The 69,961-nt window shown below is 47.6% G+C and overlaps 3 protein-coding genes and 1 long non-coding RNA gene across 4 annotated transcripts; all 4 read right to left on the bottom strand.

Moving 5' to 3' along the window:
- Window positions 1-3,221: 3,221 nt before the first annotated feature.
- Window positions 3,222-4,835, bottom strand: LOC111157381 (metallothionein-1). The gene is made up of 3 exons (XM_022518745.1): window positions 4,730-4,835; window positions 4,132-4,197; window positions 3,222-3,449 (listed from the first exon to the last, which is right to left on the bottom strand). Exons 1-3 carry the CDS (start codon window positions 4,755-4,757, stop codon window positions 3,358-3,360), a joined length of 186 nt encoding a protein of 61 aa, XP_022374453.1. The 5' UTR covers window positions 4,758-4,835; the 3' UTR covers window positions 3,222-3,357.
- Window positions 4,836-9,272: 4,437 nt separating this feature from the next.
- LOC111157383 (metallothionein-1E-like) lies at window positions 9,273-9,987 on the bottom strand. The gene is made up of 3 exons (XM_022518748.1): window positions 9,903-9,987; window positions 9,686-9,751; window positions 9,273-9,528 (listed from the first exon to the last, which is right to left on the bottom strand). Exons 1-3 carry the CDS (start codon window positions 9,928-9,930, stop codon window positions 9,437-9,439), a joined length of 186 nt encoding a protein of 61 aa, XP_022374456.1. The 5' UTR covers window positions 9,931-9,987; the 3' UTR covers window positions 9,273-9,436.
- Window positions 9,988-26,608: 16,621 nt separating this feature from the next.
- Window positions 26,609-28,069, bottom strand: LOC111157409. The gene is made up of 3 exons (XR_002641301.1): window positions 27,840-28,069; window positions 27,523-27,591; window positions 26,609-26,692 (listed from the first exon to the last, which is right to left on the bottom strand). It is a non-coding gene; the product is annotated as an uncharacterized LOC111157409 (long non-coding RNA).
- An 11,837-nt stretch (window positions 28,070-39,906) lies between these two features.
- Window positions 39,907-41,864, bottom strand: LOC111157410 (metallothionein-4). The gene is made up of 3 exons (XM_022518791.1): window positions 41,834-41,864; window positions 40,559-40,624; window positions 39,907-39,998 (listed from the first exon to the last, which is right to left on the bottom strand). The coding sequence occupies exons 1-3, from the start codon at window positions 41,862-41,864 to the stop codon at window positions 39,907-39,909; spliced, it is 189 nt and encodes a 62-aa protein (XP_022374499.1).
- Window positions 41,865-69,961: the final 28,097 nt, after the last annotated feature.

The raw sequence follows: 69,961 nt of genomic DNA, 5'->3' as shown, positions 1-69,961 counted from the left end.
CCCAAAGTATGGGATGCTATCCACCCCCTTCACCGCACCCCCAGAAGGGATCCTTTTAGATGACAGGCGGACCTGGCTTCAAATAACAAAGCAAGGTGGTTCTGTCCCTTTCGGATCTCTGAGAACTACACAATGTGTAGTCTGTTCTGGGTGTTGCTTATCACTCAGCATTTTGAACCCCAACATCAGTCCTAAAGGGGACATTAGTTATCAGCCAGTTTCCCAAAGGCAGAAATGCACACAGTGCAAGGATTTTAAGGTAGCTAACCCAGGGTCACAGTGCTGGGAGGTGGAGTCCTGGATCTGCTTCCAGCCACTCCTGGAGGGAAAGAAAGTAGATGATAGGGGCACCTGGGTGGCTCAGTGGGTTAAGCCTCTGCCTTCCGCTCAGGTCATGATCCCAAGGTCCTGGGATTGAGCCCGGAATGGGGCTCTCTGCTAGGCAGGGAGCCCGCTTCCTCCTCTCTCTCTGCCTGCCTCTCTGCCTACTTGTGATCTCTGTCAAATAAATAAATAAAATCTTAAAAAAAAAAAAAAAGTAGATGACAAAGCTTCCCTTCAGCCCAGAGGTATGTCTTCAGCACCTCTCTGCTGTCCGATGCTCAATCCTGGGAGTGACAAAGTGATAACAGAAGGAATTTACACACACACACACACACACACACACACACACACCTCTTTGTCTAGGAGTAAACTCATTCTCATTTTCAGGAGGGGCAAAGAGTTTGCTTTTCATATAAATATATTTCAGGAAATATGAATCGTTCAAAAGAAAATGTTAAGTAAATTACTGGTGCAAAGGACCGCAGAAATGGCAGGCGTCCTTCTGTGTCTATTACCAGGACATAGGCCATCTAGCTTTTGGCTTTATATCCCTGGTGCAGTTCCTTCTTTTGTGAGAAGAGAGGGTAACTCTCTCTGGGCAGCTGGTCGCATGATCTTTGGGTGGATAAGGACAGTACAGGACGTGCAGCTAAGCCCACAAGTCTGGCCTTTTTTATCTGGAAATAGAAAACGTCTCCAAAGCTATGAACGCTATTAATAAAATAATAGCTAATGTGGATTACTCACTGTGTATGTGTATGGCATCATTCTAATTTCTTTGTATTACTTCTAAGATTAAATCAACTGAATTTAATCTTTCCATCATTTTCTTCTAAGAGCCACACCCTATTTTTTTTCCCTTTATGGAGAGCGGGAGACTGAGCCACAAAGAGGTTCATGTCCCACAGCTGTGACATGGGTGGGACCGGCTCTCCATGGGCTGACTGCAGCATCATGGCCTAACCAACCCCCCCGTATGTGTGAAAGGTGAGGACTCGGGACACCTGGCACAGAGGCAGCGTGGGAAGAACTTCTGCATAGCTCTGTGACCTCTCTGGGCTTCCGTTTCCCACATCTCAAGATAGGGCACAACAGACTATCTCAAAGGACCCTCCAGCTCTGGAAAAGGACAGGCAGAATTTAGTACCCACTAGCATCCTGACCAGCCAGTTGGGTTATGACTCTGACTAGGAGCTGTGTGATTTTGGGCTGGTGGCTTAACCTCTCTGGAAATTGGCACAATCACTTCAGCCCCTTTACATTCACTCTCTCACTGGTTCCTGTACAGGTGAAATGACATAAAGGATGGGAAAGACCCTTGGTCTGTCCAAATGCTGCGGCAGCCTCCTGTCCTGAGGGCCTTTTTGCTAGCCATCCACACTCCCCCTGACCCCAGGTAAGCAAATTTCCAATTCCATCTCTAGCCTCCAGCCCAGAGAAACGCTTCCAAACCAATGGGCCTTTCCCTGAGGCTTGTTGGGAGCTAGCAGTCTCTCTCCACAAATGTCATGTGAATATAGGAGTGACCATAGTGGCCCACTGTTTATTAAAAGCCCTAGATAGAAGCCAGGCCACTATCTCATTTAATTTCCCACATTGCAAAATAATCTTTTTTATACATGAAGAAATGGAGGCTTAGCAAGTACCAACGACTTGCCTAGGTCAGTTGGCTGGGAGATGAAAAAGTAGGCTGTGAACCCACCAACGCCCACGAGCTGGACACAACACTGCCTTCCGAAATCCCCCTTTCACACCAAGCACCTGCGGGCAAGCAGTGGCCTGACTCAGGGCCACATGACTCCCTTTTCCCTTTGATCCAAGGTCCAGTAGCAATTCCCTCCACGAACAGCCAGGGGAACCAACCGTTGGTGTTAATTACAAGTCACTGTGGGCCTCACTTGGAATAAACACAACCTCCACAGCGCTATCAGCCAGCACCGTTCCCAAGCAGCAGTGAACTCCATCTGGAACCAGTTCTCAGGTACCCTCCCTCTTCCTGGGAAATGGTTGGGACACCAGCCCAAACCAGTGGAGCCCGTGTTGCCGACGGGGATACTCAAGATGGTCCACAAACCTCGTGAATTGTGTTCCATGCACACTTTCAATGAATAAATGTGTACTTTACAATTTTTCAATGTTATTGTTCCTCATATGCTTATTGAAATAAAAAAATGGGGTTTCCAATGTGCCGGTTACAAATTTTTTCCAAAGCTTAAATCTTGTGTTAGAAAATAAAAATTGGGGGGCACCTGGGTGGCTCAGTGGGTTAAAGCCTCTGCCTTCGGCTCGGGTCATGATCCCAGGGTCCTGGGATCAAGGCCCACATCTGGCTCTCTGCTGCACAAGGAGCCTGCTTCCTCCTCTCTGCCTACCTGTGATCTGTCAAATAAAAATCTTTAAAAAAAAATTGGTCCCTGAAGTGTTTTAGAAACCCCGTGAGGAAAAGCCTTATCAAGTGAGTAATTGGGCTGCATCCCAAGTTACTTTTTAAGTTTTTGAAGTAATTTCTACACACAACATGGGGCTTGAACATAGATCATGAGATCAAGAATTGCAAACTCCGACTGAGCCAGCCACATGCCTGAGTGTTTTTGAAAGCCAGCATTGCTGAGAACCTAAGTTTGACAAATTCCAAGAATGAAATAGGAATTAAGTTCTTAGATTAACACTTTCAAGGAGAAGGAAAATGAACCCACCCCATACCCTTAGATCAACCAGATACTTTCATCTTCTGTCAAAAAACTAACGGGAAATCATTGACTTGCATAAGGGAAGTTGTTACGGGCCAATTCTTGGGTCCAGAACCCAGGTCTCTGTTCCAGGTCTAACTCCCCACCCCACCCACAATGGAATTGCAATCCCCGATCTCAGAAGGGCACAAAAGAAAACAGCCAGAATAAATTTAACTTTTTATTGTAACTCATGTATTTCATAGAAACAGGAATGTAGCAAACAGGTCAGGTGAAAAAGAAGTCTTTAAACTGTAGACTTGTACATGTGGACCTATTTACATCAGGAACGGGCTCCCCAAGATCAGGCACAGCAGCTGCACTTGTCCGACGCCCCTTTGCATACGCAGCCCTGGGCACACTTGGCACAGCCCACGGGGCAGCAGGAACAGCAGCCTAGGTGACAAAAGCCAAAGCATCAGAGAACCCCCCCTTAAAAGCAGGCTTGGCACAGGCACTGCCCCCAACCCCAGAGGACCCTGACTTGAGAACGACATGCTGTCCCTAAACAAGTGTGTCCTACACACTAGAGACTGTCCTGCCTCTATCTGATTCCAAGACAGGGCAGAATGTCTGGAGATACAGTGACGGGGGCCCAGAGACAAAGCAGGCTGATCCGTTGCCTTCCAGATAGAAATCCTTGAAATCAGTGAGAGGGAGCCCCCTGCCTAGCAGCTCCCAGAAGAGCCACAGCAGCTCTGGGCTGTCCCCACAGAACGAGCTGCACCTGATCAGACAAACTACACGTGGTCACCAAGTTCATGTACACCAAGTGTTCAGGACACTGGCGGCGTTCGGAAGGCTGCAGCAGGAGGCGGAAAACATAGATTGTAGTTCTGCCTCCTTCCTTGACACTATCTGCTGACCTCTCTGAGCCTCAATCTTTCTGTTCTAGACTGAGGTTGGAACTCACCCCTCTACATGCCCTTTCAGCTCCAATTCCTTTCAGCTCATGGCAGGGGCTGCACAGAGACTAATCACTGGCCTGCTCCTGCCTGCTCAGCTCTGGGCTTCCCCAACACACATACCCACCCCAAGACCAGACCCTGATCCCCACGGAAGACCCCACTCCACTCACTCTTCTTGCAGGAGGTGCATTTGCACTCCTTGCATTTACAGGAGCCGGCGCACGTGCAGGAGCCACCTGCCAAGAAAAGAAAGAGAGGTGAGCAAGGGTGCTGTGGGAGCCCCAGCACTGGGGCAACCAAACCACTCTGCACCACCTGACAGTACCCAGTCCTGGGAGCTCCTTTCTTGCCCCCACAGAGTACCATTAAGAGAAACCCCAGTTTCTTCTACTGGTGGAAAAAATAGATCCTTTCCAAATCTGACTCCACAAGGAGGATCCCAAGCTCCAGGACCAACGCAAGCCAAGCACATGGAGTCCCCGCCTGCTATCACGTCCTGGCACCCCCAAAGCCTTGACAGAGGTCCCAAACCAGCAACCCCGACCAACAGCAAACCTCGACGTAACCACAAATACCCTCCACTCTAACCCCAAGACACGGAGAGAACACATACTCTAAAAAGCTTGGCAAAAACCCACCCACAACACGTGCTGACTCGAAAAATCTACTCCAGCTCCAGCCCCCCAAACCCGCCCCTCTGACTCCAAGAACACACTGCGGTAACCTAAAAAAATTCCTCTCTATAACTCAAAATACGTGGTTCCTTACCGCTAGAGCAAGAACAGTTTGGATCCATCTCCTCCAGGAAGAAAAGAACAACTCGAAACAGACAACAAGAAACACCACAGGAGCTATCTATTAAGAACTTTAGCGACCGCCGCCGCGGGCTGACTTTATAGGCGGAGCGGGTGGCCCGGGCGCAAAGGCCCCGCCCCTGCCCTTGCACCCGCCCCGCCGTGAGCGCACCTCCTGCCGCGGCCTTGGCGGTGCTGTGTGCAGTTGGCGGGGCCGGGCGCACGAGTCCCGGGGGAGGGGTTGGGGGGGGGGGGGGTTGGGGCCCGCTGCGCACGGTGCGGAGGGGATGCGCGCCGGTTGGCATGCGTTGTCTCAGTCACCCTGCTCGCCCCTGTGGGTCTCCCCGAGTTCGGTAGCCGGCCCTGTTACCGCGTGTTCCGGGAACCCGGCGCCTGGTTCCGGACCGCTTTTCCCACCCCCGTACCCCGTGCAGGCGTCCCCGGGGTCGCCCTTCCTGGAGCCCGTGTGCAACCCTGGCCTCCCCTCTCCCCGCGGGGAGGGGCTTGTGCCGAGCGACCTGAGAGAGTTGTGTGCAGAGGACAGGTGATGAATGTGAACTTTGCTTCCCTTGGCCTGTCGTCCCCGTGTCCCCAGGTGGGGCTGGGGTTTCAGGCCCTTTTTTGCTGTGCACCGTGTGGCTGACCCAGACCGCTGCCTCTGTCCATTCTGCTCACCCGAACGGATATAGGGGCGCGATCGTGCAGGGTCTTCTTGGCATTACAACTAGTGCTCCCCACACCTGCTGGGGCACCCCAGTCCCGGCGGTTTCCAGAGGGTGAGATGGTGACGGGGAGACCTGTCTCTGAATAAAAAAGTAAGAAAAGTAGTTATTTCCGTTTCAACATTCTGAGAATTTAAATATAATTTTGTATGTGCCAGGCCATGTTATATTCACTTTTGATTTGTGTACCCTTACAAAGACCCCAAAAGGGAATTACTATTACTCCTAAGCACTTTTTCTTAAAGGATAACTACAATACAGAAGTCTAAGTTACTTGGCCCCGGTCCAACAGCTAGAAAGTTGTACTCTGATGAATCCAGTCAGCTTTCTAAGGGAAAGAGAAGGTCTATGATAAACCTGACTGTAGCGTGGGAATGGCTACACTTGCCTACTGCTTGGAACCTTTTCATTAAGAGTTAGGCTGCCACGTGCCACGTTGGGACGCCTGGGTGGCTCAGTCGGTTAAGGGTCTGCCTTCGGCTCAGGTCATGATCCCAAGGTCCTGGGATCGAGTCCCACGTCAAGGTCGCCACTCAGCGGGGAGCCTGCTTCCCCCTCTGCCTGCTTCTCCCTCTGCTTGTGCTCTTGGTCCGACAAATAAATAAACATAATCTTAAAAAAAAAAAAAAAAGGCTGCCACATTAACCATGGGTAGCAAAAAAAAGTGACCCATTAGTGAAATATATATAATTATATATTATATTCTTATATACTAGCTATGCTTTTCTCGCTATTTTCTATGTCTAGAATAAGACTGATTCTCATTTTCAGTTAAGGATAAACAGTTTCCTTTTCATGTAAATTAAAGAAAACAGGAATCATTTCAAAGTACAATGTTTAATAAAATATGGTGTAGTTGGTAACAGAATGAGCAGGTGTCTTTTGGTATCTGATATAAGGCACAGAACATCTTTCTCGTGGCTTTATACCCACCATGCGGATCACAGTTGTGTGGAGGAGATTGAATGATGCTCTCCGGCCCATAGGTCATATTCTTTTTTTTTTTTTTTAATTTATTTATTTATTTATTTGACAGAAATCACAAGTAGACAGAGAGGCAGACAGAGAGACAGGAGGAAGCAGGCTTCCTGCTGAGCAGAGAGCCCGATGTGGGGCTCGATCCCAGGACCCTGAGATCATGACCTGAGCTGAAGGCAGAGGCTTTAACCCACTGAGCCACCCAGGCGCCCCCATAGGTCATATTCTTATGTGGCTGATAAAGACCACACAGGAAACATAACTGCGCATACCAGCCTGGGCTTATTTGTCTGAAGGGAAATAAATACCCCTATGCTACGCATCATAATAATAAAGTCATACCTAGCACCTCAGGCCCAGCGTGTTTGTCTGGAAATAAACAAATAATCCTTATGCTACGTACGTATAATAATAATAAAGTAACAGCGAATATTAATAGACCACTCATCATATGCCAGACACTGTTCTAAGTTCTTTATATGTATTAACTCAATCATTTGAGTCAGATGCCTTTTTTTTTTTTTTTTTGCCCTTTTTACAATAGAGGAAGCTATATGCCGGAGAGATTTATGTCAAGCAGCTGTGACACAGGGGGGAGTGGCACCCACGTGAGTTTACTGCAGTATCATGCCCTCGCACTAGCACCTGGCACCATGACTTCATGGGAAAGGTGAGACACTGGACGCCTGGCACAGAGGCAGCGTGGGGAGAGCCCTGAGCTGGCAGTCAGACCCTCTGCATAGCTCTGTGACCTCTCTGGGCTTCGGTTTCCCATGTTTCAAGCTGGGGAGCAACTGGTCCATCCCCAAAGGCTCTTCCAGCTTTGACTAGTGAGAAGCGATATAAGCACCTAGTGAATCATCATCAGGCAGCGATGGACCGGAGACCCCTGATTAGAAGCTGTGTGACCCTGGGCAGTTTGCTTAACCTCTCAGAGGACAGCACAATTACTCCAGCCCCTGCATGTTCATTCTCTCTCTGATTCCTACAAACAAGAGGACGTGAAGGATGGTAAAGACTTTCATGTCTGTCCAAATGCTGTGGCTGCCTCTTGTCCCTGGGGACATCGTGTAGGAGGTACCTCCCCTCCCCCAGCACTGGGTCAGCAGATTTCCAATCCCATCCTTAACCTCCAACCCAGAGTAATGCTTCCTAACTATTGACCCTTTCCCCAAGAGCTTTTTGGGATCCAACAGGGATACCCTCTCCACAAATGTTGGTGTGGACATACTGACCACTGTTTATTAAGCCCTAGCCAGGAGCCAGGAAACTGTCATTTAATGCCCACACAGAGACAGAATCTCCTCTCTACAAAGGAAGAAATGGAGGCTCAGTGAGGTTGAGCAGCTGGTCCAGGCCCCCTGTGGCAAAGTAGGCTGTGAACCCAGACTACCTAACACCGAAGCCCACGCCCTGGACACACGCTGCCTTCTGAAATCCCCCTTTCACACCAGGCACCTGCCGGCAAGCAGGGGCCTGACTCCGGACATGACTCCCTTTTCCCTGTGATCCAACATCAAGAAGCAATTCCCTCCACAAATAGCCAGGGGGACTAACCGTTGTCCTTAATTACAAGTCACTGTGGGCCTCACTCCTGCCTAATAAACACCACCACGCCCTCCAAAGCGCAAAAATCAGCCACCACCGTTCACAGGCAACCTCCTCCATCTGGAACCAGTTCCCAGGTACCCTCCCTCCTGCTCTGGGAAATGGCTGGTCACTTCCCTCCAGTTTTCTAGTCACTCTGTTGGTTTCAAGTTGCCAAGGACAACTGGATTCTGGAGGGACAGATTCCAGCCTGACCTAGGGGGGAAACTTCCAAAGATTCAGAGCCAAGCCACAGCAGGGAGCTCTCAGGGGTACAGGGTGTTCCCTCAGTGGCACAATGGCAGAGAGGAGGCAAGTTCCCTGTGGGGAGGGATAGCCAGGACAGTGGTCCTCAAGATGTGTGGTCCATGGCATTGGGGCATTTGTGAATTCTCTCTAGTGCTCAGTGGACATCTTCCGTGTACATATGTATGTGTGGCATTATAAAAACTAATTTTGTTCTTCCCATATTCATTGAAATCATGTGCGCTCAACCTAAAAACACGGGTTTTATATTGTTCTTTTATGGCATTTTCATAAAATCTATGTATTTTTTTCTATAAATATTTTTAGCTCACACAAACAGGCAGAGAGGGAGAAGCAGGGAGCCTGATGGAAGGCTCAATCCCCAGGACCCTGGAATCACCACCTGAGTCTAAGGCAGCTGCTTAACTCAGCCACCCAGGCACCCTTATGTATATTAAACCAAGGTTTAATTCGGGATGGACAGAAAGTAAAAAAACGCAGCTTTCCCACAGGCAGCTTTCCCACAGGTATTTTTTCTTTAAGCCCCAGATAGGATTCAGAACAGGGGAGGGTTTTTTTTTTTTTTCCACATCCTGTAGTCAATTTCAAGCCTTGACTCTATGACGAACTGAAGTTAGGCAGAGAAACCGGGAAGCGTTAAGTCTGTATTGATAGGGAACCTGCCTGGTTATCTGTAGAGCTGTGACTGGATCTCTGAGCGGGGAGTTCAAACCCCACACTGGGAATAGGTTATTACTTAAAAGCAAAATTGGCATGAGAACACAGGGCTCCCAGACCTTTATATCCTCTGGAATGATGCCTTTTCATTTTACCGAAGATGAAGTTCCCTGAACTCACTGGCTTTGCCTTAAAGCATTCAGTCTTAGGGAATTAACATCTGTGTCCAGAAACAGGTTTCTGCAATTCTGGTGGAATTCCCTACCCCAACCCTCGTGGGCACGCAAAAGAAAAACAGACTGAGAATACAAGTCAACAGCTTTTATTATGTAACTCATGTATTTTATAAGGATTAAACAACAAGGAATGTAGGAAACTGGTCAGGGTTGTATCCCAAACAAAAAAGCACCAAGAAACACTGTAGGTTTGCACATGTCGCTCTATTTACATCGGAAACAGGCTCCCTGGGATCAGGCACAGCAGCTGCACTTGTCCGACGCCCCTTTGCAAATGCAGCCCTGGGCGCACTTGGCACAACCCACCGGGCAGCAGGAGCAACAGCCTGGAGGAAGAAAGACGGCAGAGATTAAATACTGGGCGCACTATGGAAGCAGCACCTTCCCTCCCAAGAAAAGGATTATCAACCATCCAGTTTAAACTCCCCTCGGGGCATAAAGAGTAAAGATGCACAGAAGTGTCTTCTCAAAGATTCCACTCACTCTTCTTGCAGGAACTGCATTTGCATTCTTTGCATTTGCAGGAGCCAGCGCACGTGCAGGAACCACCTGCAAAAAAAAAAAAAAAAAAAAAAGGGCAGTGCGAACCATGCGTGGGCTCAACAGCCGGGAATGCATACTAGAGGTCCCGGTGAGCGTTCCTACCCACAAACAGCCCCATCCCCGAGGAAAAGGAATCAACGACTCTGAATTTCCTTACCGGTGCCACAGGAGCAGTTGGGATCCATAGCGTAAAAAAACGGCGGCTGGAGTCCGTGGACAGTAACACAACGAACAGCAAAGACTTCAGGGAACCGTGGTGAAACTCACCCCCCGAGGGCCGTCTTTATAGCCACAAGGAGCCGGGGCGAGTGCAAAAGCCCGCCCCCTGGCCGCTGCCTGCACACGCCCCGCGCTGAATCATCCGCGGCCGCGCGGCGCACGGGGCTCTGCACACGGCCACTCGCCCGGTTCCCCGAAGTCGCCTCCGTGAGCCCCGGGCCACCTCGCATGACGGAGGGCCGGGTGCAGAGCGGGAACGCCGCGTGCCTGGGGGCTGGGCCGTGTGCCCAGCACTCTGCCCCCGTCCTCTGGCGTGCACACCTCCCGCCCTCCTGGCCTGTGCCTGAACTCATCTGTGGAGGGGACAGGGAGGTGGGGTAAACTGGGAAGGAGTGGGGAACTCTGCTTGGATAGAAAAATCGGCTGGAAGTGCAGATTACAAAAACCACTGGGTACGGGTCAAGGCTTAATAATTCTAACAGCAGAGTAAGCCCATGGGAGATGGATGGTTATGGGTACCGTATCTATCCAGTGTACATTAAGGGGCTTTATTGTGGGATTGTGTGTGATTATGTGTTATCTGCCTGCTCTCATTTAATCCTGTAGTAACTGTTAAAAAGAAAATGATAGGCCCAGAATGGTGTCATTTAGGTCAAGTCACCAAAGTGAGCTTAATACCTAATCTAACAGCAGTTTCAACCTCCCTCAGAAATAGAAGTCTTAGGGGTCAATCAGGAATTTTCTGATCAGCACCCAAGAGGCCATCTGTCCCCCGGTTCCTCTCCATTTCCCGAAGGAAGATGAAGTAGTCCACTCAGTAAGACCTCTGCCCTTCCACCTAAGCAAAGGTGACCTTGCCTGAAACAGTCCTTTCTTTTTCCTTGCTCATAACTTCCTGACCCAATCTTTCCTATAGAAACCTTCCACTTCCACTCTGAGGCACAACACCTCAGAGCTCCCGTCCACTTGTTAGATGGGATGCCGCCTGATTCATGAATCATGAAATAAAGCAAATTATATCTTCAAGTGTGCTCAGTTGCATTTTGTTTTTATTTTTAAAAATATTTTACTTATTTATTTGACAGCAGGAGAACGAGCGAGAGAAAGCACAAGCAGGGGGAGCAGCAGAGGGAAAGGGAGAAGCAGGCTCCCCACTGAGCAGGGAGCCTGTTTTCGGAGCTGGATCCAAGGACCCCGGGATCAGGACCAGAGCCAAAAGCAGACACTTAACTGACTGAACCACCCAAGTGCCCCTGAATTTTGTTTTTAAACACAACGTTGTGAGGTAAGATCTATCCCTTAATCTTATTTTAAAGAGGAGGAAATGGAGGCCCAGAGAGGTTAAGTAGCTTGCCTACATCACAGAGCTAATATATGGCAGAGCCGAGTGATTCAAAGTGTCCAGCAGATGCTGAGGATAGATCATCTAGGCGTAGACATCACGGGCAAGGGAGAGCAAGGATCAAGAAACTATAAGCTTGGTGCTCAGGAAACTCAGAGTCAAGGGGGCAGCCCCATGGGCGCATAGGGAAAAGTGACACCAGAGTCCTGGCTAGGATGGAGATTGCCTTCAGGGGCGGGGGAGCAAAGAGGGGAAAGCCAGTCCAGCCTGGAAGGAGGTGGGCCAGTGAGGTAAGGAGGGTGAGAAGGTGTCTGCTAGGCAGAGGAAGGGGAAGGAGTTGTATTACAGCCTGCAGAAGCAGCAGCCCGTTGGAAAGTTGGCATCACCCTGGAACATTTGGAAGGGAAAAGCCCACAAGAGCGTTCTTCCCCCATGTAGCTGAGGGGAAAGCGTGGAGGTAGTGTCCAAATTTCTCTCCGAGGGAGCACACCCTGCTTCCCTGCTCATGTGTGTCTGGCTGCTGGCTAACAGATCTTAGATCATCATCCTTGGAATGCTCTGAGTGTGTCATCAGAGGAGTCAGCAGCCTTCGGTTGCTGGAAGTTTCCTGAAGCTTAGGGAACACCGGTGCCGCGGCAGGGAGTTCAGTGAGGGGGTGGGCAAGGACAGGCTGTTCTCGCAGCATTTACTGTATGGTCCTGTGGAAATGTCTTCATAGCTCAGCAACCGTCACTTGCTCGGGAACCCGTCCTGAACCCCGTGCTGGGTCACAATGCCCATGGAACCTGCTGGTAAACATCCTGTCCTTTTACTTCCTGGCACTTTCTGTGTCTGTAATATGTAAGAACATGCGATTCTTGGATACATGTCTGCGTCCCTCCCCATTCCAGCGCACTGCTGAAAACAAGAACGGTCATTGCCCCCAAAATGTGGCTCCAGCCCGGGCACAGGGCCAAGTCTGCAGTAGGTGCTAATGCATATTTGTCAGATGAATTAATGGGGGTTATCCCCTTAATGTCCCCTCCGTCCCCAGCCCCACCTTACATTAAGGGCCCATTACAAAATGAAAGTAAAAAACTTTTTTTCCACTGCCCTGGGACCTGTGTGCTCACGCTAATAAAAACAGCAAGCAGGGCGGGAGAGTTGTGCCATCAGAGGGTCTAAATTCTAACGGTCACTGCCACTCACTAGCTGAGTGACCTGGGCGCAGTAGCATGCCAGCGCCCCTCAGAGCCTCTGTTTACTCGTCCTGTCAAATGATCCAATTGTACTAGAACTCGAGGGCCACATGCAAACTGATTTTAGAGCCAAGGTCTCGGAAGTCTCACTGTGTCCAGCAGCGTTGGGGACTAGTGCACTCACGGGTCTCCTCCTCCTTGGGTAGTGGGCTGATTTTGTCATTGTTGTTGTTATTTACATAGACATGCATGTTATGTTTAAAAGTCCTGATTTCTAATCAGGAAGTCCCTGGTCCACTCAGGGGAAACAATGAAACTCTATGAAGAGATAATAGGGCTTGTTTTTTGCCCTGAAAGTCTTGAATTTAGCCTTGGGTCTGAGCCATCCATGTTGGTTTTTGTTTTTGTTTTTTAAAGATTTTTATTTATTTATTTGACAGATTACAGGTGGGCAGAGAGAGAAGGGAAGGGAAGCAGGTTCCCCGCTGAGCAGAGAGCCAACGCAGGCTCGATCCCAGGACCCTGAGATATGACCTGAGCCAAAGGCAGAGGCTTAACCCACTGAGCCACCCAGGCTTCCCCGAGCCATCCATGTTGGGAGTAAAATTTGCCTCCAGGCCTTAGCTGTCTGCGTTGAATCACTGTGACTCAGTGAGGGGAAGCTTGGCCAATCACCTAGACCTGGCCCTAGTCTTGCTCGTTGACTTGCCCCTGAAAGCCTCACTGTGCTTGGGACGGAGATGGAGAGGAAGGACCTTCCAATGTCTGCATCCCTAGCATGGTAGAGGATGAATGAGATGAAGCCAAGCAGTATTAGATGAAGAAAAATACCCCCCTGCTAATCTGATGTGAGTCATCAGTGTGAGGCAAGGATGGCCCTAGCTTGCATTAATAGAAGTATGTTATCTGGAATGAAGGAGGTGAATTTTCACTCTCCTTTTAACTGCCGAGGTGGATGTTTATAGTTCTGTCTAGCCATCCACTCATCCTTCCCATAGCAGTACACTTAGTTCTCCTTTGTACAATCTCACCTCCCTACTCTTGGTCCATATGGTTTGGATGGTGGAGACCCTGTCTCTGGGAACCTGGGCCATTCCGCCTCTCTGGCCACAGGGATTGGCTCTGACTGGTTCACCCAACCACGAACCAAAGAGAATCACTGAAACTTTTGCTGGGAATGCTGGGAAAATGAAGTTACTCTTTCCATCTGCACTTGAACCTGAGAGGAGGTGAGGCTGACTTTCTAAGCCTTTTGTCTCTAGGAGAAGAGCCTGAAAATAAAGCCATGGCAAAGGAAATGGAGACCGACCTCACTGGAACACCTGGACCCCGCCATCCCTGAAGCCGTTGTGAGTCAATCATTTCCTTTTTAGTGAAATCATTCTGGATGAAGTTCTAACTGGCACTGTGGGCCAGACTATCCTGAGGGTTGTCTTCATGTCAGGCTTCAACTGTCCAGGAGACGGTTGATCACAATGGTCCTAAAACTCAAAACCCCATCTCGTGAACAACTTTTGAGAGGGGTGGACAGGTTCACTCTGGAAGAAAAGTTACGTTTGCATATTTACACAATGGATGCTCTGATTGTCTACCACTATGCGACAAATGGCCCAAAGCTCAGCAGCTTAAACCACCATTTTACTGGCTCTGGTTTTGGGGGGCAGGAATTCCAACAGGGCTCCTTTGCCTGATTCTTCTGTTGTGTGCATCATCGACCAAGTTTACTTGGAGGCATTCAGCGGGTGAATAGACCTAAGTCAGCTTCACTCACAGGTCTGGCCCCCTGGCAGGGATGGCCGGAGGCCTGAGCTCAGCTAGAGCTCTAGACCAGAGCTCCCACATGGGGCCTCTCCAGCACAGCAGCCTCTGGGCAGTGAGGCTCCTTCTGTTCAGCTCAGGGCTCCAAAGGCATGAGGACCGAGGGTCAGCATGGTAGCTGCGTGTCTCTCAAATCCTAGGCCCTGAAGCTTGCACAGCTCAGTTTCACCACGCTGTGTTGGTCAAGCGGTGCCACATCCTGCTGCTCAGATTCAAGGGGAAACGATGAAGGCCCTATTGTTGATGGGAGTCAGTGACTTTGCAGTCATCTCTAACCTGCCAGAGTAGTTGTGGGGAATACGTATATAATATATATGTAAATATGTAATCTATAAATAATATATTATATATTAATATTATATATTATTTATAGATATAATTTATAGATTTTATTAATATATATTATTTATATATAGATTATACATATAATATATATAATAGATTATATTAATATATAAATATATATTATTTATAGATGATATATGTGTGTCATATATATAACTACAGTATTACTATATGTTATATATGTTACATATGCACTATTAATATATAGTTATATATTATATATGAAGATATAATTACATATTAATATATATTATGTTATAGAATATATATTATAGAATATATATGCTATATATTATATAGTGTATGTTATATATGTTATTAACATATGTTTTATATATACACACACACATACACAGTTGCTATATATATATATATATATATATATATATATATATTTTTTTTTTTTTTTTTTTTTTTTTTTTTTTTTTTGAGAGAGCACATGAGCAGGGAGTGGAGTGAGAGGCAGAAGAAGAGGGAGACAAAGACTCTTTAACAGGTTCCACACTTCGTATGGAACCCAACTTGGGGCTATCTCATGACCCTGAGATCATGACCTGAGCCAAAATCAAGAGTCAGATGCTTAACCAACTGAGCCACCCAGGCGGCCCATGGGCAGTAATACTGAGCACCTGCTATGCACCAGGCCTGGTACTAAGGACATCCTGAGTTTATCTCAGGATAAACTCAGGATAAACTGCACAGCTCAAAGGCAGACCCTGGTTTTTATAAGACGGGACCCTCGAGGTTCATGGCCGCTCGGGGGCACAGCTGTCAACGGCAGCACTGGGATTTCATCCCAGGACTTTCTGACTCCCCGCTTGCATGTTTATGCCATGCTGAGAAGAAGAAATGAGGCTTGTCCTCTGTGGTCCCGAGGGCAGAACCTGGCCAAGGATGGGGCTGCAGGCATAGAGGTTCTGCTCCAGAAGGGAAAGGCCTTTCCTGCAGTGAGAGCTGGCCATGACCGAAATGGACCCACCTGGAAGATAGTTTCCTGTCCCCACCGCAATAGAAACAGAGGTGGTGATTCCAGCATCAGATAGGTGGATAGAAAGAGGTTAGGTCCCTTCTTGTCGGGGATCCTGGGATTCCAGGGTTCTGTCACAGGTACCAATTGTCTGCTCTTAGATCTTCCTTCTCTTTCTACTGACCCTGCCTTCATTTTGGAGGTGTCTTTGTTATCTAATGCTGCCTAACAGAGCGAGCAGCTGAGACAACACACAGGTATTATGTCGTAGTTTCTGTGAGTCAGGAATGCAGGCAAGGCTTAGCTAGGCCCTCGGGGCTCAGGTTCCCTCCCCGACAGCAAGCAGGGTATCAGCCAAGGCCACAGTCATCTCCAGGGTGAGCTGGGACAGGATCAGCTTCCATGATCATGGGGTCGTCAGCAGGGTTTGGGTCCTTGGGGACTACCATGCTGAAGCCTTGGTTCCTCATAAGCTATTGGCCAGAGGTCTCCCTTGGCTCTGGGCCACACGGGCCTCTCCCTAGAGCATTCCACAACACGACAGTGAGCAAGCAAGAGAGTGTCAACAGCAAAATGTGATCAGATGAAAGTCACGGTCACTTTAACACAGTGTGACATCCTGTCGCTTTTACAGTGTTGTATTTGGGAGAAGAAGTCATTGGGTCCAGGCCACACTCAAGGGGAGGGGACACGCGAGGGCCTGAGCAGTGGAGTATGGCATCATGGCATCACGGAGGCCACCTTGAAAGTCTGACTACCCCTGGCAAAGGTGGGGGGAAGTGCTTTCTGCCTGCAGGCCCTTTGCACAGGCTGCTTTCTTTGCCTAAAATGCTCCCTCCACCCCTGTCCCTTTCATATGTTGGGTCCCAGTGTAAGGTCACTTCCTCAGAAAGGCCTTCCTGGGACCCCAAATATTGGAGTCTCTCTGTCATCTGCAAACATATGCCTTCTCTGTGGCACTTATTACAATGACGGGCATGAGTGACAGAGCAGCTAGTATTTACATCCTCCCGATCCTGTGCCAGGTGCTCAGGGCTGTACACATGCGAACTCACTTGATTCTTCTGACAGCTCCCTAAGATAGGGCCGGTCGTCACCTACATTTTACAGAGGGAGAGACTGAGGCTCAGAGAGGCTGGGTAACACTGCTGAAAGCCACTTGCTGGTCAAGGGCCCAGTCAGGTGGTCTTTCCCCCGAGCCTGTGCGCTTAGGCCTCTGCCACACAGCCTCCCCCAGCAGCTAGTGCACTGTGTGATTTTTTTTGTTGTTGTTTAATCTCTGATGCCCCACTAGGCCGTGGGCTGTGTCTGCTGTGCTCCCTGTCCTAGCTCTGGCACCTGGCACAGTGCCCGGCTCGTGGTGGGTGCTTAATAATGCAAAGCAATGGAGAAAATGGAGTCTTGCCGGAAGCCAGTAAGAAAGCTCCTTGAAGAGCGAGACCTGCCTGGTGCAGAGTCCGCTTTGAAAGCCTGCATTCAGGGGTCAGCTAAACACCCTTTGGCATCCTTCCCTTCTTAGTAACCTGGCCTCCACCTCCCTTTTCTGTCCCCAAGCACTTCCACCCTAGGATACTAGGGCATCCCACACCCTCTTCCAAACACATGTGACACTCCCACTCCACATTTTTGCTCCCTCCTTCCATCCCTAAAAACTGACTGCAGATGCCTCCCCCTCTGAGGAGTCTTCCCTGATATCCTAACCTGGTGGAGTCTCTCCCTTCTTAAAGCCACCAGAGCCTCTGCTTGTACTTCTCACCCACCCTGGGCCTCAGCTTCCTGAACTCTAAAATGAGGAGAGCCTGGGTGCCATGGTCTTTAAGTTTCTTCCAGCTTCTAAAGCATCCGGGATTAAGGAGGGCAGGTGATGTAATGAGCACTTCGAGTCATATAAGACGGATGCATCACTGACCTCTACCTCGGAAGCTAATAATACATTATATATTAACTAACTGAATGTAAATTAAAAATTATATAAAGCATCCAGGATTCCACTCCGGATTTTTGTGATGGCTTTACCCTCCCCACGGGTCTCTGAATTCCTTGAAGGGCCGAGACAATTTCCTTTCCTCTCTCCTCAGTGTCTACCACAGAGCTTGGTGATTTTTAGGCATTCATAAATATAAACGATTTGAGGGGGCGGGTTGAGATGGCAGCTCGGTGGAGATGTATGTCTCCCATGTCTGCTCAAAATCCCATGGAAAGAGGGAAAAGATCATTCATTAGAAGGCTGAGTAATGGAAAACTCTAAAGAATGCCACCAGAAGGCATCATACTCCCTGATTTCAAACTATATTATAAAACTGTAATAATCAAAACAGTATGGTATTGGCATAAAAATAGTCAAATAGATGAAGGGAACAGAATAGAAAGCCCAGAAATAAACCCATGCATACATGGTCAATTAATTTATAACAAAGGAGCCAAGAATATAGAAGGGAGAAAGGACTGTCTCTCCAATAAATGGTGTTGGGAAAACTGGATAGCTACATGCAAAAGAATGAAACTGACCACTATCTCACACCATATATAAAAAAATAACTGAAACTGGATTAAAGATTTGAATGTAAGACCTGAAACCATAAGACTCCTAGAAGAAACATGGGCAGAAAGCTCCTTGACATCAGTCTTAGTGATGACTTTTTTTTTTTTTTTTTTGGATTTGACACCAAAAGCAAAAATAAACAAACAGGACTCCATTAAACTAAAAAGCTTCTGCACAGCAAAGGAAACCATCGGCAAAATGAAAAGGCAACCTACTAACTGGGGAAGAAATGTCTGCAAACCATTTATCTGGTAAGGGGTTAATATTCAAAGTATATAAAGAACTCACATAACCCAATAGCTAAGAACCAGACAATCTGATTGAAGAGCGGGCAGAGGACACTTTTTCCAAAGACATAAAGATGGCCAACAGGTACATGAAAGGGAAACCTTCTAGCCCTGTTGGTGGAGATGCAAATTGGGGCAGCCACTCTGGAAAAAATACGGAGTTTCCTGAAAAAATAAAAAAAAATAAACTACCAATTAATCCAGCGATTCCACTTCTGGGTCTTTATCAGAGGAAAATGAAAACACTAAATCGAAAAGATACATGTGCCTTTGTGTTCACTGCATTATTTACAATAGCCAAACAGCTATTTGGGAAACAGCCCAAATGTCCACTGACGGATGAACAGATAAACAAAGTGCATTATCTACATACGACGGACAAGCAATTCAGCCTTCAAAAGGAATGAAATGCTGACCAGTGTTACAACATGAATGAACTTTAAAGACATTACGCTCAATGAAATGAGACATGAAAGGACAAATAAACATCGTATGAAGCCACTTACATGAGACACCTAGAGTAGTCTCATGTAAGTAAATTAATGGAGAAAGTAGAATGGTGGTTTCCAGGAGCCAGAGAAAAACAAGAGTGGGGAGTTACTGTTTCCTGGCGACAGAGTTTAGTTTGGGAAGATGGAAAAGTTCTGGAGATGGATAGTGGTGATGGCTGTACAACCAAGTGAATATATCCAAGGCTACCAAGCTATACACTTAAAAATTTTTAGGGGCACCTCAGTGGCTCAGTGGGTTAAAGCCTCTGCCTTCAGCTCAGGTCATCATCCCAGGGTCTTGGGATCGAGCCCCACATCGGGCTCTCTGCTCAGCAGGGAGCCTGCTTCCCTTCCTCTCTCTCTCTGCCTGCTTGTGATCTCTGTCAAATAAATAAATAAAATCTTAAAAAAAAATTTTTTTTAATGGCCAACGTTACGTTATCTATATTTTACCACAGTCAAACATTTTATGATGGGCAAAATATTTGAATAGACTTGCCAGCAAAGAAGATACAAGAATGGCTATTAAGCCTATGAAAGGGTGCTCAACATCATTAGTATATAAGAGAATCGCAAACTGAAACCACAATGCAATACCACTTTATACTTACTAGGAATGGCTGGGGTACAAAATGCAGGCATCTAAGAGGGCTAGTGAGGACGTGGAAAATGTGCACCACTACTGGAGATGTAAAATGGTACAGCCACTTTGGAAAGCAACTTGGCAATTTCTCCAGAAAGTTCCAGAAAGATCCAGCAATTCCGGGCACCTGGGTGGCTCAGTTGGTTAAGTGACTGCCTTTGGCTCAGGTCATGAACCTGGAGTCCCGGGATCGAGTCCCGCATCGGGCTCCCTGCTTGGCAGGGAGTTTGCTTCTCCCTCTGACCCTACCCTCTTCTCTCTCAAATAAATAAATAAATCCAGCAATTCCACTCCTAAATATCTAACCAAGAGAAATAAAATATATGTCTACACAAAGACTCATGCTCCAAGGTTCACAGCCATTTATGAACATTATTTGAAATAGCCAAAAAGTGCAAACAACTCAAACGTCCACCAGCTAGTGAATGGGTAACTATAACGCGGTATATCCATACACTGAAACTCCTATTCAGCAATAAAAAACAAACAAACGAATGAATGGATGAAATGAATGAATGAATGACTAAGATGTGCAGCTACGTGGCATGAATCTCAAAGACATGATGCTAAGTGAAGGATGCAAAAGGCTATGGAGGACGCCATTTACATGAAATGGCTAGAAAAGGCAAACTCCTGGAGACAGAAAGAAGGTCATTGGTTGCCTAGGGTTCGTGGTGGGAGCAGGATTAAACTGCAAATGGGCACAGTAGAACTTCTGAATGACGATAATATTTTAAAACTGTATTGTGGTCTGGACATTGGGGAGGGTATGTGCTATGGTGAGTGCTGTGAAGTGTGTTAAGCCTGACGATTCACAGACCTGTACCCCTGCGGCAAATAATACATTATATGTTAATAAAAATAATTAATAAATTTAAAAAAATGTATGTGAGGGTGGCACAATTCTGAAAACTTGTTAATATAATTGAATCGTACACTTAAAATCAGTGAATTTTGCAGCACGTAAACTATATCTTGAAAAAGGGGTTAAAACACAAGAAAACAGAATTCTGGCAGAAGCCCAAAACCTTTGAGAACTTCCTGGGGAAAAAAAAAAAAGCAGATCGAAAACAAAGGATCAGTGTCCAAAATATATATAAATAGCTTCTATAAATCAGTAAGAACACTACAAACAAATAAGCAGGAAAAAAGAACAAAGGACATAAATCTGTAGTCCACAGAAACCAAGGGCCAATAAATCACTGGAAAGGTTCTCAGCTTTACTGTTAAAAGGAAAGGTGTAATTTAAAATCTGCCATTTTTCCCTTCAGCTTGACAAAAAAATTCAAGGTTAATGAGGAAATGGAGCATTGAACACTCTCAGATGTTGCTGGTGAAATGCAAGTTGGAACAGTCCCAGCGAAGGACTTCTGGCCAGATCTATTAAAAAGTCTGTTCATGGGGCACCTGGGTGGCTCAGTTGGTTGGGCGTCTGCCTTCGGCTCGGGTCATGATTCCAGAGTCCTGGGATCGAGCCCCACATTGGGCTCCCTGCTCAGCGGGGACCCTGCTTCTCCCTCTCCCTCCGCCTGCCACTCTGCCTACTTGTGCTCTCTCTGTGTCGAATAAATAATAAAAATATTTTAAAAAAAAGTCTGTTCCTTGTACTCCAGCAATTTGTTGTATCAGCTTACAACTAAGAGAAACTCGGTGTATGAGGAGAAGCCCCAGTCTGCCTGTTGGAAAAAATGGAATCCACCTAAATATCCATCCATTAGTCTGTAACAAAATTTTGAAATGAGCTATGATGTAATCATTCCACAATATACTCTATCGCTGTTATTAGCTATCTGTGTTCTAACAAATATCTCCAAGGCAGATTGTTGAGTGGGGGAAAAAAAAAAAAAAAAAAAAAGGAAGTTGTGGTATTCACTTGCATATGTAAAAATTAGCCAAACAGAAGTGAGCGCATTCTCTTCGTAAAAGGTTAGTATGAATAAAGCTAAAGATCCCCTTGATTGTCTTGGGAAATCCCAATGTCCATATACCTATATGAAGTTTGTTTTTTTTTTTAAAGATTTTATTCATTTATTTGACAGACAGAGATCACAAGTAGAGAGGCAGGCAGAGAGAGCGGGGGAAGCAGGCTCCCTGCTGAGCAGAGAGAACCCGATGCGGGGCTCGATCCCAGGACCCTGAGACCATGACCTGAGCCGAAGGCAGAGGCTTTAACCCACTGAGCCACCCAGGTGGGGATATATGGGGATATATGAAGTTTTTTAAAAAAGATTTTATTTATTTAGGGGCGCCTGGGTGGCTCAGTGGGTTAAGCCGCTGCCTTCGGCTCAGGTCATGATCCCAGGTCCTGGGTTCGAGCCCCACATCGGGCTTTCTGCTCAGCAGGGAGCCTGCTTCCTCCTCTCTCTCTGCCTGCCTCTCTGCCTACTTGTGATTTCTCTCTGTCAAATAAATAAATAAAATCTTTAAAAAAAAAAAAAAAGATTTTATTTATTTATTTGAGAGAGAGTGCATGCATGAGAGAGAAAAAGAGAGTGCGAGAGAGAGACAGCACGAGCTGGGAGCGGGGAGCAGAGGAAGAGGGAGACAAGCAGAGTCCTCGCCATCAGGGAGCCCAATGCGGGGCTCCATCCTAGGACCCTGGGACGGTGATCTGAGCCCAGGGTCCTAGGATGTGGACCACCCAGGCACCCCTATATCCTTGGAAAATTTTTTAAATCCTGCTGTCCATTTCTTACTAATTTGTATTAACTATCATATATTGTCGGTGTTGGTTTTCTCTTTCTCTCACACATAGTATTTGACAGCTCAGGCTGCCATGACAAAATGCCATACACTGGGTGGTTTAGATAACAGAAATCTGTTTTCTCACAGTTCTGGAGGCTCGAAGTCCAAGATCAGGAGGCAGCTAGGGTTCGTTTCCCACGAGAGCCAGCCCTCTTCCGGGTTTGTAGGCAGCCACCATCTTGAAAGAGAGCTCTCGGCTGTCTCACCTGAGGACACTAATCCTAATCCTATTATATCAAGGTCCCACCCTGTGATCTCCTTCAACCTCCCTACTGGCCTGTCTCCAAATACAGTCACGTAGGGGGTTCGAGCTTCCACGGATGAATTTGAGGTAGATACAGTTCAGTTCGTAGCGCACATATGTAGCAACTGTTTTCTATTGCCATGTAGCTTTGCTTATTTTGTTTTTAATTGTGGTACAATGTACGGAGCATAAAGTTTACCATTTTTTTTAAATATATTTTTTAAAAGATTTTATTTATTTATTTGAGATAGAGCATGAGCGAGGAGAAGGTCAGAGGGAGAAGCAGACTCCCCTGGATCTGGGAGCCTAATGCAGGACTCGATCCCGGGACTCCGGGATCATGACCTGAGCCGAAGGCAGTCGCCCAACCAACTGAGCCACCCAGGCGTCCCAAAGTTTACCATCTTAACCATTTTTATTTTATTTTTTATTTTTTAAACTTTTATTTATTTATTTAATTTTAAAGATTTTTAAAAATTTATTTATTTGACAGACAGAGATTACAAGTAGGCAGAGAGGCAGGCAGAGAGAGAAGGGGAAGCAGGCTCCCCGCTGAGCAGAGAGCCCCATGTGGGGCTCAATCCCAGGACCCTGAGATCATGACCTGAGCCGAAGGCTTTAACCCACTGAGCCACCCAGGCGCCCCATATTTTTTAAAGTTTGTTTATTTATTTATATTTAGTAATCTCTACACCTAACGGGCGGCTCAAACTCACTGCCCTGAGATCAAGAGTCTCATGCTTTTCCAACTGAGCCAGCCAGGCACCCCTCTTAACCATTTATTATAAAGATTTTATTTGGCAGAGAGAAAGCACGCACAAGCAGGAGGAGCACCAGGCAGAGGGAGAAGGAGCAGGGAACCCAGTGCAGGACTCATCCCAGGACCCTGAGAACATGACCTGAACTGAAGGCGGACACTTAACCGAATGAGCCACCCAGGTGTCCCTCCTCTAATATTTTTTAAAAAGGTTTTATTTTTATTTTTTTATTTGAGAGAGAGGGCACCTGACTGAGGGTGTTGGGGGTGGGTAACAGACAGAGGGAGAGAGAGAGAGACAGGAACAAGCAGACTGCACGTGCTGAGCTGGGCTTGTAGAGGGGCTCAATCCCACGACCCTGAGATCATGACCTGAGCCAAATCAAGAGTCGGGGGCTTAACTGACTGAGCCCCCCAATGAATAGATAACAGTCCGCTGTATGTATATACCACATTTTGTTTATCCATTCACCTATCAGTGGATACCTACATTGCTTCCTCCTTTTGGCTACTGTGAATAATGCGCTACGAACATGGGGTCTACAAATATCTCTTTGAAACCCTGCTTTCAATTCTTTTGACATTACCCAAAGGTGGAATTGCTGGGTTCTATGACCATTCTATCTTTAATTTTTCTGAAGAGCCGCCATACTGTTTCCACAGTGGCTGCACCATTTTACGTTTCTGCCACGGGTGCCGGAGGATTCTAGTTTCTCCACATCCTTGCTGACACTTGTCATTTTTTTTTTTTTTAAGATTTGTATTTATTTATTTATTTGACAGAGATCACAAGTAGGCAGAGAGGCAGGCAGAGAGAGAGGAAGGGAAGCAGGCTCCCTGCCGAGCAGAGAGCCCGATGTGGGGCTCGATCCCAGGACCTTGGGATCATGACCTGAGCTGAAGGCAGAGGCTCTAACCCACTGAGCCACCCAGGAGTCCCAAAGTTTACCATCTTAACCATTTTTATTTTATTTTTTAATTAATTAATTAATAATTTTTAAATATTTTAAAAAATTTATTTATTTGACAGACAGAGATCACAAGTAGGCAGAGAGGCAAGCAGAGAGATGGGGGGGAAGCCCCTTGTTTTTTTGATAGTATTCATCTGCTATGGACTGAATGTTTGTGTCTCCTGGGGACTATGGGAGGGGTTTAGGTCAGGAGGTGGAGCTCTCCTCAAAGAGGTTAGTGCTCTTATGAAAGAGACCCCACAGAGCTCCCCAGTCCCTTCTGCCCTGGGAGGATGCAACGGGAAGTTTTGACCCAGAAGAGGCCTTTACTTGGACATGCTGGCACTCTGATCTTGGGCTTCTCGGCTCCAGAACCACGAAAAATAAATTTCTGTTGTTTATATGCTACTCAGTCTGTAATATTTTGTTATAGCAGCTCCAACAGACAGAAACATCATCCTAATGAGTGTGACGTGATTTGGGTTTGTTTTGATGCTTTTTGTAATGCAAGGCAAGCCAGAAGCAAGAAAACAAGCATCAGTAGGCTTAAGGGTCTGATTTGAGTCCATTAGCCTGGGTTCAAATCCTGACTCTACCATGTTCTAGCTACGTGGAAGGTAGAAGCAATGATCTTGAGATCATGACCTGAGCCTGTTCTTTTTCTTTTTCCTTTTTCTTCTTCTCCTTTTTCTTTCTTTTTTCTTCTTCTTCTTCTTCTTTTTTTTGTTTTTGGAGTGGGGGTTGTTATAACTTCATCGGTCCTGCTCCTTTCTGCCTATGAAAGTCTTCCATTTTGTGCTCCTTGGCGCTCCTTTCGATCTCCCAGACTGGAGACTGTCTCATTTGGATCAATGTTTGCGCAAATAAACACATATGCCTCCGTTTATCTTTTAATAGACCTCATGCAGATTACCCTAAGCTCTATTTCCCCATCTGTAAAATGGGTATAATCATCATACCATTCTTTTAGAGTTTAAGGATCAAGTAAGATAATGTACTTAAAAGGACTTAGCACAAGATAATCTCAAATGTATCAATCTTTTCTTTTATGTCTCATTTAAAAGAATCGTATCTATCCCAGAGTAATAAACATTCAATTTCTCCCTTCTGATTCTTTTATAGCTTTGATTTTGCTCCTAGGCATTTAAGCCAATTGAAAAATACTTTTTACATGATATGCAAAAGGATAGCCAATTGTTCCAACACTTCTCACTGACTAGTGTATCCTTCTGTCACTAACTTGGACATCTCTTACTCCCAGCTACACAGGGTCTGTTTTGGGACCCTCTTCTCTGTCCAACGGATCTACTCCTGAGCTGACATCACTTCCTAGAGCATTAGAACAAGTAATGCTAGCAGGTTAGAGCAAACCCCTTTTGCTGTTCCTTTTCAAAACTGGTTTGGCTTTTCTCGCACTCTGTTTTACTACACTCAGCCTCTTAAGTCTTAAAAATAAATCCTGGTGGGCTTTTGAATGAGCTGTCCTGAAAAACTAACTTGGAGGAAAATTGATGTGTTTACAGCATTGTGACCTCTTGCTGGAAAACTTTTGTCTCCCAGAATTCTTTTTCTCCCTTCTCAGCCAACCCAGGTGGATCTGAATGTTCTCTTTCACCAAGGACTGGATCACAACCACAGTGGATAAAAGCTCTTATTACCCTAGTTGCCCTTGAAGAAAAAGGGGCTGAACACAACCTGCCAAATGAGATGATTTGAAGGGAGCTGAACAGCCTGTTTCTGGGAGGCAGGCTATTCAGGGTGGTGACCTTGGAAACACAGCTGACAGTTTGCCAAGACAGACCCCTGGGCCTCCTGGACTCTCTCCTCTGATGGCTCTGACAACAAGCAGCTTTGCAGGAACAACTAGAACATTCCAGGAATCACAGGGCTTTGGGACTGGGACCTGGTTTTAATTTCCCCCAACCCCATTGTACGGATGAAGAATGTGAGGTTGACCAGTGGGAGCAAGAGACCAACATGGGGTCTGGTCTCTCTGTCCCAGACTTGAGCTTGACTTAGCAGGAAGCTCAAGTGTTATCCGAAGGTGGGGAGGACTGTACTCTGCCCCCCAGAGCTCCATCCTAGCCCCAAACAGAACAGTGGCCATGTCTCAGGATTTCAGTTTTCAAAGGGGCAGTTCCTTCAGGTTAGGCTCCCCCTACCCCCACCTCCTTCCCCCTTAAGAAGAGACCAGTCCTTGGCTTATGCCGTACATGGGATTTATTCACTTGCCAGGGGCTGGCAGCCAAGCCTCACCACCGGAGAGGTAGCACTGGGCCACCCAGGCACTCTTCACACCCGCTTCACACCCGGTTCACACGGAGGGGCCGTCTTCACTGGCAGCAGCTGCACTTCTCAGCCCCAGCCTCCGTACCCTCTCCACCTTTGCACACGCAATCCTTGGCGCATTTCTCACATTCTGCAGGGCAGCACGAGCAACAGCCTGCGGATAAAATCGGGAGCCTCTGATGGCCTCTCCCTGCATCTGTCTCCATCTTAAGGGAGGGGGAGAAGGAGGGGTGCTAAGGGCCTAGTCACTGCCCCCTTCCTAGTCTCATGCCGAGTCTGACTCAGCATCTGCAGTGTGTCCGTTGCATCCTGGGGAGAGGGGTGTCCAGTAAGTAGCCCACAGCCCCTTCGGTGGGTGCAGGGGATGCACCACTGGGATGGTGGGGTAAGTGCTGGACCGTAAGGAGAAAACATCATAGGGTGAATGGCCTTGAAAAGGGACTTGAAGGATAAACTCGGAGGAGTTGAGATGGCCAGGTGTGAGGGTTCCAGGAGATCCGTGGGAGGATCTAGGGTTAGTCTTATTCCTCCCGCCTCTGACTCCCCAAGCATATTACACTGCTCCCCGGGGAGACTGAGGAAGGTCAAGTTGAGGAGATCCTCAAAGGCCTGGGGGGGACCAAGGGACCAGAACTCCAGAGCTGCCCCCCAGCCTCGCCACTGGCTTCCTCAAGCCCTGAGGTTTGGAGGTGAGGGTTTCAACCAGGGTTGCAGTTCTCCACCCCAGCTCCCCAGGAGAAGCCCACGATTTACAAAAACATCTTGCCCCAGGCCTTGGGTACCAATCACTGGGGGTGGGGGCGGGGCGACTGTATCTTATGGTCTCCCCAGGTGGTTCTGTCCCAGTAAGAGTCAAAAGCAATATAATAGAAGGCCTCGGGTCTCTCCATCTTGCGTAGACAGACGCCGACAGTAGGGAGCACTGGGGGCAGGGGTGGGGTGGGGGGCGCCCACACTCACTCTTCTTGCAGGAGGTGCATTTGCATCCCTCGCACTTGCAGGAGCCTTCTTCGCAGGTGCAGGAACCGCCTAAAGGGGGGACGCCACAGGAAGAGTTAAATATGCTAAAACTGGGGTGCAGCCAGGCCTAAAGGAGGAGACGGGGTGTCGAATCTCAGTGCCCTCTGGAATATAGCCACGTCCACCTTTTGACGAGGTTAAAAATGGCAACTAAGGAGGGTCCCTTCCCCAAAATGTCCTTGAGCGGTCGGTAGGGCGTGGGGTTCTCTGCAAAGTCAGGGGGGGCGCTGTACCGCGGGTTGGGGGCGGGGGCTCACCAGTAGGGCAAGGGCAGGTCTCAGGGTCCATGTCCAGAGGAGCTATCGCTGGAGGAGGTGAACTGACTTCTCCCGGCAACTGGACGCACTAGTGGCAGCAGGTGGCGAGGCTTTTATAGCCCCAGGCGGGGGCGCGCAAGCAGAGTCCGCGCGCACGGCGCCCCCTCTCTCCATCTGGGCACACGGGCTTCGGCGGAGGCGCGCATTGCGGCAGCGGTCCCCTCTCCCCCGCCCCCCCCCCCCCCCCCCCCCCCCGCTGCCCTGCGCACCGCAGGGTGCGCGCGCGTGCTCCCCAGCTCCTCTCCCGGGGCCACTTCCCACTGCGTGCACAGGGGCGACACTCCCCGCTCGTCCGTGCGCGCGCGGCTGTGAGCACCGATGGCGACGCGTCCGCCGCGGCAGCCATCCGCGGCAGAAAGCGCGCACCTCCCCGCTCAGAAAGCCGCATTGCATGTTCCCCAGCCCTTCCCTGCCTCTCATCTCCTCTTATTCTAAGATTTGGGGGCGCGCGACTCATCCAAATGGGGTGCTGAGCACCCGGTTGCGCCAGGACTCCATTTCCTCATCCCTCATGAATTGGGAAAGGAATCGTAACAACAATGGAAGGGACTTGCAAACTGGATTTGGGAGGGGCGGGGCTCTGCGAAGCCTGAAGGACAGGCCTGGGGTGACTTGGGGGAGATCTGGGGCGGTGGTACTTGGTGGCTGCGTCCTAACTTCCAAGGGAAGCAGCTCTCCATTTATCGTTTCCTTCTGTTAAGTCCCTTGTACCTGTGGTAGGCTGAAGAAATGGCCCCCAAAAAAGATCCGTGTCAAATCCCAGAACCTCTATTACCTTATTTGGACAAAGGGTCTTTGTAGATGTCATTCAACTAAGGATCTTTTTTTTTTTTTTTTTCAACTAAGGATCTTGAGAGATCATCATCCTGGATTGGGCCTTAAATCCAATGACGAGTGTCCCTGTAAGACACACAGAGAATAGACGGAAGAGGAGGAGGCTGTGTGACAACAGGAGCCAGAGATTGGAGTGATGTAGCCCGCAGCCACCAGAAGCTGGACCCAGAGCAGATCACTTCCTTCCTTTGGGCCTACTCACCTTGCTCAGCAAATGAACACACTTAATCCCCAGGAAACAGAGGAGCAAAGGAAACCATTAGATAACCGGTCAAAGGGTACTGAAGTAGAAGAATTGTCAGTGGTGGCATTTCACACAGTCAGTCCCCTGGTGACTGCCCCCATGGGGATACCTCAGTTTACCTGCTGGTGGTGCAAATACCTTTCACGTAGCAGCGGCTTCCTAGGGAAAAGGCTTATCTAGAGACAGAGTTTTATTATTCTTTAAGCTTTTATTTATTTATTTATTTGAAATACAAAGAGAGAGTTTGCACAAGGAGGGGCACAGGGAGAGGGACAGACTCCCCAGTGATCAAGGACCCAATGCGGGACTCAATCCTGAGATCAGGACCTGAGGTAAGGCAGAGGCTTTAACCCACTGAGCCACCCAGGCAGGCATTCCTAGGGACAGTTTTAATTTTTTTTTTAAGATTTATTTATTTATTTGACAGACAGAGATCACAAGTAGGCAGAGAGGCAGGCAAAGAGAGAGAAAGGAGGAAGCAGGCTCCCTGCTGAGCAGAGAGCCCGATGTGGGGCTCAATCCCAGGACCCTGGGATCATGACCTGAGCCGAAGGCAGAGGCTTTAACCCACTGAGCCACCCAGGTGCCCTGAGACAGAGTTTTTAAAAAAGAGAACAGTGGAAGGAACGAAGGAAAGAGGGAAGAAGGGAGGGAGGGAGGAAGAAAAGGAGAAATTAATTCCAGGATCTTTGCAGTAAAATGTTGGAAAGGTGGACGTGGGAGAGGACCACCCAGTGCCTCCCCAAGAATGGACATTCCCCCATAAGCCTTCCCAAAGGGTCCTTACCACCTCTCCCACCCTAGCTTTCACTTCCTTCCAGGAGACGCCTCCTTAGAACCTGCATCCCTCCCTCTTTAGACGTGATCCCAAGGCTGCCTCCCAAAGAAGGCAGGTCTGGTGAGCTTTCAGACTTTGGTTTTGTTGAGCGTCTCCAAATATCCCCCATGCAGAGTGAGCCTCTGTTCTCAGCACTGGACCCTCACTTCCAAAGGTTGGCTGGAAACTCTTCGTCCCCTAAAAGATGAGCTACCCCAAGGGCTTCCAAGCGGCCTCATGTAAGGGGTGGAGCAGACTGGTTCCTCCAAGCTTTGCTGGTCCCACACGTTTTGGTCTGTGAGTCTAAGCATCAGTAGTAGTGAAAGAAGAGAAAAGCAGAAGATGAGAACCTAAAGTCTCAGGAGACCCTATGGTGCGATCTAGCAAGGTATTTAATGGGAAGTCCAGGTTGGTTCTCAACACTGACTCCCTGCTTCCTGTTTCGGATGACAGAGTTCACCAGCTCTAGCATCACAGCTCATTTCCTGTTTGTTTTCAATGTTGCCTAAGGCTCTTCTGGCCCCACATCCTGTTACCTGTAGCCCTCCAGGCTTCAGCATCTAGAACTTTCCCTGCCGGTGAAATGTGCCTGCCAACACACTCAGCCAGAGCTGCCCCCTCCTTCCCACTCAGGCATCTCAGACTTCCTTGGGATTGAGCCTCAGAGGAGGCCATTCAGAGGGTCCTGGGGTAGCTCATCTTCTCGGAGATGATCTCAGAAAAAAAGCCAGGGGTCCAGCAAGCCCCTCCCTTGGGTTGAACTTGATCCAGAGCCGCACTGGGCTGTTGCACTGTCCTCAGAGGGTCTCCTAATTTACTGTCCTGGGACCAAACAGTTGAGTAGGAGTCCTGGACAAATAGTGGTGTCCCGAAAGAATTTGCAAATGTGCTTCTCTGTAAGTAAAGCCATTTCTGGGGGAGACCTGGCTTTATTAGTAGAATGAATGTTGAGTGAGCAACTGTATCCACCGGCGCAGCTGAAGCAGCAGAAGGGGCCGGGGTCACAGAGAGGGTAAGGAGGCAGGGTAAGGATGGGGAGGGAGCCTCACCCTGGCATAGAACAACTTAGCTAGAAACTTAATAGCCCTCTATCTCCATGGTTACCTCCTGTTTATGGCAAATGATTCAGTTTCTCCTCTGCAGTAGTGATACAAGACTCCTTTTAAAGTAAATTTAAGTATAATAATAGACCAGGTGATATGTGATTATGCCTAAAATCGAGTAGGTGGTTCTCAAAGGACAGCAATCGGGGAAACATTGCCCTACAGCAGGCTGATCCCTTGAGTGCTTGCATCCAACGCGGCTCCTGCTTCTGTCTCCCCTGCCCTCCTGCATCCTTCCTAGCTGGGCATTAGCACCTTTTGTGTGGACTCCAAAGGCCACGGGAAGATTCTATTCTTCTCTTTGATCACTCGTGGGATGGGAAGTGTTGGAGGAGGCAGCAGGGAAAGGCAGCCTCCATGCTTCCAGGTTTCAGAAAGTGGCCAGGTTGACCCCAGCTGCCATGCCAATACCTTGGTTCCTGAGATTTACTCCAAAATCTAAGGACGATAATGCAAAGTTTTCCCCAAGGAGCTCCTCAGTAGAATAGGAACAGTGGTGGTCTGCCATCTCCTCTCAGTGAGAGACCTGGGGGTGGGGGTGGATCATGAAGCCCAGATCGAGGCAGGGCTCCAGCTGAGCTGATTTGGGCATCAGTGGGTTGGAGTTCAAGGGCCACCCGTCTGGGAAGGTCTTGTGCATGGTGGGGGCAGGAGCTCCATGGCTCCACAGGGAGGGGGTCATGATGAGGGAAGGGTCTGTTTTAGCGGGGGCACCAGGAGAAAGCCCTCAGGGCCCCCAAACTGCAGGAGACACTCTGGGTGTCTGCTGAGCTCCCACATCAGGATAATGGGAGTCCTGTCCTGCTTATATTATCCAGACCACCCTGACAATCCTGCCAGAATCTTCTTCCTGAATGCAGCGAGTGAAGACTGAAGTTCTTCAGAGTGACTGGCTTTGGTGTCAGGCCTGATTTTGAATCTCACCCGTGTCCCTCTGCTATTCACTGGGGATAATCATACTCCTTTTTAAAAAAAAAATTAACATATAATGTATTATTTGCGCCAGGGGTACAGGTCTGTGAATCATCAGGCTTACACACTCACAGCACTCACCATAGCACATACCCTCCCCAATGTCCACCACCCAGCCACCCTCTTCCTACCCCCGCAACCTCCCAGCAACCCGCAGTTTGTTTCATGAGATTAAGGGTTTCTTATGGTTTGTCTCCCTCCTGATCCCATCTTGTTTCATTTTTTTCCCTCCCTAGCCCCCACGACCCCCGCCCTGCCGAATAATCATACTCCTTACTCCTTATGGTGAACTATACTATGGTGAACATTCTGAAGTTTCTTCAAGCAGATTGCAGAACACGTCCCAGGTGCTCAACAAACAGTGCTTCGATGACCCCTCCTCCAGGAAGTCTTCTTTTCTGCCTGCAGCCAGACGTAACTGTCCTTCTTACAACTTCTATGGGTTTTGTCTAGATATTTTCTTCCCTGTAAGAGAGGGGAGAGGGTTAGTCCAACAGTCTCCCTGACACACTCTGAGGTCTGTAAAGGCAGAGCCTAAGCAAGGAGTTTCTTTCCTCCCCTCCCTTCTTTCCTCTCCTCCCTTCTATGCTTAGCAAAATTCCCTGCGCATCTGGAATGTCTTTGAATGCCGAGTGAATGAATCAAAGTGAGAACTAGGAGTCTGAGTTCAGGCCCACCCTTTTTTATGGGATCCCTTGAAGGCTGGGTCAGGAAGAGTCAGGTTAAATTATGTATATCTTAGGGGCGCCTGGGTGGCTCAGTGGTTAAAGCCTCTGCCTTCGGCTCAGGTCATGATCTCAGGGTCCTGGGATCGAGTCCCGCGTCGGGTTCTCTGCTCAGCAGGGAGCCTGCCTCCTCCTCCTCTCTCTCTCTGCCTGCCTCTTTGCCTACTTGTGATCTGTCTGTCAAATAAATTAAAAAAAAATCTTTAAAAAAAAAATAAATAAATTATGTATATCTTAATGAACTTACCCTGTGGTCCCCATCATCCTGCTTAGTGTAATGAGCACTGTGGTCTTGAATTCTCTCCTTCACTACCACAAATATTTATAGAACACTGGCCTTAAACCACACATTGTGTTAGGAATGGCAGGTGCAAAGGCAGCAGGACAATGACAATGTCTGTCTTTTCTGAGAACCTACTATCTGGGTAAGGAGGCATTTAATAAGAAATCCATATGCATGTGGTGCCTGGGTGGCTCAGTCGGTTAAGCATCTGCCTTCCATTCGGGTCATGATCCCACGCTCCTGGGATAGAGCCCCACATCAGGCTCCTTGCTCAGCAAAGAACTGCTTCTCCCTCTCCCTCTGCCCCTTCTCCCCATCCCCCTTGAGCTCTGTTGCTCTCTCTCCCAAAATAAGTAAATAAAATCTTAAAAAGAAAGAAAGAATGAAAGAAAGAAAGAAAGAAAGAAAGAAAGAAAGAAAGAAAGAAAGAAAGAAAGAAAAAGAAAAAGAGAGAAAGAAAGAAATCCACACATAGTAAGCTAAGTGTTGCCAGGAGGCACATAACATGGTGGTGCCCGTGCTTTCTGCATAAACCCATCTCCCCTCTCTCCCTTCCTCATTAGATCCCCACTCCCCTCCACCCAGGGCTGGGGGCCAGCAGCATCGCCTTCTCCCAAAAACCACCCAGCTTGACCCAGGGCTAAAGATCTGTCTCACATCTCACCTTCCTTTGGTGGTTCTCCACGGTCGGCAATTTTGCCTGCAGAGGATATTTGGCAATGTCTGAGAACGTTCTAGTTGTCACAACATGGTGGTGGTAATGGTGGTGGTTGTCCTGGTGCTGGCCTCTAATGGGTAGAAGCTAGGGGTACTAGCATCCTACAAGGCCCAGACTAACCTCCCCCCAAAAGAAAGACCTGGCCTAACATGTCAATAGTGCCGAGGTTGAGAAACCTTGCTTGACTTTATCCTATAACAAATCCAGGACGGTTTTTTTCACAACATGTTTTGAGTTGAGCATCAGACCCTCTGCCTTATCACCAACTTCCTATCACCAGACCTCTGATTCATCCTCTGTCAGATGTGGGAAGTCATGCCCAGGGACTGAATTATGAGAAAGTAAGTGAGAGCACTTGCCAGGGAAGGTGGATGATGAGGCTGGGCATGGAGAGGGAGGGAAGCCTCCATTGAGCCAATGTGTATTGTGGTCACATGACCCAAATTTTCCAAACTGAAGCATCAGTTTCAAGTACTCTGCCCTATCCTTGCCTCTAAAAATAAATTGTACAATTCAGACCATCTGTACCTCAAATTCAAAAACATCTGGGTCTAGCTCCCCTCTCCTTCTTCTTCCTTGTTTATTGCAGAAATTTTGAAAAATTAATAAATATAAATCTTTCAAATATGAAAACAGAAGCCTACCATATACACTGATTTATAAATGACCTTTTTCCTTGCTTATCAGATTATGAACGTTTGTCCATGAAATCAATTCCACTTCTATGATTTTATTTTAGTTCATTACACACTTCATTTAACCAGTCCCCTACTTAGACACACTTTTGTCATTTCCAGATCTTCACTGTTATAACCCGTGATGTGGCAAACATCTTGGTAGCTTTTGCGTGTGTGTATATTCATGATTTTTTTCCCCTGAGGATACAACATTCCTTACACTGGAATTTCTGGCTCAAAGGATACATTTTTTTCCCCCTTGTCAAACAGTATTTTTTTTTTTTTTTTAGAAATGTGCTACCTCAGTAAATTTCGGAAAATCCAGAAAAATAGAAAAGAACGAAAATGAAAAATTATCTTTTATCTGTGATTTGAACACAACCACTGTTCACATTGTGGCATATTTTCATTTCCATGGTTTGTATTCTGTGTGGCTTCTTTTTTAAAATAAATGACTGCATACCTAATTTGTAACCTAATATTTACTTAAGATTTTACCGTAATTATTTCCTGCGTTTTTGCATTTTTAGTGGCTGTATCATATCCTGTTGTATGTGCTGCTGTGTTACTTGAAATGATCTCATAGACTTGAGGCCGTTTCCAGTTTTTCACAATTGCGGATGGTACTGCAATGAATCTTTTCATGGGAGTGAGGCTTTTTTATTTCCCCCTGAATTTGTGGCAAATTCTTTAGACAGCTTTCCAGAAATGAAGCTACTGGGACAAATAAAAAGGATTTCATGGTTCTTGGACCCATACTGCCAAATTATTTTAAAAGCCTCATGTCTTGTGAATCTGGGTGGTTCATACATTGTTAAGGGCTTTTTACACCTAACCGGCCCTTGGAGATTTTGGCCTGATTTATCTCCCCTGCAGCCTCAGTCAGGGTTCTAAGCCCTTTCTGGGATCTCTTGGGCCCCACACACCGCCAGACTGAGGCGGAAAGTACCACCTCAACGCTGGCACCAGGCTCAGAGCACCGCCTCCGCACCTGCCTCTGGACGTCGAGCGCCCCCTGCAGTCCCCGTGAGGAACTTCCGTCCTCGTCCTGCGACCTACCTGCCTTTCCTTGTTTTCCCCACTAAGGCTTCCTCTGGTTGCCATCCAAGTGGGATAATGTCCTAAGCCCGTGCAGACTCGGTCCCAGCCTCTCATGGGTTTCCATTGTCCCTTAGGCAGCACAAGAGCACAATCCGTGATGTGTGAGACTCCTGATACAACACCTTCCTGCTCTGGGCAGCTCTTCCTTGAGAAAGCTCTTCTTTTTCTTGGCCTAAAAATCTGTTTCCTTGGTGTTTCCTTCCCCTGCTCAGGTTGGACCCCTCATGGTCGCCGGTAACAAGTCTGCTCACTCTTCACTTCGACTTTTTCCCCAATTTATCTTACCCCGCGGTCTTCAAGCGTCTCAACTAGTCCTACCTGCGTTTGGGGAGAGAGACTTAACTTCTCTGAGTCTCCGTTTTCTCGCCTGTAGAATGGACATCATAATCCCACGAAGAAGCCTAGCCTGGAAGTTTGGGCTCGAGATGGGAGACGGAATACATGCATTTACCTCGCCCTCCTCCTGAGAATCCACGGAAAGAAACTAAAGAAATTCAAGGAAGGACAAGACAAACTAATAGGAGAGCTGAGAATTGGTGTGGGGGAGGATGACTTGGACAGCACATCAGTGAATCAGAGGTTACAAAATTTTTCTGGAATACTGGAATCGGTCAAATCCCATTGATGAGTAAATGGGTGGAGAGGAAGCCACAACTCAGATAAAAAAGTAGAGAAGTCTATGGGGGTTCTGTGTTATTTTGTTTTGGGGTGGTTGAGGGGGTCAGGCTGGGAGAGTGGAAGAGGAAGTGGTCACAGAAACCAGGATGGGGACTGAGGGAAGATGTGGCTATAGCCTGCCACGTGATAATCAGGTTGGCCTCTTTCCCCCTCCTTGTAAAACTCCACCAATTCCCCATAGGCTGAGCCTACAAGATGTCTCTGAAAAATGGAGTAACCAGTCTAGGAGGGGCCGCGGCCCATGGAAAAGGGTCAGAGGAGGGCCTTTTAGGTTTTGGCACTGAGCGGTGGGCCATACCTGCCTACCAGCTTCCCACCTGGGCGTGCTAGAACCAAGCCTGCCAGTCAGCAAACCTCACTGACACCCACACATCCTGCTTGCAGCTCAGAGAAGCAGAAATTGTTCGAGAAAGAGGAAACTTAACAACAAACATATTATTATTTTTTTTAAAGATTTTTTTAATTTATTCATTTGACAGATAGAGATCACAAGTAGGTAGAGAGACAGGCAGAGAGAGAGGAGGAAGCAGGCTCCCCGCTGAGCAGAGAGCCCGATGCGGGGCTCGATCCCAGGACCCTGGGATCATGACCTGAGCCGAAGGCAGAGGCTTTAACCCACTGAGCCACCCAGGCGCCCCAACAACAAACATTTTAAAAAAACTTTTCATGCATTGGAGAGATTCAGGAAAGGACTTAAACAAATAAATAAGGTATTATGATAAATGTTTACAGAAGAAGCTCTTAATCTATTAAAATATGATTGACCAAAATTTTTTTTTAAGATTTTAAAAATTTATTTATTTGACAGGCAGAGATCACAAGCAGGCAGAGAGGCAGGCAGAGAGAGAGGGAGAAGCAGGCTCCCCACTGAGTGGAGAGCCCGATGCGGGGCTTGATCCCAGGACCCTGGGATCATGACCTGAGCCGAAGGCAGAGGCTTAACCCACTGAGCCACCCAGGTGCCCCTGATTGACCAAAATTTAAAAGATTAGTAAGAGGATTGCAAAAAGCCTGAGAAATTTCTCAAAAGCGCCCAGCGAAAAATAAAGGGCACGTCATATTGGTATTTGTAGCAGCAGTGGCAAACATTGGAAGACAACAGAGCAATGCCTTCAAAAGGCCTAAGAAAAATTATATTGAACTTAAAAAATTTGATATCCAGCCAGACTATCAAACAGGCATGAGAGAAAAAAGTGTTTTCTGATAGTGAGGGAATCCCAAACTCCTCTGAATTCATTCTTTTGGTTAAAAAAAAAAATTGATTGAGATTATACTCCAGCAAAATAGAAAGGAGCCCAAGATAGAGGATGACGGTGGAGCCAAGAAACAATGGGTCTAGCCTAGGAGAATAATGAAAAGAGATCCCGGGATGACAGTTGTACAAAAGATCAGGAAAGCAGCCAATACATACTAGATCGCTCCACAAATAGCAAGGAGGGGAAGGCAATTCTAAATGCAAGCAAACAAAAGCCTGATAGTCTCTGGTGGCCAACTTGACATTGGCTGGTGAAGTTGACAGCTGCTCCCAGCCTCCGAGGGGCCCGGCTTTTGGGCCCTTGACAGCATGAATGAACACTACCCCAGAGCTTGAGTTATCCACGCTGTGCTGGGGGTGGTGGTGTGGGGCAGAGTGGACCCAGGCTCCCCCTCCTCAACGCCAGCCTCCAGGGACGGCAGCCTTTGCCTCACTCCTTCTACAAAGTTGTTTCTGCATCTCCACTTGCTCTCAGTTGCGCGCCTTTGGAGTCTGTAAATCCGGATTCGAATCTCAATTCCATAAACTGGCTGTGCAGCCTTGGGCAAGTCACATAACTTCTGTGAGCCTTGGTTTCCTTCTCTGGGGAAAATGGAATTGATAACAGTATTGATCTCGTGAGGTTGTGTTGTGATGATCAAAATGAAAATAATGCAGGGGAGATATTGGGCCCAGTGCCTTGCGGGTGGTAGGTGCTTAATATTTTCATCTATTCTTAGACCACTTTATTCTTTTAAATAACGGATAGCATGCATGGACCATAGATTCCTAACCCAGATCTCCTGGGGGATCCAGAGATGGCTCAGTGGGTTCAGGGGTTCCCTAAGACCGCATGTAAAATTGAGTGAGGGTAGTTAATATGTGCATTTTTAGGGAGAGGAAGGCTCATTGCTGTGTTTCTTATAGATGCTTATGGCCCGTGCTCTGCATGGTCCCTGGCAGGGCTAGGTCGGCTTAGCGGCAGCTCTGCCATGGGAGAGATGCGTGAAGTTTCCTCTTTGTTTCTCATGGTGTTTCATCCACTAATTCTTGTTTTGTCACCCTATTTCTTTATGGTTCAATCTTCTTAGTTTTTCCTCTATTTACTCTTCTCTCTTAAGTGGAAAAAAGGACTTGGTAGAGAGTTAACTCTATAAGGGAAAACACCAAGTTTCCCCAGGTATATAATACACTGCCGCGCGTGCGTGCGTGCGTGTGTGTGTGTGTGTGTGTGGCAGCATGTCATCTGTGATTGTACAGGCAGGAAATACCCCTGGAGTGTTACACAAGTAAGTGCTTATTGTCATTGTCTTCAGAAGGAGGGACTGAGGCACTAAGGTGGGGAGGAGACTTATACCCTTTGGATCTTTTGTGTTTTGTACATTGTGCATGTAGACCTATTTAAAAATAAATGATTTAAAAAAAAAAATCCAGGATTCCTCCATACAATCCAGCCTGTTGCAGGGCTACCCTGGGGAGTAAATGAGAGTGTGTGTGCAGAAGGCTCAGCACAGTGGCTGGTGCACTGTAAGGGCTGTGTTAGGCACGATGGCCACACCGACAGGCATCAAGCTTGGCTGGACTTGTACCAGAGCAGGTGGAAGCTGATATGTGTGTCAGCAATCTGAGGTGGGGGGGGGGGTGCGGGAGGGGCACAGCAGAGACCTCAGACTCTCTTTACATTGACTTCTGGGAACAGCAAGAACCTCAGTGAGCAGCATCACCTTCTCCCGGCCCCTGTCTGTTCCATCAACCCCATCCAAAGTGGGCCCAAATAACCAGACCAGGGAGCGAATGCCCTTGATGTCTTGGCTTTGGGGATTTTCTTTAGATCCACTCAGATATCCTGCACTAGGAGTTCATGGGTGATTCGGCGTGAAAGTCCCTTAAATAGCGCTCTTAACACAGCAAGGAATTCTGGGCCAACATTATGCCAGGAGAGCCTGGCTAAGATTCAGTTAGTCCCAAAGCAGACCCTGTACAAGGAGTTTCGTTGGTGGGGAATCCCAGGAAACACTGGTAGGAGAATGGACACAAGTGAGGTAGGGAGGGAAGGGAGCCAGTATGGGGTAGGTTAATGAGTGGGGTATAGCTGTGGGCTACTGGAGTGCTACACCGCTGGGGACTTCTTGGGGCATGGTGTGGAACCTGCTTCAGATTTGTCCCACCGTAAGGGTAGAGATGCTGGGGGGTATCTATCTGCCAACTCTCGTTTGTCATCAGCTAAGGGCTGTTCCCAGGGGCACTGACTCCCCAGTACTCCTGGGCTGCTCTGTGCACACACCAAGCCAGATCACACGGCAGGAGAAAGCCCCCTCAGGCAGAGCTGCGGGATCCTGGGGTTAGCAGGCACCTGCCGAAGGGGTCCAGGCTGGCGCTTACCGTATGCAATGGTGTCAGCCCTTCTTGGTCCTGCTGGATTAGGGGAAAACAGTGCTCTGAGCCACCAGACAACCATGAGTGAGACCTTTATTTTTACAGCACTTTACATGAAGCTTACCAACACCGCATCTGAGCAAATATATAAAAAGCATAACCTATAGTACAATAATTCCAACTTCTCGACTAAGGCACTGTACAGATGCCTCCCAGGCCTTGGCCCCCAGCACAACAGATGGATTTCAGGGGCAGCAGCTGCACTTATCCGAGCCCCCTTTGCAGATGCAGCCCCGGGCACACTTGGCACAGCCCGGGGGGCAGCAAGGACAGCAGCCTGGAAGGGTCAGGAGATGGGACAGGTCAGTTTGGGGTCAACTTTTTCCGCGTCCTCTCCCACCACTTAAGAGAAAGTAGGAAGGGCAGAGCAGGCCACAGGCTTCAATCCACATTAGCAGAAAACCCCAGGGCAGCAAGCTGTGGGATGTCAGAACCAGGAGGGATCTCCAGGGTCATCAGGAGTTTACCAGCTGCCCAGAGAGGGGAAGGGGCTTGCTCAAGATCATAGGTCAGTGGCAGATCTAAAAATAAAACCCAGAGCTTGTGACTCCCAGCCAGTGCTTCATCCCTTTTAGCACTGGGCACAGCAGGATCTCCCCGAAGCCCTCTTCCTCCTCGAACACCCGCAACTCCTCAGACGCCCTCACCCCCAGGTGAGGCTGTCCTCCCCTTAGGAGCTTAGCCCCAGGCCTCAGCTCAGCTGTCATTTCAGATCCCTCCCAAACGGGTCCAGCCCTCCAGAACCCGCTTAATCCCACCATGGCTGCAGGGTCGGGAAGGGAGGGAACAGACTTTCCTAGCTTCCAGCCAGCGGTGCCCCGGGTCAGCATAACTCACTTTTTCGGCATGTTTTACAGTTGCAAGTTGTACATTTGCAATTGTCTCCGCAGATGCAGATTCCTCCTAGAAGAGAGAACAGAGCCCTAAGCGCGAGGACTGAGGTCAAAGGGGGACGCAAGGTGTGCAGCAATCTGTCATGGTGCCAGGGTTTCTGGCCTGTCTTTGGGGAGTGGCTGGACAAGAGGATGGAGATGTCCCCTGAACATCGCCCCCGGGGCATGGGCCCTTGGATGGTTCCCAGCCACAGTCCCTGGATGGAAACTGGGGTGGCTGCATTGGGCCTCTCAGCTGGGATACTTGCTAAGATGCAGATTCATGAAATTGACCCTTGATATCCTGATTCATAAGTCTGGGTGGAGAAAGGGAATCATATTTTAAAAAGCAATCCAGATGATTCTGAGGTATGATCAGGTTTGAGAACCACTAAACCAGGCCAAGTCACCAAGCATGAGGTCCCCCAAGGACTGTGGAAGGCTTGTATACCCTCTTTACCTTTTCAAGGCATCAGGCAAGACAGAAACCCTGAATGGGCAGGAGAAAGACCAGGGACACAAATAACCTTAAAGCGAGAGCTGCAACTGTTTTTCATATAAAAACCATCTGCACTTAAAAAAAAAATCATTCCACCTATCATTTGGAGCGTCAACGTTTGAGCGTCAAATGCTAGAAGTTTCTGTCTCTTTGGCAAGTTTGGGATATAGACATGTCCTGCTAAGGACCAGAGAGGCTTAATGAGAATTCTTGATGCCATTTCCAAAGCCCAAGATGCCTCCAAACTTTGACCTCTCTCCTCCCGTGCTATGTGCTTCCACGGAATTAAGGGGATTTGGAGACTCGGGAGTCCACATAAAACTTCCATGACTCCCCTGACCTCTGCAAGTGCCTTGTGATTTTAGCACTTTCTTAGCAGCCCTGGGAGGTGGGCAGCTGGGGAGGAGTGACCCTAGTTTTCAGAGGAGGATACGGGGCTCAGGAATATGAAATGTCAGGTGTGAATGGCATCAAGGGACCCAAACCAGATTGCCAGGCCCTTGACTCTGGTGGCTGCCCCTAGGGGCCTGACACTATGTGCCCCCTGAGCCAAGGTCTCAATTCTAGCAAATCAGCCTGGTAGGCAACAGAGTGGGCACCACACCAGAGGTCGCCGGTCCGAGACAAACCCCATGGGCAGCTCCTAATTGGAGGAAGAGAAATATTTATCAGAGTCCTGTGGGCTCCATATTGGAAGCTGGTGCAAGGTTCCAGGACCCCAGACTGGGCATCCTTACTCACCAGACATGCAGGTGCATTCCCCGGGGTCCATGGTCCAGGCGTCCAAGAGGCTTCAGTGCTGTGACAGCTGGGGAAGAGAAGCTGGGTGAGAAGCTGCCAGAGGCTCCCTATTTATAGCTGTGTAGGTGTGCACTTGGGCGCACCCCACCTGTCCCTGGGGCCAGACGCCCTGCACACGGCCCAGCCAGACGCTGCAGGCTGGGGGTTGGAGAGAGCGGGAGAAGGAGGGCAGAGGAGAGGACGAGCAGTACAGTCATACAAATGCTTCTCACAAGGGGTGCAGGTGGCTGCACCCGCCATCTACCCACGTGCCAAGGTGTCAAGGAGCCAGGTTCAGGCTCCAGTGGCACTCACAGTGCTCGGATTGGCAGCTACACCTGTTTGGTCTCCAAGTCCTCTGCAATCTGCCATTTCTGCTCCCTCCTTCCTTCACAGGGCCTGGCTCACAGGGCCTCATTTTTGTCTCCCCTGGTCATGAAAGCCCTTACCGTGGGCAAAAGGGGGCCCCTATCTGGAGTCGTGGGCTTTAGAATGCCCCACTCGGGCTTTATCTTGGCATGTCCCCCAGACCCCCTGAGTGAGAAGGCCAGAAGTCAGGGGCACGTGCCCAATGGGAGTGTGCAACCTCTCCTTCTAGACCACACATGTAACATGCTGAATTCTGGAATTTTCTCTCATCCCAAGCCAACCTGCTTTCAAGGTTTTGCTTGGACCTCTGCCCTAGGCTCCAAAGGGCAGATGGGCAGGCAGTGTGTGTCCCTCTAGGCCTGAAGGCTGGCTGGAGGTAGCCGTGTGCTGGGGGTATGAACAGAGTTTGGATGTGTGGGCTGGGTGCCTATGGGCGTAGGTGGGGTCTCGTGCAGTGAGGGAAGGAGGTAGGGATGGAAAAAGACTGGACATGGGCCCCAGATTGGGGGTTGGGGCCATGGGGCGGATCTCTGGGCACCATCCTGTGTGAAGACTTGAGAATTAAACATTGAACCTGGCCCTTCAGTTTGCTATGAAGCTCTCTTTGGAGGGGTAGTGGGATAGAAAGTATTTTATTTGTTCATTTGATTTATAACTTTTAGGTATTTTAGCCATTGACATGGGAACCTCCATTTACACTATTGCTCTGACACACACACACACACCCTCCCACCCCTGGCCACAAACATTAGGAGGGCTCTGGAATCAGCCCCCTGTGGCCTGCCTTCTCCTCTTTGTTCTCCACTCCGCCCCAGAGATCTAGCCCCCAAATAACACTGGCCATGTTATTCTCTTGCTCAAAACCTTCAGTGGCTCTCACCCTCTGCTGACTGAAGCCCAGACACCATAGTCTTGCATTCCAGGTTCAATTTAGCTCTCCATGTTCACTGTCCACTCCTCCCTTCTACCCCCTCCACCAAAACCTAAGGAATCCGGTTTCTCTGTACTTGGCCTTGAACTTTTCCACCTCCAGGCCTTTGCTCCTGTCAGGTGTTCATCCTTTCCCTTCCACCCTGAGTCCAAATAAATCCTCCTCATTTACCAAGGCATGAATCAGATGCCATTACTTGAGTGGGAGAAGCAAGGGGGTACTTTGGGGGGTGAATGAAGTCCCCGATCTCATCATGATCAGGCAGCTGACTGATCTTCAGTCTTACGGAACGGGCCCTTCTGATGATGCAGCTTCAAGCTGTCCCCAGCTGTCCCCAGATTCTGCCACCCTCACCCCGTCTCCATGGAGAGACTCTGGAGCTGTGGCTGCTGACCCTTGCTCCAGGAAGCTGCATCTGATCTCTCCCTTTCTCACCTAGAAGAAACCTTTCCTTCTGGGACCCCTCTGTGACTCGTCTGTATATTTCTCATGCCATTTACTACTTTTTACTCCACTGTGTGAGTGTGTTCATGGGTCTCGTGCCCCGTGTCCCAATCTCAGAGCTCTGGGAGGCAAGACCTGTGTCTGAAGCTTCTCGATTCTGAAGTGGTCTGCACAACGTTTAGGAAATGAACGAATGAGATGAAGAGTCAGATGACTGAAGATGGGAGTGAGCATGGGAGTGAACACATGAGCAAGGGAGTGAGTGATAAGTGGACAAATAAATGCATGAGGCTACTGCCTGTGGGTACTGAGGACCTCTCCTGAAAAATACTGTCACCCTTCAGAAAGGCTAAAAAGATGGGGCATGGCCAGACCAATGGCGACAGTTCCTCCTACTTGTAAATTGCTGGGGTCTCCATCATTTATGGGGTCTCCATCATCCATTGTGTAGAAGGATTGCTGAAACCATGGGTTTGAGCTAAGAAGTTCCAGAGAGGACAAAGGCATTCAGCCCCATTGGATATCAGCAAGGCACAGGGAGGGTAGGTAGGGGGTAGTCTTGTATTGATGTAGAAATGGGCCCGGCCTGCAAGGAGTTCATAGCCTTCTAGGGGATCCAGGCAGATTCCATTCATTCACCTTCTTCTGAGGGCCAGCACTGTGCTGGGCACTGGGGAGCCAAGGGTGAGTAACACCAGAGCTTACAGTTTGTTGAGAAGGTCAGGAGGACATCTCAGGCCAGGAAACCCCTGCCTGGGTAGGACTGCTCTCAGAGTTCAGAGGCTGGTTTCGTCTTCCTGGGCCCGCATTCCCAGCCCATGTCTTGGCAGGACCAGCCTCCCCCCACCTCCTGCACGTGTCCCCTGCAGCAGATATCAATGCCTTACAGGGTCTAGCCTAACCTGTGAGCCCAGAGCAAGGAAGGGATTTTCCTTCACCTTCATCCAAACCAACTCTCCTCCCTCTTTCCTCTCTGAGTCAGGAATGGCTTCTTCCTCACATGATTGACTCCGTGATGTTGCTTAAGGCCCCAACTGAATGATAATCTCAAAATTCAATCCCGTAGGTAGCATGAAGCTATTTCCCAGGTTCTGCGCTGCGTAGATTGAAACGATTCTGTGTAGCTTCAGGCAGTCAAGTTCATGTTGAACTCTGCCCCAGGCTGTCCTGTCCTGGTTACACAGTCCTTCCAGTGCCTGGGGAAGCACACCCACAGGTCCCTTTTGCCTGTCTTCTGGGTCTCAGCTCCAGATTTTGGCATGGAGCATAAAAACAAAAATACATGCATCACCCTGAAAACATGCGATGTCTGCAGGCAGAGCTTAAATCCGCGCTTAGAAAATTAGTATTTCAGGGACGCCTGGGGGGCTCAGTCTATTAGGCCTCTGCCTTCCGCTCAGGTCATGATCCCGGGATCCTGGGATGGAGTCCTGCATCGGGCTCCCTGCTTAGCGGGAAGACTGCTTCTCGCTTCCTCTGCTGCTCTCTCTCTGTGTCAAACAAAAAAATAAAATCTTTAAAAAAAAAAGAAGAAAATGAATATTTCAAAGAAGTATTATTTAATCTTGAAAGAAGTGATCCTTCGCTTTCTTGGGGTTTTCAAGGAGTCCTATGAAAATCTGATGGAAGCTCTTGATCCTTTACCCAGAAAAAAAAGCCCCAAACCACAACATTTCCCCCCACAGGTTCAGAGGTTCTGTGCATCTCTTAAATCTCATTGGTGAACCCAGACTCCCACCCTCGCACCGCACCCAAGGGGTCCCGAGGTAAGAACTTCTCTGCAGGAAAGCTATGCAGGCTGCAGCCCCTCTCCCCTCATCACACGGTAGCGGGAGCTCCTTTGAGCCGCAGCCCTAAGTATCTCCTCCAGGTATGGCCTCACCTTCGTGCCTACGTCGAGGGTTTTTTTACAGAACAATGAAACAGGTTGTTCCCAAGAAGCAGCTAATACCCCTGGACTTACAACACACGAAATGACAGGGTTTCCATAGTCTCCCCTTCCCATCAGGGTAAAAGCTTAAGGCCCCATGTTCCTGAGCCCAGCATTTTTTTGCCAGAAAGTTTCTGGCACCCACGGCTCAGGAATGAAGGTTGGGCCAGGTGCTGAGGTCAGAGAAAAACCCTGCGCCGGGACTCCACACCCTGGTCCGTGTTTTGCTCCTGGGATCACCATCTTTTCCCACACAGGGAGCCTCTGGACATACGTGCCCCCAGCCAGCCCGGAGCAGCCTGGAGCCATCAGTTTTGTTATGCTGGTTTAGATACTGATCTCTCTTTCCGGACGACACACTTCACAAGGACAAAGGCCGCACTTCCTCATCTCAGTATCCCCGTGGCCAGACTCACGGAGTGCTGCCGCCCAGTTATGGGCCGATGAGGAATAAATGGCTTAGTTCCCAGAGTTACATCTCAGCTGTCTTCCCTGGCTCTCATGGAGGAGATGGAGAGGAACCTACGGCTCAGCAAGAGCTGTGAAGAGCTTGAGATTCAGAGTTCTGCGGCCAGACTCGGCTCCTTCTTTGCTGTGTGATGTGGGCCAAGAGGCTTGACCTCTCTGAGCCTGCAGCACTCTCGTCGAGCTAATGAACACGATAACCCTATGGCACTGTCCTTGTGAGGGTTAGGCAGGAGAATGCGTAGTAGTAATACGCACTTATTAGCAATAGTAATACTGTTAACACCCAGCAGACGGGTTCAGCCACCCACCCGTTTGTATGTTTCAGGCTCACGGACTATTCTGCCATCTGTCTTGGGGTTCTGAGGGGGACGCATGCAGACTTTCCAAATATGGTGGGCCACCTGGGTGGCTCAGTCAGTTAAGCATCTGACTCCTAGTTGTAGCTCAGGTCATGGTCTCGGGGCTGTGAGATCCCGCACTGGGCCTCGCGCTCAGTGGGGAGTCTGCTTGAGGGTTCTTTCCTTCTCTCTCTTTGTCCTTCCCCACCCCTGCGCTCTCTCCCAGATAAATAAATAAATAAATAAATAAAATCCTAAAAAAACCACTTTTCAAATATCATCACTAAAAGTCTCTACTCTGTCACTGAAGTTCCCTGCCTTTAAGCTCAGCCTAATTCCTTTTGTGTTCTCGAGGGCTGGGGACTGTGAGGTCCTGTCCTTTCTGACTCCCCTTGGTACAGTTTTCATCTGTTTGGAGGCAGAGCGCCCTATGGGGTATTTCTGGGCTCTATTTCTATGGGCTCTACCTACAGAGCCCCCATGGGGTATTTCTGGCCTTATCTGCAGGACTAGGCATGAGAGGTGGGTGGATACCATCCGGGCCATCAGGGACCCCATGGGGCACCAGCTTGAATCCTGGATGTTTATCCCCAAAAGAACCCTGAGAAATTGTGGGCCAGCTTTTGTTGTTCAAATGGGGAAAGAGGGTCAACCTCTAGTCATTGCACTTAGGTTCCTGGCAGCGGAGGACCTGAACTTGATTCCTCAATTCGTTACTAGTACCCACGCTTTAGTTCCGAGGCACTTCTCACAGAACTGGTCAGCTGTTTGGAGCCTTGTGGCCTTATAAACTATTTATTAATTAACTTTATTATTAAAGAGTTCAAACCTACTAAAAAGTACAAAGAAGGGTATTATAACCACCATCATATCTACCACCCAGAATTAACAGATGTCAACATGGTCGTATTTGCTTCAGCTCTTTTATTTATAAGAAATAAAAAATTAACAGGCTTACGGCTTTAAACACTGTCTGTGTGCTGGTGACTCCCAGTTTATATCTCTAGCCCTGGCCTCTCTTTTGAACTCCAGCCCCATATTTCCAGCTGTTATCCAACATCTGCATGTGGATGTGGAACAGCATCTCAAACCCCATCCCCAACTGAGCTGCTGCTCCCCGCCTCACCTCCAACCAGCTCCCCTCTCAGTCTTGTCTACCTCCACCCCTGCCACCTGGTTTGGGCCATCATCATCCCCCGGGAAGATTCAGCTCGTTTCCTAACTGGCCCCCTTACATCTTCCCTTCCCTAGACCCTTGTAGCATGTTTTCTCTATTACAGAAATACTGCAGGGAAGGTCCCCATTCATGTCATGTGCACCAGTATGCAAAACTCACTCATCCCTGGAGGGATGGCTAGGTGGTGGTGGGGCAATCACTCTCCCAAGATCTTATACTAATTTATATTAATTTCCCTCAAGAAATTTCTGAGAGTTCCCATTTCCCCATTTCCTCCTCCAGTGCTTCCTATATTCAGACTTCTAAATGTTTACCCATCTGGTAAGTGTGAAGAAGTGTAATGGTACCTCACAGAGGTATAGTTTGCTTGTCCCTGCCTCCCAGCTTCATCGGCCATTATCCTCCAGATGGTGAGCCATGGTCTGGTTGTCCTCATACTTGATCATAGGCTTCTCAGCAGCCTTTCACACTCTAGCAAGAGAGAGCACAGCAAATATTATAGGCAGCGGTCCTTTGCACATGGTTAGCCTTCTGACTCTTCTATCTCCCTTATCTCTGTGAACCCCAATTATAAAATGGGGGTCACTGGGTCTCCTCATGGAGCAGACATTTAACATACAAGTGCTCAAGGAATGGTAGCTATTATTAAGATTTTGTGTTTGCGGTGCTATGTTCATAGACGGCTTGATATGGAATCAGATATACCTGGAATTTGCCCTCAGTGCTTCGGCAAGGCATGTGACCTTTCCAAACATCAGTTTGTCATCTTTAGAAGGGAGATGATAATAAGTGGAAGGAGCAGGACAGGAGATGCGAGCATAGAAAAGTCAAAGGAGCGGTTGGAAGCTGTAAAGAACGTTAAGGGCAAATATCTTTGTCACAAATCTGTTCCATGGCCTAGCCTGGAAAAAAGCATGGCACAGAGGGGTGACAGAGCCCCAAACCCTGATGGGCTGGGCTTTGGGGTAGGAGGCTGGTTGAGAGGAGCAGGTGCAGCGCCCTCCTTCCCCATGCATTATTACTCCTCCCCTGCTGGGCTAACGAGATGCCTCCTCCTCTGTGATCCAAATTCTGAAGATCTTATCATTAGGAAGAGGTTCTGCAGATTTTGATAAACTCTAAGGTTCTTCACATTTCCTTTTTTATTTTTACACATTTCCTTTAAATATATTTTTCTAGACATTTGTTCCAACAGCTAAGGTGACCATGGGTAACTGTGTGTGTAAGAGAGACAGACAGACAGACAGAGAAAGCTGCACCTGCCAGGGATTCTGGGGCACTTCTGTCTCAGGATAGCTCCAAGAAAGCCTCTTCCCTCCAATCAAAATACACACACACACACACACACACACACACACAGAGAATTCTGTTTTCCAGGCCCCCACTCCCATTTATGGAGCCCGGGTAAAGAACCCCTTAACCAGTGCATGACCAGCCTCAGAGGACCTGGATCTCAGTTCTGTGGATCGTAAAAATCAGGCCAAGTCTAATTAAGCGCCACCTTGCTCGATGCCCAATCACCTGTGTGCTCAGCAGACTTCACAGACTCTCTGGAGTTTGTGGCTGCTGCTTAATTACATAGGACTCCAGCTACAGGGCTGTAATTCAGTACCCACTGGGCAAGTGAAACCCTCTGCTTTGCACACGGCCCTAAAGGAAGGATGAGTAAGGCCAAAGCCAACAATTACCCATACTCATTGCCCCCAGCAGCAAAGCTGCTGGCCCGGGTTGGCTGGCAACCCAGAAAAGGGCTTTGGAGATGGGGCAAGAGGCTCACATCTGTCCATCCATCCTTCCTTTGTCCTTGCCCTCCCTCCCTCCCTTCCATCAATCATTCAGCAAACATTCAGGGCCCACTGTGCACTAGGCCTCAGGTTAGCCCTCTGGATGGGGTAAGTGAGTCAGACACGGGGCCTGGTCATCAGAAGCCTGCTTGCCAGCAGGGGCGATAAGTATGCCAATAGCTATCGGAAAAAGAGAAGGCGAGAGGGATGTAGGGCACGCACGTGTGGGATGGTGCTTGAATGACCCTGAGAGTGAGGAGCTCCTTAGATTTTGTGCCCTGGGTGCCTCACTTGTCTTACTCTGGTCTCGAGCCCTTTATTTCTCCCAGTTCAGGTAAGCTCTGAGCTCCTCGTGAAATGTGGGAGTTTTTACCCGGTGCATGTTCACAGCCCTGGGCGTTCATGGAGGCGTACCGCAGGGGCTGGTGCAGACGGGATGTTCTCATCTCTCCTCTCCTGTATTTAAATGGAACAGGGGCGCCTGGGTGGCTCAGTCAGTTAAGCATCTGCCTTTGGCTCAGTTCACGATCCCAGGGTTCTGGGATAGAGCCCTGTGTCAGGCTCTCATTCAGTGGGGAGTCTGCTTGTCTGTCTCTCTTCTTCTGCTTATGCTCTTTTTCTCTCAAATAAATAAATAAAATCTTTAAAAAAAAATGGGGCAGCTGCTCTTTTTAAACTCCATTTTGCCTTGTTCATCTCATCCACCTCCTCTCACATAATAACTGGATCTGGGGTGGGGACAGTGCTGCCACTAGAACCAGTGGGAACACCGTCACACAGGCCTTGCCTTCAAGGCTACCTGACTTGCCCAAGGGAATGATGGGTGCTTGTAGATCTGGAATCTGAATGGGAACTCTAGCCCAATGCCCTTCCTTGTTTTCTCTCGTTTTATACAATTATTATTTATATTCTGGATGATCTGAAAAACAGATAAGAATTGAAAATCGGATACGGAAACTTTCAGTTAGCAAATATTAACAATAAGTCCTATTCATTTCAAAGACTTAAAGAACAAAACAAAAAGAGTGGAAACCTCCCACGTAAACTTCCCATATCTTGTTCTGACCCCACCACCAAACCCAGGAACTAATTTCTTGAAGTGTTTACCATGCCCACGCATGTTTTTCTACTTTTACTACACATATATGTACCTGTAAAAATTACATGGTCTTGTTTTACAAGTTTGTAAACCTCACATAAAATGGCATCATTCCTCATGGAGCCTTTTACAACCTTTTTTTTGGTTGCTTTTTTTTGTCCAGTATTTTGAAATTTATGATTTTAACTGCTTCATAGCATTCTATTTATTTATTTATTTATTTATTTATTTTTAAAGATTTTATTTGACAGATAGAGATCACAAGTAGGCAGAGGCAGGCAGAGAGAAAGGGGGAAGCAGGTTCCCTGCTGAGCAGAGATCCCAATGCAAGGCTCAATCCCAGGACCCTCAGATCATGCATGACCTGAGCCAAAGGCAGAGGCTTAACCCACTGAGCCACCCAGGCGACCCCATAGTATTCTATTTATAAGACTACTTCACAGTTCAATCCTTTTCCCTGCTGATGACCATTTCAGTGTTTCCCCTTTTCCATTATTATAAACGTTGTTGCAATGGATTGCCACACACATGTGGTTTCTTGTGTGACATGTGCTACAGTTTCTCTGGGGAGTAAAGCTGGAAGCAGACTTGCTGGATGGAAGGTCATGTGCTTATGTTATCTTCCTAGATATTCCCAAATTGCTCACCAAAAGTTTACAGTCCTGTGACCAATGTCCTCCCTGAGTGTCCTTGTCCATGTCCTTGTTAACACTTGGTATTTTCGGACTTAATTTTCATCAGCCTGACAGATATAAAATGGCATTTCCCTGGTTACTGATTTACACTTTCCTAATTGCTACTGAGCTGAGGCTGAGCATACTATCATAAGATTTTTGGCTATTTGGGGCCCCTCTCTGTGGTCCAGGATTCTTGCTGACACACTGCATTCCATGAGAGCTCAGTGGAGCAGCACACTAACGGATCTGACTTTGGGACCAGTTTATATCACTTTCTTGGCCACATGGCCTGCCTCTGTCTTCCCAGGTTACTGGCTTGTTTTAAGATTTTTAATTTTTTTATTTGTTAGGGAGAGAGAGAGCACACAAGCAGGGGGAGCGGCAGGCAGAGGGAGAAGCAGACTCCCTGCTGAGCAAGGAGCCTGATATGGAACTCGATCCCAGGATCCTGGGATCATGCCTTGAGCCAAAGGCAGATGCTTAATGACTGAGCCACTCAGGCATCCCCACATTACTGGTTTTTAATGATTTCCCCGTTCAGAAGGCTCAAAGTGACCTTGGGGATGAAGAATATGAACACCCAGGTATGTCCCTAGGAAGGCCACTCAGGGTTGGGTGGGGAGTGGAGGGGCCACCCAAAGCATATCCTCAGCCTTCAAGTTCTCTACAAGCAGTCACTCAGCCCCTGGGGGAATGGTCAAGTAGGCAAAATTGGTTTTAGGCTTCTGCATTTTATCCCCTTTGTTTAGAAACCCTTCCTCCCAGTTGAAATGTATTTATAGGAAGGGGTTCTGGATTTGCCCTGTAATGCCTCACAGGAATGCCTGAAGAAAGAGAGAAGCAGAAGACAGAAGAACTGGAATTAGCATAATTCTAGAACACCAGGGCTGTTAAGGGCAATAATGTGGTCTAAACACCCTCTCAATCCCAAGCCCGTCTACAGATAGGGAGCCTGAGGCTCTGAGTGGGGGCGTGCCTCGCCTATCATCCACCCCCAACCTCACCCCCAGGTGCAGATCAGCTGGGTGAGGTGATGCATCGAGGAAACAAACCTCCCCAGGCTTCGGAAACCTCCTATACAGACTATCAAGTGTGCCCATTCCCAGAACCACCTCTCAGATGAAGCAACCACTTAGGGCCCCACATGGTGCCCCATGCCTCACCCAGGGGTACAAAGAAGGTTTTATGGTATAATTGGGGAGCCAAGATGCCCAGGGGAAAGACCATCGGCAGGCATCACAGAACCATGTGCCCAGGTGGTGCAAAAAAGCAGAGAGTCTGTCCTGAAGCCACCTCTCCCCTCCCCGTCTTCTCTTACTCACTCTGCATTCCTTCCCCTTCATGTCCTCTCTCATTCCCCTCTACCTTCACACATCTCACTTTTTCTCTTGTATCTTCTTCTCTCTTCTAAGGCAAGACCACTGGCCTGGGACTCAGGGCAACTGAGTCCTCTAAATTCACTCCCTGGTGTCACTCACTCACAAGTTTACTTCTCTGCCGGGGGCCTCAGTTTCCCCAAAACACCGAGGAGGTGGCCACAGCTAGGTCTCTGCTCAGGCCCCTCCTCGCTCTGTTCTGGGGGCTGCTAAAGAGACAGCTGTTGGGAAGATGCCTGACACTGTGATTTCTGGAGGGGCGATTCCCTCAGCCAAAGTCACAGAAAAGCAGTTCGTATTTAAAGCATTGGGATCAAAACCACTTTTTCGAGATACTTCACTAATTGTTCATTGTCTGCAGGCCCTTTTTGGCTGTGCTTTTCCTCCAAATATGCGGATGGGCATAGAGCAGCTCAGGACCTACAGCCCCTGTAGTGAGCTCTGCCTACAGTGGCCGACCTCTCGCTAGACCTCCAGTGCTTCCTCTGGTTCCACGATCTTGGCGGGGGTGGTGGTGTCTGTGGACTTCTGTCTGAACAGGTGTCTCAGGCTGGGAGGGACCAAACCTGCAACCACCCAGCCCCTTCCCACCTGTCCGGGTTCCGCTGATAAGTCGGGACCATAGTGTACTAGTTATTCAATCTGTGAATCACTCCAGGATAAATACGTGGTTCTCTGAAGATAATCAGATCATCCCCAATTAATGTTATGGGGGGGGAGAAAAAAAACAAAAGACAAGAGATTGGGGGTTGTATAGGAGAATAATTAGCCACCACAGTCATTTTCTGTGTGGTAGAGGGGTTGATGACAGAGCTGCTTGCCCCCGTGGGGTTACTGACCTTCTGTCTTCCTGCAGCTCAGGTCTGGGAAGCCCAGCATAAGAACGGGAGGGATGGTCACTAAAACCAGGCTGGGCATGAAAGCCTGGGTGTGCTACAATTCCCGGACCAGATACAGGTCTGTGTGAGCCTCAGATGGACACTGAGGCTGCCATTGCTTTGATTCTATCCATCTCACTCTCTCTCACTCTCAGTCTCTCTCTGGCCAGGGGCAGGCCACTTGACCTCCATGTCCCTACTAGTAAAATAGGGATAATAACACAACCTTCTAAGGCTGCCTCTTACAAGTAATTGGCCAGTTTTTGCAGGGCACTTTGAAGAAAATTGCTGTGAAGATGTTCTGCCGGCCCTGGAATTTTCCTTGGTGCCAGTATCAAACAGACAAGGATGGTCAATGTTCTGATTCTGGCACTCCCAGCTGAACCATTTTCCCCAATGCAGCTGGAAGAGAGGAAGACGGGGGAAGGGCTGTGATCACAGCCTGGGCCTGCCTGGAATATTAAAGACACAACCCTGCCTTTGATGCCTGCCTGCAATGCTTGTTAATTTTAATAGGAAGCGAGCAGAGGCGGGAAGTTTCTGCCTGGCACGGAAAAACAGGCTGAGGCCAAAGGGGATTAGTGTCAACTCAATTTGAATCTTGAGTGGCTTTGAAGTGCTTGGTCCATGTTGGACAGAGTTAAAGGACAACTCCTAGATGTCAGCAGGGTGGGAGGCAGGGGGCTGGGGAAAGTGCAGACCTAATGGCCCCTCCGTTCCCAACTCCGCCAGGAACAGACAGCCTCTGTCTCATTTTTGGGAAACACCTTGGAGTCAACAATCCCTCAAGCTGGTAAATTTCTGGGGAAGTTTCAAATAGGGGTCTCCAACTAAAGTGCCTGCAGGGACTAGGCAGTTAACTCTTACAAGCAAAGAAAGTTGACTGTATGTAGCAGGGAGTGGTAGGGCCTGTGGCAAACACGGTAAGCTTTAGTCTAATATTGAGATTTGGGAATTAGGGTTTAAATTTGTCAGCTCTTTTCTAGGGGATTTATAGGAGAAATGTATTGCATTTTGTAGGAAATGTTGGAAATCTGAATTGTGTGTGTGTGTGTGTGTGTGTGTGTGTGTATGAACGATCCCAATTTTTAACTACTGACCAAAGTTGTTTATTGTTTTTAAATACTCACTCTCCACTTGAAAAAACAAACTCATGAGCCAAAGCAGCCCATGGGGCCCTGTTTTGTGACCTCCGTCTTGGAATTTTAAAGCTTTGGGGGTGCAAAGTTGCTTAAAATTCACTGAGGCCTTTGGTTACCATTTTTAAGAGACTTCAGACCACTGCTTGGTTGAGGTCATCAGAGTCACCCAATGAGAGCCTTCAGAAACACAATTTTGGGGGGATTCTGATGCAGAGTGCTTGGAGTGGGAGTTTGAGAGGGTCTCATATTTTTTTAACTCTTCAGCTGATTCTAATGTGCAGCCAGTTTGGGAAAATGGTGCCCTCATCAGTTTCCCTCAATGACTTTTAATCTTTTTTGAATCATAAACTCTTCTGAAAGCTAAAGAAACTTACCAACACTTTGCATAATGAAAAAAAAAATTCTCATCCAGAAAAAATTTGCCTACAATGTCAGAGGGCCTGAGTACTCACCTACTCACAACCACCAAGTGAAAAACCTCAGCAGTATCCGACGTTGGAATCCCATGTACAAAAGTCATAAAAATGGCTTCTACGGTCTCACTTGTATTCCTCCAGTAAGAGGGAGCTCATTACCTTTGGTAATAGCCTATTCTTTTTATGGGAGGATTATTAGAGTTTTGTGGATTCTTTTGTTTGTTTAGTTCGTGTGTGTGTGTGTGTGTGTGTGTGTGTGTGTTTAAGATTTTACGTATTTATTTGGGGGAGAGAGAGCAAACACAAGTTGGGGGAGGGGTAGAGGGAGAAACAAACTCCCTGCTGAGTGTAGAGCCCATTGTGGGGCTCCATCCCAGGACCCTGAGATCATGACCTGAGCTGAAGTCAGACGCTTAAATGACTGAGCCCCCAAGGTGCCCATGTAGCTTTCTTAAACCTGTTTTTATTCTTGGCTCATCCTAGGTCTTGGGGTAGAAGACATCAGAAGGTCCTTTGCATAAAGTAGGTTGAGGGAGGTGGATTTTCTTTGCCTTAAACTCTTTTAAACTTCAAGGGAGACTCCCCTTTTCCTCATGGTTGAGGTTGGGTGTCCGTCATCCCTCCCTCTCTGCATCCATTCTGGGACTTTATAGATTTAATTCAAGCCAAGCCTCTTTTTCTGCATGTGGAAAAACCTCGTTTTGTACTCTGTTGTCTTGCTGTCTCTTTAATGGCTTTAGTCATCTGTCCTTGCCTGACACATGTATCCGGGCTTGAATGCAAACATCCTGAAATGTTCTCACTCACCTTTTATCCCAGGGCTTCTGGAAAAAGGAGCACATGTGCCTGCAAACATGGGCCTGAATAAATGCCACAAGAAAGCTGGGAAAATGGCATCCTCTTATCAACCCTGCAGGAACAGTGATGACTGGCCACTTGTCACTGAATAGACATCCCATGGGCCTGGTACGGTCCCACTCATGCATTCATTTACACATTCTTGCCACAAATATTTACCAAGTTCCCAAGGGGCACCAGGTTCTAGGCTGCATGTTGCAAACAGAGCAACCAATAACACCATGCAAGTTCTTGCCCTCCAAGAGTTTGTATTTTAATAGGGGAGACAGAAGACTAGCAAGTACTAGCAAGTAAGCACACCTATGAATAATTATAAGGTGGCATGTGGCATGCGAGATTACTCTAGATATATTAAGGGAAACCCAATTCAGACAGAGCAGGTGATCCTCCCACTGAGAGTTGTGGGGGAAGGGTGTCCCAGGTAGACAGAACAGCATATGCAAGGTTCCTGTGGCTGAGGAGAGTTTGACTTTCACCAGAAACCCAGGAAAGGCCAATGTAGCTAGAGATAGTAACTAAGAGGGAAGAGATATTTCAAGAGCTTTGATTCAAATGCCGAGAGGGTTCAGCAGGGTTCGTGAACGAGTGAAGGAAACCAGGTCAGAGACAAGAGGGAGCACTGGGGTCTGCGACAAGCTGGCACACACATGTCCCGTGTAAATAAAGGAAGGAGCCACCATTTAGCTCCAGCTAGCCTCATACCTGTGACGCTGGCATCTGTGGGCCCACTGTTGCTCTGCCTTTAGATCTTTCGAGAGAATCCTCAAATTTCCATTTCTCTACAAGCTCTTCTATTAAAAACAAAAACAAACAAAAAAACCCCAAAAAAACACACTGAGATCATCACACGTTTGAAGGCCAAATGTGGCCTGGGTGCTGTCTTGTTATAACCCCTGGGCTGAGTAAATCCACAGTAGAGAATTTAAGAATTGTAGAGCAGGGAGTGTCCTCTCATTCATATAGGTAAACTGAGGCCCAAAGTACTCTCAGCTTCCAGCTCTTGCTCAATTGGGTAGTTTCCTGAGAACATGAGCTGCCTTTTGGGGTCATTTCCTCTTTGGGCCCCAGGCAAGAACTTAACTGTGGGGCTCAGTTTCCTAACTTGAAAACGACACACTGAGGCCAAGTTTGGTGGCTGCCTGGGGCCACAGCATGTGGGGGTAATTAGGGTTTGTAAACACTTTGAAGCTTCTAAGAGTAAGTACCCAGCAAAGTTCAGAAGGGGATTTCAAAGGGCTTGTTTCTTCAAGAGCCACCACTGTATCTGTCCCAACCTCTCCCCATCTCCGGGGGGCTTTACCCAGAAGGGAAATGAAGGGGTGGCTGCTCTCTGCAGCGGGATTCCAGAAAGCTCCTCTGTACATTCACATCTCCCCACCAACCTGTTGTCCTTTTCTTCCCTCCTTTCTGTTCCTCTTTTCTTCCTTGCACACTCACGCCATCAGCCCTTCCCATTGCCAGTCGCAGTGAGTCACATTGCCGGCTCTAGGCATGCAGCCTCATGGCCGCAGGGACTCAGAAACCACACGTGCAGCATGTGTGACAAGACAGAACCTTTGGAGAAAGGGTCATAGGAGTAAATAACTCATCTGGGGGTGCAGGCCCCTCACTGCCCACCTTCCATCCTCAGAAATGAATGCTTCAGCTGAAATCTGTCATTGAGCAAGAGTTAGCCAGAGCAGAGAGGAGAATGGGGGCAGATAGTCTAGGTCGAAGGAACTTCCACGATCAGGGGCAGCAGAAAGAATGTAAGGGAGCTCTAAGTGTTCACACACCTGAGAGAGGCCCCCTGGCAAGGGCCTCGGAGCTGTGGGAGGGGCGGGGGAAGAAAGAATTCCTGTACCCTCAAATGTCTTTCTGGCTAGACGAAGAATCAAGTTGAGTTGAGACAGATTAATAGAAAACCAAATTTCTATTCCACACACGTGGAAATTCCGAATAGAGGCAGACAAAATGAAGCATGTGTGTCATCGCAAATGGAGGGAGAAGTGGGTAGGGGCCTGGGACTTCAGAGCAAAGGAATGCACTTCACGGGGCCAGAAGAAGAAAAGCAGATGTTCAGTAATTAGATGGCTGCCCTGCCATACAGATGGGTCACTCAGATAAAATTTAGCTCTGGTAATAACCCTTATGCTATAAAAGACCCCCAATTCAGATTCTTCTAGGTAATTGGAGGAGGGGCAAAGCTTCTCTTGAGCCCGCAGGGTCTCGATGGCTTTCAGCTCAAAATAATCTTCATGCCAAAGTGGCCCATCTCAGGATGACCTGTGCTCACCCCAACAGAGCCCCAGGCTGAGTGGTAGATTCAAGGCAAGGAAGCGGATAGGAGCCTGCTCCTGGGGGAGGGGGGCCAGTGGCTGGGTGGAAGGGAGCCTCAGAGCAAGGGCAAGGACTAATTGATTGATTTTATTTTTTTAACTGTTTACCCTGAAGGTAATAGGGTAGTAAGAAGTTTCTGAATTTCAACCCAAAATGAAATGTTAGGATTTGATTGTCTTTTTTTTTTTTTTTTTTTAAGAGCTCAGTGGTTATTTTCTTGGGTTGATCTTGTCAAAGGAAAAGCCTGGCAAATGAATCCCTTCTAATTCCGTTCTTCTGTGATCTCCAAATCCCCTTTCTGCACATTTTCCGCGTCCTAAGACACCAATACATTACCTGCACAGTGGGTACTATTATAAATCCATATTTGCAAGGAGAACACTAGCCTCAAGAGGTCATCTGCTAAGGTCATGCAGCCAGGAAGGGGCAGAGTGGGGATCTGAACCCGTTTATCTGTTTCCAAGCCCTGGGCTCTGCCTACAAGAAGGGTATGATCAAGATAATGACGGACAGCTCGGCCATGGCCCACCTCAGCCAAGTCCTGAGGTAGAAAAAGCCTATGTAGAGATGTCCCTGCAAGTGTTGGACGGAGAAAAACAAAAATTCCCATCTCAACATCAACCTCTGCATGGAGGTGATTCTAGGGGCCGCTTGGAGGAGCGGCAGCTCTGGTGTCGGCATACTAATGAGGCAGGGACGCCAGTGGCTCATTAACAAGGGCCTGACCTCCCGGGTTCTCAGGATGCCAGCTTTTGTCCAAGTCTTTTCTCCTTCAGAGGACACTGAGCTGGTTCCTGGACCGGATGCAGCACAAAAGGGCCTTTCAGGGCTTCCTCTGAATGAAGCATTCTGTTCCCACCACAGCTTTTTAAAGACTTGGGGAGAAAACAGAAATCCAGAGGGACTAAGAAGTTCTGTTCTTCAAGGATGGGCAGGAGGTGTGCTGCAAAGTCCCAGGACAGGCCTGCCCTGGGCTGGGCACTAGCAGCTGGAGGCTGAGAAGGGGCGGGGGCGCTGGCCTGGGCCTGGGCTGAGTCACGTTCCCAACTCCCATGGTAAATTATCGTCCTTGGTTTGCAGCTAGTAAACCCGAAAGGAGACTGAAGTCATTAGGATGGCTCTGGTCCAGATGCACCAGGAGATACAGATCCTATTCTTTTCAGTTCCCAGAGGGGTCCAAAAGAGGGCTCAGCCTGGGATTAATGCTGTGGGTTTCTCTGAAGGAAGGCTAAGTCTGCAGTAGAAGATGTAGACCTTCATACACAGGCAGGGAGAGATGACAGAATAATGCAAACAGCTTTAAGAGCAAGTAATAAGATATTCATCTATGCTTAGAATAATAGCAATGCAAATTAAAATCTCAACCAGATATCATTTTTTAAAAAATCTGATTGGCAGAGATCCGAAAATGCGAAGTGTGCGCGTACAGAGACAGTGAGGAGCTAGGCGTGCGCAGCCTACGGGCCCCCCGCAGCAGCATCCACGATGGGGAAGGCTTGTGGACTTCCACGGAGCACCTCCACTTGTGGGAAATTATCCTAGATAATCTATTTACACATTGTGGCCGAAGAAGTGGGTGCAATTCATTGTACTTTTGCTTATAAAAGATTGGAAAAGGACTAACTGCGTAACAATGGAGATTGGTTCAAGGAATTGTGACACATCAGTGCAATGGAATTCTAGGCAGCCCTTAAAATTATGAGGTCACCCCCTATTGTCCCCATACAGAAGCATCATGAAGATATACAGTGTTAACTGAGGAAAAGCAAGGTGCACAATGGTGAGCACAGCAAGGTACAGAATGCCACCATTTGTGGTGGGAAAGTGGGAAGAGGCCACTGAGACATGCACGTTTGTATATGGACAGGATACATCTGCAAGAAGACTCAGGAAACACCTAATTGTGGTGGTTACCTCTGGGGGGGTGCTGGGCAGCTAAGGGTCCGCTCAGCCGGGAGGCAGACTTACACTGGAGGCTTGTCTATAGCATTTGAATTAGTTTTACCTTAGGGGTGCCTGGCTGCCTCAGTTTGTGGAACATGCATGTCTTGACCTCAGGGTTGTGAGTTCGAGTCCCACGTCAGGTGTAGAGATTACTATTAAAAAAAAAAACAAAGAACAAGGGTGAATTACTTTTACCATATTACTTTTTCAAAAGGAAAGGAAGGAAGGAAAGAAGAAAGGGAGGGAGGAAGAGGGAAGGACAAAGTGAGGGATGGAGGGAGGGAGGAAAGAGAAAGAAAAAGGGAGGGAGGAAAGGAAGAAACAAAGCGTAGATAGGCAAAAGAAAAAAGGGTTCAGTGGCAATCCCACCACGCTAATAAGATTTTGGCTTACATCTTTCTATTGTTTTTGAATTAATTTCAAAGTTAAAGAAAATTGACAAGAATAATACAAAGAACTCACACATATCTTTTACTCAGATGTGCATGCAGTCACATTTATCTCTCTCTCTACATAATATTAATAACTTGAGAGTAGGTTGCCCCTTTACTGCTAAAAACTTCATTATGTATTTCCGGAACACAAGGTTATTAATTTACACAGTCATTATAATCAGCACAGTCAGGAAGTTTCACGTTGATACAGTCCTATTATCTAGTCTGCATCAATTGTCTCACTCATGTCCTTGATTGCAATTTTTCCTTCTGCTCCAGGATCTGCTCCAGATCCACACTATCACATTTAGCCACCAGGGGTTTTTATCTTCCTTTCATCTAAAACAGGTCCTCTGCCTCTTTTTTTCTTTTATGACCTTGACATGTTGGAGGAGTACCAACCGGTCATTTTGCAGAACGCCCCTCAGAGTTTGCCTGATGCCTGACGATGTAGATTCAGGCTTGGCGGTTCGGGCAGTAACCCCGCGGATGTGATCCTGGGTCCTCAGTGTATCCGATCAGCATGTTAGTGACGTCACTGTGTCCCATTGTTGGTGTCACACATGCATTTTTTTAAAACACAGAAATTACATTCAACTAGCTACTTTGTAACCTTTGTCCCTCCCTAGTGATATGCTGTGACGGTCTTTGTTTTAAAATTTGTTTGTTTGTTTTTTTTTAAGATTTTATTTATTTATTTGACAGACAGAGATCACAAGTAGGCAGAGAGGCAGGCAGAGAGAGAGGAGGAAGCAGGCTCCCTGCTGAGCAGAGAGCCCGATGTGGGGCTCGATCCCAAGACCCTGAGATCAGACCGGAGCTGAAGGCAGAGGCCCAACCCTCTGCCAGGCGCCCCTGTTTTATTTGTTTTTGAAGAGATAAGATAGTCAGATGGTTCAAAATTCAAAGGGAACAAAAGGGGAAGCAGCGAAAAGTCTGTCTCCCTCCCCCAAGCCAGCCCTGCAGTTCTCCTTTACTGTGACAACAGCTCTTCCCTGGTTTTGTGTCTCTTTTTCTGCTGATATTTTATATACACATCTGATGAGAGCCAGTGAGGCCAGTCTGTGGTGACCATCTCAATGAGCAGCATGTGGAGGGATCCCCACTTACATCATTGTTTTAGGAGGATGGCCAGAGGCCTACAGTTTCCCAGGATCTTTTAAGAGGCTCCTTTTTTTTTTTTTTTTAAAGATTTTATTTATTTATTTGAAAGAGAGCAAGTGCACAGTGCACATAAGAGAGGAGAAGAAAACTCCCCACTGAACAGGGAGCCTGATGCGGGGCTCTATTCCAGGACCCTGGGATCATGACCTGAGCCAAAGACAGATGCTTAACTGACTGAGCCACCCAGGTGCCCTTAGAAGGCTTCTTTTGATCCTTCTGGAAACAGCCAGGTTTCTCCTGGAGCCCAGCCTGATGGATGAGCTCAACCTCCTCTGGCTCAGGGCTCCTCTGCCCCAGGAATTCCTGCCCTGCTGAGACATTATCACCACCACAATCCTCGCCCTAAACAGTCCTGTCCTGCCTCACTGCCTGCAACTGTGGGAACAGGCCCTTTATATGCACAATGTCATCTTCAAAGTGCTTTTGGCTTGTTAATTGGCCACGATTCACATTAAGATGACTAAAGATCCCACACAAGCCCAACCGGGCTGGGCTGATGTCACCGGCCTTGGGAACACCTTGCTGGCACCTCACTGTGGAGAGGCCCCCTCTCCTCTGAGTGATAGCTGATCCTGGGAGAAGATTTCAGTTTCCCCGCTTTAATGCCATCTCTGGGAGCCTCAGTTTTTTGGCTGGAGAAATGGCGGTGATAATAGGGTTGTCAGGAGGACTCGCCATATGAAGCAGCTGGTGTGGGGCAAATGTTCCATAAATGTTGGTCCCCTTCATGCTCAGAAGTCACTTCCCCTATAGGGCATTCCTCGTCAACTTTCTTCTAATCCCCAGAACATTCCATATGATCCTCTTTTAACCCAGATCCGTCTGTTCTCTGCCATGGATTTAGGGTGAATTGTGCCCCTTTTGTAGCTGTTAAGTCATTGAGCATGGGCTTGTGTGTAAGACATCCTTACACCTCTCCTGGTAGGAAACCTGGGGTCCGGTGTGAAAATCAGTAAATGTGTGCATGCCTGAGAGGTCATACCACCACCGTACAAGGGCGAAGGGCCCTAGAGCCCCACTCTGTGGGTGCAACCCCAGTCCTGTCGTTCATTAGCTATGGGATCCTTAGGCGAGCTACTTACCTCTTCATGCCTGGGAGTCCTGACCTGTAAAAGGGGAATATAATTAATAACAGTGACAACATCAAAAGCTTGTTGCAAAGATTAAATAAGTTAATGTGCATAGAATAGTAGCAGCCACATGGTAAGAGCTTTATAGCTGTTGGCTATTGTTAGACCAGCATCCAGCAAAGGCCCTTTCTCCTAACGTGGCCTCCATTCGTGTTTGTTAGGCTGAACTGAAAAGACTGTATCCCCCACCCCGTCCTCATGAATGCACACACTTGGCAGGTTTTCTGAAATGCTACCGTTCCCAGTTCATTCTTTGGAGTTCAGGTATTCTTACCTTATTAAAATGCAAATGTTGATTTCAAATGTTAGTCTGACACTTTCTGTGTGAAAGGCTTTGTATAGGAGTACCGCTCTGGGGCCTTAAAGGAAAAATGAGGCTGCTCTGCAAAGCATATTGTTAAAGGTACGAAGCAAAATATAAAACTGTGTGTCTAGTGGGCTACCATCTATAGAGGGAACAAAAGCTACGGAGGAGGGACACAATTCAGTCCATGCCGGGTTGTCACAGCTTCCCCTGCTGCCTCCTGACCCTGTGTGGGTTCTCTAGTCCTGCCCACACCTCTGTAAATGGTCCCTTGGTTCAGTTTCTCACATCCTGGTTGCCTCTGTGTCTTGCAGGGACCCGTCAAGCCTTAGCATCTTGGCCAGTTCGCTTCTGTCTATTCTTAAAAAAAAAAAAAAAAAAAAAAAAAAAATGCCCTGATCTTTGTTTCCTGGTGTTGCTTCTGGAGAATTCAGCAGGTGAGGGGAAGGACTTGTGTGTGTGGGCTGGGCGGGAGGGGGCATTTAAAAGATATTCCATCTGCCGTCTTCTCGAGCAAGAAGTCATGGTAAGGTGTGCCCATACACTCCAAGGAAGACTTGAAGGGTCCATTTGGGGGTGTTCAGCACAAAGAAGCCATGGAGGGATGAGGATACATCTTCAAATACCCAAAGAGCCAACAAAGGACGAGTCATGAAGTCAATCTGCCTATTTCTACAGAGAGACTGATGTGGCTCAGCACAGTATCATGAGTAAGAGATTATTTATGTTAAGTCTCTATATATGATATACATATATGTATATCATATATATATTCAATAAACACATTTATGTAAATAATATAAAATAAAATAAGAGATTTCTGAGAATCGTGTGAATTGTAGGCATCCCAGTCATGGGAATTGTTCAAATGGGCTTCATGGTCAGAAGCTGAAGCTGGTGATCTCTCCCCTTTCCTACTGGGAAACGCCATGGTCACAGACACGGGGTTTGGAATTTCTTTAGCCTGCTCTGCCCCCTGAAGATACGGGGCTTAGATCTGCAAAGCTGCGCAGTACTTTCAGCTACAAGAATTTACACCAAGATAGAAAAACTCAGCCTTCCAGAACAGGTGCCCCAGCCGTTGGCTTCCTACCCAAATGGGTAATTACTAAAGCTGAGTCAAGCCTCAGCCAGCGTCTGATGCTGCCCAACCCAGGTATGGCTCCAGGGGGCTATAAAGAGCACACTCCTTGGAAACTGGAACAGATTCCAGCTATCAGCTTTGATCTGCACCCCGGGGGTAGGCTGGGCCGAGAGCCGGTTCCTCCTCTCCTTGGGTTCTGGGCTTACCTCTTGGGTTACCTCTTGGGTGCCTTGGCCTTCTCTAATTTCAAAATCATCTGAAGGCTCCCAGTGCTCATCGCCCTGGCAGAGCCGGCTTGTCCCTGTCAACACACCTCCGCTCATGCCTTCTGATGGGTACCATTCACCACCATGGGCTTGGCAAACACTGATGAAAGCAGAAGGAGTTATTCATCAGTCACGAGTAGATTTGTAGGTTAAAAAACCACAACACAATTTATGTCAGTTATATAGGTATTTCAGAATCCGAAGCTTATCCTTCAAGCCAGAGAATGTTGGAAAGAACATCAACAAAAATGAACTGAGATGTGTTTCTTTGAGTAAACTGTTTGGCAAGGCTATTATATTTGAATCCTGCGGGACCGAATCTTTTATTCTCCTAAAGAGTCTTGAAAAGTAACTTACTGAGTAGGTCTTTATATAACTGAAGGTGTGATGCACAGCATTGCTTTATTGTTGTTTATTAAAAAAAAAAAAAAATGAAGCCCTGGTTGGTCCTCATTGGTGTGCAAATGGTGATCAATTCCCCATAGCTTCCCTTCTCTTTGGGAATCTCCGGCTCATCCAGAATCATATTCAGAATCGAGCCCAGAATCTCAGACATGGTCTTGTGTGTGTCATGGTGCAAAACAAGAAAAAAAGATGCACCCCTTCTCATGCTTATTAGTACAAAACCATACAATCTCTTTAGAATGTGTCAGTGGGGAGAGACAAAGCAGGGTAATGAGGGAGAGACAGCCTGGGGGCTCAGGGTATGCCTCTCTGAGGAGGGGGCCACTGAGCTGACATCTGACGGACACATGGGAGCCAGGCTGGACAAGATGGGAGGGGGGAGGGAGGGAACATTCCAGGTGGAAAAGACTCTAAGGTGGTGTAGTAGGTATATACAATGTGATATTGATTTATTTGAATTAGACTATCATTCATTCACCAGATAGTTGAAGAGCTCCCACTATGTGCCAGAAACCGGTGAAGGTGCTTGGATGACGATAGGCTGGGATGTTTCTTGTGGAGAGAGCGAGAATGTTGCACAACAGTCCCCATGTCTTTCGCCCCTCTTATTCCCCGGCTAGCATCTCAGCCTCCTCTACAGAGCCGGCCTGCTTTACTCCTTGATGTGTGAAAAAAGGGGCCTGACCCAGGACGTGGCCTGTGGTTCTCCAGGGATGGACAAATCTCTCTGATTCAGGCATTCAGGGTGAGGAAGTTCCTTTTTTTGGCAAAGAGAAGTCACATTCCCCATGATCAATTCTTACAGGGATAAAGTCATACTTCTGCGTTCCCCTGCCTGACTTCTACACCCTTCTCTCTCTCTTGAGGTGGGGCTGGGGGTGGAGTTGCTAGTTATTGGGTTTCCCTATCCTAAGTGGCCGAGACCCTCGCAAAGCTTGCATTTGTATGTGGAGAGCCAGACAAAAAACAAGTAAAGAAATAAGTAAATAAGATATTCTCAGAAAGAGATAAACACTTTGAAGAAAATCAAGCAGCTAGGGAGAGAGAGAGCTGGGCCGTGGGGCAGGCCTCTTGGAGGAGAGAGGTATTGATTTGAGACCTAACTGATTTGTGGGAGCCAGACTTGACAAGATCTGGGGGGCAGAGGATTCCAGGTGGAGGGAGCTCCAGGTGCAAAGGTCCTGAAGCAAGGTCACATTTGGTGTACTGTGTTGGTTCACAGACACCAGAGCTCTATAGGCCAAGTTAAGATTTTGGATTTTATTTACTGTATAATGGGAAGCCATTGAAGGATTTTATGTATGGGAGTGACTTAAAAATTGATGCAAAATTTTTTAAGATTTCAAGTTAAATTTAGATTTAAACAATTAGAAAAACCTACTTCTGGTCTCAGGTGAGCCCAAGAAGTCCCAGTGCAACTTGTGGGTTAAGGTAGAGCTTCCAGGCATCTTTCCTTGGGCAACGCCTCCACTCTTGGAAGGCTAAGCTAGGCCAGTTTGGGGTTCAGAGAGAAGAGCACATTGAGAAGAAGCTTTGGCATTTTTCATTCTAGACCTTTGGAAGAAGGGATGGTGCTGTTTTGTATACCTGCCTTCTTATAATGTTACAGGAAAGAATACAATGGGATAAAGATAGTGTCTTCAACAAGTGGTGTTGGGAAAACTGGACAGCAACATGCAAAAGAATGAAACTGGACCACCTTCTTACACCATACACAAAAACAAATTCAAAATTGATTAAAGACCTAAATGTGAGACCTGAACCCGAAAGTCCTAAAGGAGAACACAGGCAGTTACCTTTTTGATATTGGCCATAGCAACTTCCTTCTAGATATGTCTCCTGAACCAAGGGAAACAAAAGCAAAAATAAACTATTGGGACTAGAAACCTTCTGCACAGCAAAGGGAACAATCAACAAAACTAAAAGATGACCTATTGAATGGGAGGAGATATTTGCAAATGACATATCCGATAAAGAGTTAGTATGGAAAATACATAAAGAACTTTTCAAACTCAACACCCCAAAACCAAATAATCCAATTAAAAATGGGCACCCCGCCCCCCCCCCCAGAAAGGGCAGAAGACATGACCAGACATTTCTCCAAAGAAGATGTGCAGATGGACAACAGACAAATGAGAACATGGTGGGAATTTAAACTGATGCAGCCGTTCTGGAAAAGAGTATGGAAGTTCATCAAAAAGTTAAAAATAGAACTACCTAGGGGCGCCTGGGCGGCTCAGTGGGTTAAGCCTCTGCCTTCCCCCTCTCTCTCCGCCTGCCTCTCTGTCTACTTGTGATCTCTCTTTCTGTGCGTCAAATAAATAAATAAAATCTTTAAAAAAAAAATAGAACTACCTTACAATCCAGCAATTGTACTACTAGGTGTTTACCCAAAGAATACAAAAATACTAATTCAACAGGTTACATGTGCCCTGAACTTTAGAGCAGCATTATCTATAATAACCAAATTATGGAAATAGACCAAGTGTCCATCAAGTGATGAATGGATAAAGAAGAGGTGGTGTTTACACGATGGAATATTACTCATCCATAAAAAGAATGAAATCTTGCTCTTTGCAATAACATGGATGAAGTGAGAGAGTATTGCGCTGAGTGAAATAAGTCAGAGAAACACAAATGCCATGTGATGTCATTCATATGGAATTTAAGAAACAAAACAAAAGGGAAAAAAGAGAGGCAAATTGAGAAACAGATTCTTAACTATAGCAAACCAACTGATGGTTACCAGAGGGGAGGTGGGTGGGAGGTTGGGTTGAATAGGTGATGAGGATTAAGGAGAGCACTTGTGATGAGCTCTGGGTGTTGTATGAAAGTGTTCAATCACTATATTATGTACCTGAAACTAATATGACACTGGATGTTAACTAACCGGAAATTTAAACAAAAACTTAAAACAAAACAAAACAAAAAAACTACTTCTTGGAGGCATAATTTACATACAACAAAATTATTTAAAATGTACAGTTTGATGAGTTTTTGAGTTTTGAGAGATATATACATCTATGTAACTACCACCACAATCAAAATATGTAACATTCTTCTCACCCAAAAAGTTCCCTTATGTCCCTTATCCTACCTCCCAGGACCATCCTAATCCGCAGCACTATGCGAGACTTCCTGCAGACCCTTCATCCAGTGCCCCCCACCCCTGCCACGGTACCAACTTACATAATCATAGGACATCTGTCAAAAGCCCGACATTGACATTGGTACAGCATTACCACCCAAATTATAAACTCTAGTCAGACTCCCCCAGGTTTCTCACTGATGTTCTTTTTCTCCTCCAAGATTGAATCCAGGATTGTTTCCTAATGGCGTGTCCTGAATCTTGTCCATTCCATGACAGTTTTTTTAGTTTTTCTTTGCTTTTCATCATCTGGGTAGTTTTGAGGCATATGGCCAGGTATTTTGTAGATCATCTTCATTTTGGGTTTATCTCTTGTTTTCTTGTGATCAGACAGGGCTTTCAGGTTTTAGGGGAAAGTACAACAGAGGTGAAATGCTTTGCATGATAACGTGACTTTACCTCGTTATCTATCTTGATTACCTGGTTAAGATGGTGTTTACCAGATTTCCTACCATTTTGGTGACATGTGTGAGTGGTGGGGGGCAGTGCAGAAGAATATTGGAGTTGAAATTAGTTTCTGCATCTGTAAAATGGGGATAATATTACCTATCCCATGGCATTACGGTGAGGATTAAGAGACATAATAATACAAGTAAGGAATTTAGCAGTCTGGTACCTAGTAGGCACTCAACAGGTGTTAGCTTCTACTATAAATTATGGGTAGTAGTAGTGGTACATTTTCTCCTGTCTACCTTCCAGAAGGAGCAGTTTCTGCTCTTTTTTATATGGGACATGCTGCTAAGTAAGTGGCCTGGACTATGATTCTTCACTTTCTCACCACTCACATGTGTGAAATGGGCTAACAGGACACCCAGACAGCCTCACCCCTACGGCCCGTGGCAGACCCATCCCAGGGTCAGCTGATGGGGGTCAGGTGATGAAGGGTTGAAGGAGGGGACCCCTGGAAAGGCTGCTTGTGGAGTGTTCTCACAGACCTGTGCTGCCTCCTCTGCTCCAGTGGTCTCTGACCCCTGCCCCTCTGGGAGCTGAGGAGAGATCCTCATCGCCACTCCCCTTAATTAGGGGGAAATTCAAGACTGGGGTCCTTTATAGGCAGGTTCTGGGCAATGGCGTGGGGAGGGTCTGTGGGTCTGGATCTCTGAAATTCACAGACATCCTCCACTTGCACACTACTTTATTTTATTTTATATTTTTAGAAGATTTTATTTATTTATTTATTTGAGAGACAGAATTGAGCACAAGTCGGGGAAGGGGGAGGGGAAGAGGGAGAGGGAGAAACAGACCCCCTGCTGAGCAGGAAGTCTGACCTGGGGCTTGATCCCAGGACCCTGAGATCATGACCTGAGCAGAAGGCAGATGCCCAAATGACTGAGCCACCCAGGAACCCCTCACACTACTTTATTTTAAAGTGTGTGTGTGTGTGTGTGTGAGATTTAATGCAATCCCTATCAAAATACCATCAATTTTTTTTTCCAAAGAAGTGGAACAAACAAGCCTAAAATTTATATGGAACCAGAAAAGACCCAGAATACCCAGAGGAATGTTGAAAAAGAAAACCAAAGTTGGCGGCATCACAATTCGAGACTTTAAGCTCCCTTACACAGCTGTAATCATCAAGACAGTATGGTACTGGCACAAAAACAGACACATAGGTCAATGGAACAGAACAGAGAGTCCAGAAATGGACCCTCAACTCTATGGTCAACTCATCTTCGACAAAGCAGGAAAGAATGTCCAAAGGGGAAAAAAGTCTCTTCAACTAATGGTGTTGGGAAAATTGGACAGCCACATGCAGAAGAATGAAACTGGACCATTTCCTTACACCACACACAAAAATAGACTCAGAGTGAATGAAAGACCTCAATGTGAGAAAGGAATCCATCCAAATCCTTGAGGAGAACACAGGCAGCAACCTCTTCCACCTCAGCCACAGCAACTTCTTTCTAGAAATATCGCCAAAGGCAAGGGAAGGAAGCAAGGGCAAAAATGAACTATTGGGGCTTCATCAAGATCAAAAGCTTTTGCACAGCAAAGGGAACACTC

This window comes from Enhydra lutris, unplaced genomic scaffold (genome assembly GCF_002288905.1).
Source record: "Enhydra lutris kenyoni isolate GAN:26980312 unplaced genomic scaffold, ASM228890v2 scaffoldscaffold54, whole genome shotgun sequence".
Lineage (NCBI taxonomy): Eukaryota > Metazoa > Chordata > Mammalia > Carnivora > Mustelidae > Enhydra > Enhydra lutris.
Note: the sequence above shows the minus strand (reverse complement) of the source record. Positions and strands in the feature narration are given on the sequence as shown.

Coding starts and splice junctions, on each gene's coding strand:
- LOC111157381 (XM_022518745.1), bottom strand. CDS start 4,757: ATGGATCCAAACTGTTCTTGCTCTAGCG. Junction 4,198..4,729: donor AAACTGTTCTTGCTCTAGCG/GTAAGGAACCAC, acceptor TTTTCTTGGCAG/GTGGCTCCTGCACGTGCGCC. Junction 3,450..4,131: donor ATGCACCTCCTGCAAGAAGA/GTGAGTGGAGTG, acceptor TTTGTCACCTAG/GCTGCTGTTCCTGCTGCCCC.
- LOC111157383 (XM_022518748.1), bottom strand. CDS start 9,930: ATGGATCCCAACTGCTCCTGTGGCACCG. Junction 9,752..9,902: donor CAACTGCTCCTGTGGCACCG/GTAAGGAAATTC, acceptor TTTTTTTTGCAG/GTGGTTCCTGCACGTGCGCT. Junction 9,529..9,685: donor ATGCAGTTCCTGCAAGAAGA/GTGAGTGGAATC, acceptor TTCTTCCTCCAG/GCTGTTGCTCCTGCTGCCCG.
- LOC111157410 (XM_022518791.1), bottom strand. CDS start 41,864: ATGGACCCCGGGGAATGCACCTGCATGTCTG. Junction 40,625..41,833: donor GGAATGCACCTGCATGTCTG/GTGAGTAAGGAT, acceptor TCTCTCTTCTAG/GAGGAATCTGCATCTGCGGA. Junction 39,999..40,558: donor CTGTAAAACATGCCGAAAAA/GTGAGTTATGCT, acceptor TGACCCTTCCAG/GCTGCTGTCCTTGCTGCCCC.